This window comes from Dermochelys coriacea, chromosome 2, assembly GCF_009764565.3.
Source record: "Dermochelys coriacea isolate rDerCor1 chromosome 2, rDerCor1.pri.v4, whole genome shotgun sequence".
Taxonomy (NCBI): domain Eukaryota; kingdom Metazoa; phylum Chordata; order Testudines; family Dermochelyidae; genus Dermochelys; species Dermochelys coriacea.
This window is the reverse complement of record NC_050069.1, coordinates 82,148,941-82,221,029: the sequence shown is the minus strand read 5'-3', so window position 1 is coordinate 82,221,029 and position 72,089 is coordinate 82,148,941. Positions and strand designations below refer to the sequence as shown.

At 42.5% G+C, this 72,089-nt stretch overlaps 1 protein-coding gene and 2 long non-coding RNA genes across 5 annotated transcripts; 2 read left to right on the top strand and 1 right to left on the bottom strand.

The window, feature by feature from the left end:
- The first annotated feature begins 3,528 nt into the window (after positions 1–3,528).
- On the top strand, positions 3,529–8,833 carry LOC119851475. Of its 2 annotated transcripts, XM_038391366.2 has the most exons (3): positions 3,529–4,001; positions 4,258–4,450; positions 6,992–8,833. In XM_038391366.2, exons 2-3 carry the CDS (start codon positions 4,429–4,431, stop codon positions 7,504–7,506), a joined length of 537 nt encoding a protein of 178 aa, XP_038247294.1. In that variant the 5' UTR covers positions 3,529–4,001; positions 4,258–4,428; the 3' UTR covers positions 7,507–8,833. The 2 variants fall into 2 exon arrangements, with proteins under 2 accessions (XP_038247294.1, XP_038247292.1); XM_038391364.2 differs by lacking the exon at positions 3,529–4,001 and having other exon boundaries at positions 4,028–4,450.
- A 25,077-nt stretch (positions 8,834–33,910) lies between these two features.
- LOC119851924 lies at positions 33,911–59,276 on the bottom strand. Of its 2 annotated transcripts, none has more exons than XR_005291454.2 (4): positions 59,219–59,276; positions 38,864–38,966; positions 37,308–37,452; positions 33,911–34,830 (listed from the first exon to the last, which is right to left on the bottom strand). It is a non-coding gene; the product is annotated as an uncharacterized LOC119851924 (long non-coding RNA). The 2 variants fall into 2 exon arrangements; XR_005291455.2 differs by having other exon boundaries at positions 59,223–59,259.
- On the top strand, positions 47,522–64,823 carry LOC122458708. Its single transcript, XR_006278880.1, has 4 exons — positions 47,522–47,533; positions 52,167–52,171; positions 56,347–56,352; positions 64,704–64,823. It is a non-coding gene; the product is annotated as an uncharacterized LOC122458708 (long non-coding RNA).
- The last annotated feature ends 7,266 nt before the right edge of the window (positions 64,824–72,089 follow it).

Genomic DNA, 72,089 nt, shown 5'->3' with positions numbered 1-72,089 from the left:
TTAATGGCAAAGAAGGATTTGGACATCATTTGCCTCCCTTAACTGCTAGTAGCACGGCTATTGAGTCAGAAGCAGGTAGCAGTTATCTGATGCCAGTACATCTTTATGCACTGTTCACATTGCATTGCATCATGTCACATTTGATATGGTATAATGCAATGTGACTAATTTAATCAGACGTGAAGTGCACAACAGCAACATGCCAAGGCAAAAAATTTGAAGAAAAAAAGCTTTTTGCCAAACCATGGCTGGATTATTTTTCTCAGCTGGAGGGCTCCAGTTTCAGGCTTTTCTATGCTGACCTTCCAGCCAAGGGCATGTGTCAAGGGGGCTCTTAATTCCCAAAGGCAGTGACACAGTATATTAGGTTATAGGAGCTGGAGAGGGCTGCCAACATTGTATTTCAAAAATAAGGGACTGTTTTCTTAGCAACCCCACCCCCCTTCCTCCCAATATTATTAATAAATGAAATAATAATTAATAAGCAGTACTCACATATAATCACCAGGGGTATTTCTGGCTGCATTTTGCAGCACTCAGAAACTCCTGATCTTGTTGTACAGAGATGAAAAAATAAGGAATGCATCATGTAGTAAGGGACTGTTGGAAACCCTAGGATCATCAGACATTCACCCACCCTGAGTTCTGGGCCTCTATCCCTGACCCACCAACTCCCTCCTCCTCCTCAAGCAGTAACTCATGGTCTGATGCTCTAGTGTCTCACAGATCAGAAAGTGCAAGAAGCATTTTGCTGCTGAACACATACATAGCTGAAGTCAAACAACCGAGCAAGCTTGTTGTGGTCTAACATTATTCATTTAATAGGTCTGCGTTCAATTAGCTGCTTGTGAAATATTATGAGAAGGAGCAAACACAAGATTTGCCAGTACAGATAGATTTCTAGCTCAAAGTTTTTTGTTGGTGATTATTAGTGCATGTATCAAAATAACCAGTCTATGCCAAAAAGTTTGGCCACAGGAGCCAGTAAGTGTGAAAAAATAAACCATACAGACATTTTGGATTTTCTCTCAACTTGTGCGTCTGTGTATAACGCACACGTCTATCTAACACAAAGTGATACTTGTTTAAAAAACACATACGTCTTTCTTCTGTTTTGGCCTTTGTTTGAACTTCATCAAGGCAGGGGCTGCATCTTCTTTTCTGCTTCTACAGTGCCTAGCATATTGGGGCACTATGGGAAACCACATGCACACTTTCCATTCACTCTTGCAGACGACATTAAACTGGGAGGAATGGTAGATACACTGGAGGGTAGGGATAGGATACAGAGGGACCTAGACAAATTAGAGGATTGGGTCAAAAGAAATGGGTGAGGTTCAACAAGGACAAGTGCAGAGTCCTGCACTTAGGACGGAAGAATCCCATGTGCTGCTACAGATTAGGGACCGAGTGGCTAGGCAGCAGTTCTGCAGAAAACGACCTAGGGGTTACAGTGGACGAGAAGCTGGATATGTGTCAACAGTATGCCCGTGTTGCCAAGAAGGCTAATGGTATTTTGGGCTGTATAAGTAGGAGCATTGCCAGCAGATCGGGGGACATGATCGTTCCCCTCTATTCGGCATTGGTGAGACCTCATCTGGAGTACTGTGTCGTTTTGGGACCCACACTACAAGAGAAATTGGAAAGAGTCCAGAGAAGGGCAACAAAAATGATTAGGGGGCTGGAGCACATGATTTATGAGGAAAGGCTGAGGGAACTGGGATTATTTAGTCTGCAGAAGAGAAGAATGAGGGGGGATTCGATAGCTGCTTTCAACTACCTGAAAGGGAGTTCCAGAGAGGATGGATCTAGACTGTTCTCAGTGGTATCAGATGACAGAATGAGGAGTAATGGTCTCAAGTTGCAGTGGGGGAGGTTTAGGTTGGATATTAGGAAAAACTTTTTCACTAGGAGGGTGATGAAACACTGCAATGGGTTACCTAGGGAGGTGGTTGAATCTCCTTCCTTAGAGGTTTTTAAGGTCAGGCTTGACAAAGCCCTGGGTGGGATGATTTAGTTGGAGATTGGTCCTGCTTTGAGTTGGACAAGATGACCTCCTGAGGTCCCTTCCAACCCTGATATTCTATGATTCTAGGAGGATGTGAAGAGAACAACTGCTCCAGTCTATGTAGTAGCGCCTTGAACTTGAACAAATGTATTAGATCAATGTAAAATTATATAACAAAACATTTTTTTCCATAGAGAAATGAGGAAGCACAAAAGTGATTTAAAGCCACATTTGTGCATCCCCACTCCTTGAGTTCCAGCACTAAGTGTAAGTGGGGGAATGGTCCTGCTATTGTGGGGAACTTTCCTGGCTTATACGCTACCCTGGTGAAGTAGGCTAGCAAAAGGATTGGAGTCCTCGCTCCCACTTCCTTTACCCAGAGGCCTGCCTGACCTCAAGGGCTCCACTTCCACTCTCCTGTGCGGTAGCATCCTTGTAACCCAAATGAGGCTGGGCCCAGGCTTCCTGGGGGGCTCAACCCCCAACCTTGTCGTGGTCACTTAGGATAAGTGACACCAGGGGTTAGGGTTTCTCTGCTTTCTCCGCACTGGATGCTTCTCTGACCCACTAATCCTTATATACAGTTCAAAGCAATCAACTGAAAAACATAAGGAAAAAATGGGAAAGGTTAAAGGAGAAGACATCACCCTGCTCTGTGGGCATGGGGACATCACAACCAGCATCTCTGGAATGGAAGGGAAGTTCAGTCTGTTTCTCACAAGTCCCAGGCCTCCGTCTCAGGCCCTGGCTGTGCTGCAGGGATGCTGCCAGTCAGACACTTGCTCGAGCAGTGGCCACATGCTCTCAGGCTCTAGATGGCAGGACCCTTCTTCCCAGCGTTGCCCCTGCTTCATCGGGGTTACGATCCCCGTCCAAGTCTGACCTGCCAGGAGTCTTGGCTGGGGGCGTCTCCCTACGCTCGGCCCACTGCCCGGGGTCCCCCTCGCTCTCCCCAGCTGCTCACTGCACCTGGCTCCAGACTGCTCCAGCTCCACTCTGCCTCAGCACGGCTGCTGCTGCTCTGCCTCCAGCTCCCTGGGCTGCTGCTTTGGCCCCTCTAGCTCTGGTTGCTGCTGTTCTCCTCCCAGCACAGGTCTGCTCTGTGGGTTGTTTCTGTGACTCTGCTCCCAGCTCTGACCTGTTTCCTGGGCTGCTTTTCTAGTCTCTCTGGCTCTGGCACGGCTCTGCTCCCCAGCTCAGCTTGGGCCCCTGCTTTCTTCTTAGCTCTGTCTGACCCAGGCTATTCCAGCTCACAGGAAGGATGGGACCCTGCCCGGCCTCCTGACTCCCTGATTAGTCTGCCCACCCTGTCAATCAGGCTGACCTGGAGCATTGGCCTCTCCCCATTGTTCCTGGGGACTGTTAGTCTTAGGGTCCTGATTCCCCATCGACCCTTACCCCTTTTTAGTACTGGGAGCTAGCCAACCAAAACACTCCCACTGAGTTTCAGTAAGGGGACAACAGGGGATAACTCACCTGGAACAAAAATTCCAATTCAGGTGCACTCTCTCTTTAAGAACCAAGCAGCTTTTTTTTTTTTTTTTTTTTTTTTTTTTGCTGTGCCTTCTGTAAGACCTGATTCTTTGATCTAACCAACCATGTGATTCACCCTTACCGGCCATCCCCCTCCTGATCTCCATGGACTGCCAGCAGCCCTAGAGAGCAGCCTAGTGGATTGTATGCTGCTGGTGTTAATTGCTCACTCAATGATCCAGCTGCAGTGCTAGCTCCTTTCTTGCCCAGCTGCTCCTGGCTGGCGTAGTTGTAGATGGATTATCTCATTTTTCTGGCTTATCCTAGCCCTAAACTGCCGGAGAGTGCTAGGCAGCCCCTTTATCCTTTCCTAAAATGAAGGGAAGGTTGCAGGGAGATTGACCTTTTAGTCACCCCGTCTCACTGGCAGGACTTAAGGTGAATCATTAAAATATCCAGAAAGCACCGTTCCAAGCTTCAGGCTCCCTTAGCATTGCAACCTTCAACTCCTTTCTTTCCAGTAAGTTCAGCTGCTGGAGGAAATTTGTTACCTTCGCTATGATTGGATGGGGCCTCTCATGCAGCTTCTGGAGCAAGGCCTCCACCCTCACGTGGGAGAGGTAGCCCTCATAAAGGGCTTACTGCTGCCACAGCCAGTATTGCTCCTGCTCTGTGTGCCCAGGCTGGGCCTCAGCCAAATGCTGAGGTGGTGCCAAATCCTGAGGCTGCCCCTGTGGCATCACATGAGCTTTCCAAAGTTGTTTCCCTCTGATCAGGGGAGTGAGGCACCAGAAGGTCAGATCAAGCTGGTCCCCAGCCCCCCGCTAGCAGTGGAGGAGCCGGAGTCAGTGACGGAGGATTCAGAGAGGAATGCAGATAATCAACTGCCCTCTGCAGTGGAGGAAGCAGAGCCAGGGCCTTCTAAGAGGACCACCACCAAGAGGAAGATGGCAGTACCACCAGGTGATGGTAGGTTGGGTTTTTGTCCTAGTGAGGTGGTCATATGCCTGCTGGCAGTCTATAAGGAAGGAAGTTGGGGACTGAGGTTTCTGGGGCTCTTTCCTGGGTAGGGTTATCCTCTTGTTTTGCCAACTTCTTCCCCTGGCTTTTCCCCCTGCACTGAGTGTTGTGGGGTGGGGTGATGGTTTGGGCTATATAAAGTTTGCTGCCTTGTAGGAGGTACTGTACAAGCCCAACTGCAGGATCACAGGTGACAGCTGAAGTTCCTAGTTCCTTGTTCTTGAATCAGAATTCAAATCTTTCCCAATTTCACCTATAGAAAAGGGATTGACTTGAGTTATATAACTATGGTCATGGTTTTAAGAATACTCTTTTCTGAAACCCTGGCAAAGTTCCCATCCCACGCTATATATGAGACCCTTAATTTGAATTAGTAACTGGGGTTTGAGGATGTGTAAATGACACAATCCTGTTTGGGTCACCCCAAGTTACACTACACTCCCCTTTCTGTGGCTGTTAGTTCTGAAGAGCTTGGGATGCACCACTCCACCTATATTTCTGCACAAAATGCTGCTCCATGTCACCCTCCTTACTACCTTGAATCCCCATCACTTCACACTGTGGCATAGGAATATGTTTAGGAAAATGTATTTTTAAACATAACAAATCTTGTTATAATTCATAGAACTGGAAGGGACTTTGAAAGGTCATCTAGTCCAGTCCCCTGCACTTGTGGCAAGACTAATTATCTAGACCAGTGGTCCCCAACCTTTCTGTGGGAATAGCATATTCCTATTTCCAGAAGACTGGGGCGGGTGCCAGATACCCCACCGCCAAAATGCTGCTGAGAAGCGGCAGTGGCAAGAAGCGTTACTGCTGAAATGCCGCTGAGAAATGGCAACACCAGGAAAAAGGTGTCCTGCGGGTGCACACAATTGCCCTGACAGGTGCCATTGCAACTGTGGGCACTGCATTGGGGACCCCTGATTTAGACCATTCCTGACAGGTGTTTGTCTAACCTGCTCTTAAAAGCGTCCAATGATGGAGATTCACAACCTCCTTCGGCAATTTATTCCAGTGCTTAAACATTCTGACAATTAGAAAGCTTTTCCTAATATCCCAACCTAAACCTCCCTTGCTGCACTTTAAGCCCATTGCTTCTTGTTCAAGAGCAACATAGGCACAAGGCAACTGACACACTGTATGACCTTGCTGAAATATGCACGTTTTACATAGCATGGCTCAGCTATGTGGAGCACTTTTGATACAGGTGGTGGTAATGCTGCTTAAACTATGGGAGATTCTCACAACATCACTATGGTTGCTACATATGACACCCATTCTGCTAGCCTTCCAGCAGCCTCCTGGCACCAGCAGTGTAGAGTCTGCTGGGGAGGACAGACTGAATTGCTGGGCATTCGGAAGGGTCCATGCATGGATCAATGAAGGCTCCCAGTTCACAGGTCAGCACAGGAGCAACAACTGCCAACAAGGAAAGAACTCCAGGGGGAGGAAAGAAATACGGAGAAAGATAGTTGAATTGCAAAGTGAGAATTCTGAAATAAATTAAATGAATATGAGACCCTGCTGACACCCCCCCCCCCATGGGGCTGCTGAACTCAAGTGTGAAATGAAGCATTGAGGCTGGCTCAGGATAGTCTTGGATTAATTTTTATTCCCTTCATACTTTCATGCCTCTGCTCTTCCACTTTCAGCCCCAATCAAAACCAGCAAGCACTTTAATGCTGCAAGGAAAGCTCCTGTAACATGTGTGATAGGCTGGGGTCAGAGAATAGCAGAAATCTCTTGAGTCTGTTCTCACTAGACTTCCAGCTCTAATTCTAGGCCAGGGGTGGCCAACCTGTGGCTCCAGAGCCACATGTGGCTCTTCAGAAGTTAACATGTGGCTCCTTGTATAGGCATCGACTCTGGGGCTGGAGCTATAGGTGCCAATTTCCAATGTGGCGGGGGGTGCTTGCTGCTCAACCCCTGGCTGTGCCACAGGCCCTGCCCCCACTCTACCCATTCCCACCCCCTCCCTTGAGCCTACTGTGCCCTCGCTTCCCACCCCCACAGAGCCTCCTGCATGCCACAAAAAAGCTGATCAGGAGTTGAGGGGGAGGCGCTGATTGGTGGGGCTACTGGTAGGCGGGAAGCACTGGGAGTGTGGGGGAGCTGCTGATACATTACTGTGGCTCTTTGGCAATGTACATTGGTAAATTCTGGCTCTTTCTCTGGCTCAGGTTGGTCCACCCCTGTTCTAAGCCAATCATTTCAAATCAACTGATCTCTGTATTGTTATGAGAGAGTCAAGAAGGATTGCCTAGTGGGTAGGGTAAGAGACTGGGATTCATGAAACCTGAGTTGACTTTCTGCTCAGCCACAGATTTCCTATGTGACTCTGGGAAAACTACTTTACTGTCTCAAAGGGCTGTGAAGAGAATAAAATTAATCAATTATTCTGTGATAGGACCATACACTGAGAAACAAATTTGCTTTTAAAGAAGAAAAAAAAAGAAGTATGGGTTATGCATCTGACTCTGTCTTTAGTTTGCAGATTTAGAAACAAATTGTATCCTGTGCTGGAATTGCCAAGTTACACCACAGTTACTCTCTCTGACAATAGTGACGAAGACTTTGAGGGACCCTCTAGGACTTCTTTGTCTGTTGAGACTGGAAATGTTGTGAAAATGTGGGCAGATTCTACCAATTTTTCACCACTACTTAAACCCAGATATGAAGCCAGGGGCAGTACTAGGCCATCCCCATCTACAAAAGAAGACCACGTTCCCTTACAGCTCAGACTTGGTCGGAAAGGGGCAAAAGCCTCAGATCAGGAGGAGAGTTCAAGCCCCTTGGAGAGAGAGGAATGTCTTCTCCAGGACATAGATTGTGACAGCAATATCCCAGATACCAGGGCTACCAGCTTCTTGGCATCTGTTGCCAATGAGTGGATTCCAAGTCGGCTTGCACTGGAGTATTTACTGACTCCATTAAATGCTCTAAAGAAATATTCCTCTCAGAATTTCAATCAGCAGGTGGAAAACTATTTTAAGAGGGCGTAAGAGTCCTGAAAGACTCAATGAAACCAAACCTGTTAGAAATCCAAACTCCAGTTTGCGTATTTACAACTTGTAACAAAACACACTTCTGTTTATAGTAGAGCCAGAATGGTTCAGAGAACTTCAAGCTGGTAAATATCAAGTATAAAATTTACTCTTGGACTGGCAAGCAGATCTAGTAACAGGAAACAATAGGCTTGCTTTATTCTTGAGAGGTTGAACGTTCGTAGTACTGATATTGCATTAAAAATTGGAGAAAGGGGGTTTCAGTCCAATTTGGGGTGACTATAATGGCTTTTGAAAGCCTAGAGATGTACTAAGATAGGACTCGTACAGAAAAATATGAGAAAATGTGTCATAGAAGCCAGTGGTTTCTAATACCCACTACTTGTTAGATCAGCTAAACTCAAAACCTGTTTACATATCAGTAATTCTCTTTGCTGGCTGCTGATTTTGGTTTTTGGATCCAGGTTTCTAAGTTCTATTCCCAATGTTACAGATATTTGGCTAGCTCACAATGATCTCTTTATATATGCAGCCACAGATTGTTATGTGCACAGCATGAGACAGCTAGAGCACCTTGTGTACTTAATCCCTTCAACAGTATTAAAAGAGCTCCCAGGCACTGGTAAAAACTGCAGTGCAATTGAGAGTGTTCACGTAGCCTTTTTTCAAAATCCTTTTTTCACTTCCCTCGTCCTATTTTTGCGACATTGTGTGTAGTAGAATGCAAATCAAAATGTGACTGCCTCAAACTGGAACATTTCCTTTACTTAGCCACTAGCAAACCATTTTTTTAAAAAAGGGATTAAGATTCCTGGATTTTGAATTCAGATATAGCCCAGCCTGATCATGTGAACACAATTTCTGAAAACAAATCCCTGGAGAGCAGGATCTTCAGGAGACAGACTAATCATCTTTTCTATTTCTCTTGGTGTTTGGAAATGCCTCTTTTTGGCATGATGTCAGGCACTCTCTATCCTATTTTGGCTATGTCCTCTTGGCGAAGCTAAATAAATGAGCTATTACCAGTGGAACAGATTTTCAGCTTCCAAGATAATATTGGAGATATTTAAAAGAAACAAGGTGGAGTTTGGAAATAAAAAGGGGGGGAGGGAAAAAAACTTAGTCTTTTGAAGTAAATTTTGCTTAGTACTGGATTTCCCTTTGGCCCTAAAGCTAGAGAATGATGTTTGTTCCTATACTGTTACCATTGACTATCTGGTTTGAGTAGCACCTGTTGTAAACCTCCATTTGTTTAATGATTTCACATGTTTGTGTTACATTATTTGACAAGTTACATAAAACGTTAACAATCTTTAAAAGCAAACGAAGTAGTTTTGCAGCTTCATTTCTTAGAAGAATATTTTGGTCCTACTCCTGTTGTTGTTATGTTTTATTTATTTCTGTAGTGCCTAGGAGTTTCAATCAGGGTCAAGGCTTCACTGTTTTAGGCACCCAACAGACAGAAAAAGAGACAAACTATGCCCCATAGAGCTTATATTTACAGTTATTTGTTTTGTTTAGAGGCCTTTGTGCAATGACTGAACACTAATGCCCTGATGCAGTAAGCGCTTAAGCACATGCTTAACTCTAAGCACCAGAATAGGTTCCTTGACCTAAATTGAACAACTTGTGCTTAAAATAAAACATGTACTTAAGTACCTTACTGAATCAGGGCTTTTGCCTCTAGTGCGGCAGAGATTTATACACGTGCTGAACTGAGTAGTTCTACTGAAATCAGTGGGACTACAGCTAGTGTGTTAAGCTCAGCACGTATGTAAGCCTTTGCTGGATTACTACCTTAGTGAGACTGTATGGAATCTTCAAGCTGTGGTCGTTATATATGGTAAATGAGTCGAATCACTGTCACCTTTGATCTGTTTATTTTTTAGGAATGGTGAACACTATTGGCTCCTCGTTTTGTCTCCTTGTTTCAAACTACTTCTACTTCTTTCCAGTGATTCTTTCTAGCTGAGCATTCATAAAAAACACAAGAGCAAGGGATTCATTGGCATATTCATAAACACAGTGGATAACTCTACTACTGCTTCCCTTATGCTAACGTGGACTTTCTCTTGTGAGTCCCTGCTGCGTAGCAATCCCTAATGCCTGGTGGTGGTTGGTTTGTTTTTTGTTTTTGTGATAGTGGGATTCCTCTTTCTGTCCCTTTTTGGTGTCCTCTTTACCCTTCCTTCCCAGCCTTTCTGTACTCCCCATACCCTTTTTTTCTGCTTTCCTCCAATGTCTCTGCTGTCCTGTCTCTCACTGTTTCACCATCAGAAGGAAAAGTGTTGCTTGGAGAAGGAAGAGAACCTAAAGTTACTTCTCTTCTCCAGCCATGGGCTTAAGTGTCTGGATAGGTCAGCAGCGCCAATTAGCTGAGGTTAACTCTTACTTGACAGTCCCATTTCCCCAGACATTTTATTCTGGAGCAAACCACAAAACTGTACTCCCCAGAACACACTTCAGTTTGTGTGTGCATATACTATACACAAAGAGTGCTGGTGCTTGTGCTGAAGCACAAAGAAGGGGTGAAGAGGAGGACCCCACTCAGCCTGTTTCCTGATGCCCAGGATTCTCCCTTCTGGGGAACACAGGAAATAGGGGAAGCACTGAGATTGTTCTACAGACCCTACAGCAAATTTAGGGCTTAATCTCGTATAGTGCTGGGCACTCCTGTGATGTGCTGAGTGCCTTCAATTGCATCAGGAGTTGAGGCTGCTCATTTTGCTCTACGAGAGACTGCAGAATTGGAATTAATTTGCAAACTGGACACCATTACGTTAGGCTTGAATAAAGATGGGAGTGGATGTGTCATTACGCAAAGTAAAACTATTTCCCCATGTTTACTTCCCCCTCCCCCCACCTACTGTTCCTCACACATTCTTGTCAACTGCTGGAAATGGCCCACCTTGATTATCACTACAAAAGGTTTTTTTTTTTTTTTTTTTTTTTTTTTTTTTCCCCCCTCCTGCTGGTAATAGCTCACCTTACCTGATCACTCTTGTTACAGTGTGTATGGTAACACCCATTGTTTCATGTTCTCTGTGTATATACAATCTCCCCCCTGTATTTTCCACTGAATGCATCCGATGAAGTGAGCTGTAGCTCATGAAAGCTTTTGCTCAAATAAATTTGTTAGTCTCTAAGGTGCCACAAGTCCTCCTGTTCTTTTTTTTGCTCTGTTTTCTACCAGCACTGATACTGCTGTTGCATGTTGTAGTAGACCAGGCTTAGGTTTTTCACCCCTATGTCTGAAGGTCTGGTATGAAATCTTGCTCTGAGTGGGGCTTCATTGCACACTCTCTTTCTCATCTATGTATTTATAAAGCCCCCATCATCTTGGGATTATGAAACAGTGCTGAATAGGCTGGAGCCCGGTCTACACTAGTGCTAGCAGTTTTGTGTGGAAAATAGCTACAAAATGGTATCACATAGATAAAGCTATATTGACTCTCTCAGGCTGTGCCATGTTGAGTCACCACCTAGGTTCTACCTGGCCTAAGCATTCATGTCAATAACTGCTGAATGGGGAACAAAGAAAGAGGCAGCATGTGGGATGGGCCTGTGTCTGGAGGAGCAATGGGAAAAAGGACAGTATGTGTTAGGCAATATTACATTTTAAAGAGATTTTCAGCCCATCTCTACTAAAAAACAACAGAGAGCCTCAAAAGCTTTGTTTTGGATGTGTCTCTGAACATTGACCAAATGATCCCAGCTTCTCTGTTAGGTAAAAATGGATTGTCGACTTCTTCAAAACAGAATCTCTTCCATGGGAGTTCTAGAGTTTTCCTCTTTTGATCAGACTGAGGATTCCATGGAAAACAGCCTCCCTTACGCTATCCCAGCAGTTCTGTTTCTCGTCCCGCCGTAGCTGAGATATGCAGAGCTATGTCTGTGGTTTATTTTATTTATTTTTTAAATGAGGATAGGGAGAAGAGAGTTAACCCAAGCCAATGAGACTCTCGGATGTTAGCAGAGCCATCCCTTGGGTATGGTGAATTGGGGCAACTGCTCCGGGCCCCGTGCTTTGGAGGGTCCCAAGCTTCAGTGTGCATGTGTTGTGTGGGGGGTGCTAGGCTGGCCCTGGGGGGAGGGTGCCTGGGTGGCCAGGCTGGCCCGGGAGGTGGGGTTAAGGGTTTGGAGGGCCAGGGCGGCTTGGGGGGGTTAGCGGGGCACCTGGCCCGCACTTACTGGCGAGAAGTGTGTGTGGTTTTTTTTTTTTTTTTTTTTTTCTTGCTCGGCATTGTGGGGCTCGGGCTCAGTCTTCAGCAGCAGCAACCCCAGTCCTCCCTGCTCTGCCCCACCCTCCTGGCTCCCCCCTGCCGCTGCACTGGTCACCAGCATCCTAGCGACACAGGAACATGCCAGCGCCAGGCTGACCCCATCCATTGTCCTTCCACCCAGGACCCCCCCCCTTTTCTAGGACCCCCCAGCACAGATGCCACCCTGTGACTCTCCATCATCCTTTGTCCCCCAGCATGGCTGTTCCCTCCCCACACCAGATTTCATCTGTATAAAAAATGCTAAGGGGGGCCCATACAGGCTGACTTGTCCCAGGCCCCGCACCCACCCTTGGGATGGCCCTGGATGTTAGGTTGCAATCTGTTTAGGAGAGGGGCTGTGTCTTTTTGTTCTGATTGTAGCGTGCCTAGCACAAAGGGGCCCTGATCCCCGCTTGGGGCCCTAAGGCATTACAGCAACACAAATAAGTAATATTCAGATCCAGAATTGCGTTTGGGCCCATCTCTATAGTCACTGGATTATTTTCCAAGCTCAAAAAAAGGTATGGTTCAACCTTTTAGGGAAAGGTTCAAGAAAGCTTTATCCAAACCCGTTTGTTCATCCCTACTAAAATCAAATGTGAAGAGCCTGTGGCAAAGTGATAGTTGAAGTGCTACAAATAGCATTGTACTCTCTTCTCCCCAAAATAATTCTATTGTTCTTACAAATCTGCAGCATTCCAGCTGTGAGATGACAAGAGCCCTGACAACTGCAAAAGCCGAATCATAGCAGAAATGTTCTTGTTCTCTGAATTATCTTACACAGCTAAATTTAATACTTTGTTTTTTTTTCCATTCTGTCAGACATTTAAGTTGCAAATTAGAAAGGTATTGCATTAGCCTTCAAGCCTTGCAAATGCTGTCAAAGGCTGACTGTAATGATGTGACTTTGATACCAAACAGATTATTGCTTATGTACAGCGGCACTTACAAACATGTGCGTACTTGTAAGTCTTGGCCTTTGTGCAGCTATGCAGCCAGCAGGTCATTAATGTACAGTACAAACGGGATAGAACCCGGTGGAACTCAGAATAGAAGTGGCTGAAAGGAAGAGTCAGAGTTTCCAATAACCACTTTCAGTTGGCAGAATTGTGATTGGAACCATGTGACAGTTTCAGGCAATGGACCACAGGCAGCCAATTTATTACATATGGCACTATGATTAATGGTATCAAATGCTTTAAAAAAAATTCAAGAATATTAGAACAGCCAATTGCATGGAGTCCAAGGCAGTGCAAATCTGTTCCATGCATTTAAAGTCAGGCAGATGAGGTTAAATGAAAGAGGGACAGAAGCCAAGACAATGATTACAAAGTAAGTTGTTTCAAAAAGCCGAATGTTTTAAATGTGTTCATGACCTGAACAGTCTCCTTTCTTTTCAATGTTACAGCCCTAATGAATACAGTCTGGAGCAAGTTTCTGAAACTAAGCTGCCTTTTACTCTGTTCAAACCCTGTTCTGCATTACAAAGAGCAGTGAATGGTTTCCAACAAAGCCTCCAGGCCCAGAACAAGCGGCAGGTTTAAGGGATAGGGTAGAGTGGAACTGGTCGGGGTTTTTCATCTAGAAAAATATCGATTTGTCAAAACCAAAAGCTTTTCACTGGAATGTACCAGTTCTGAAAAAGGTTTCATAGGTCCAGGATGGCAAGAGAGAGCGAGAGGGAAAAGGAGAAGAAAGGAGGAGAAAAAAAAAAGTCAATAGTTCAGCAGTTATGGATGCAGAAGACCCAAGTTCAAGTCTCTGCTGTGCCTGTTTCCCAATCAGCCCTAGAATGAAGCATCATTTACGCAGGCTGTTTCTTTCCTTAGAACTAGCCCTATAACAAGACTCCCACCCTATCCATGCACACTCGCATTCATATTCATGTGCCAACAACTACATTAATACAGTGTTAAAACTGTACAGCTAAAAACACAAACATTCAGGAAATGGAAAAATTAAAGTTCCAACAATACCATTAACTTGCATTGGATGACTTGGAATTTTTACATGTATATAGTGCACTGAGCTCCATTATTAGCTTGGAAAATGTTAGCGAATACTACCTCTGTGCAATGCTGACAAATTACCATAGCTGTTGAAATCGATAATTTAGAGGTCATTTAAACATCTTGTTTTGAATTTACTTTGCTTAAAGTGTTAATTTTAAAAAAAAAAAGGGGGGGGGCAGAGGTGGGAAGGGAAAGACTGCCTATGCTTAATAAAGTTAGAATTATAATAATATCCATATTTTTTGTTGTTTACACTTTATTATTAATTATACACTAGCACTTAAGCACCAGAGATCAGGGCCCCATTGTACAGACACATAGTAAGAGATGGTCCCTCCTCTAAAGAGCTACAAGCCAAATAGACAAGACAAAGAGTGGGAAGTATTATTATTCTCACTGAAATCAATGAGTTAGGCCCAGATCCTCAAAGGTAGTTAGGTGCCTAAGTGACTTGCCCAAGATCATACAAGATGACTCTGGCAAAGCTGGAAACTGAGTTGACATCTCAAGTCTCAGCTTTGTCTTTCTTCTCATTTCATTGAGGAAAATTGTGATGGAGATGGTGTGGGTTTCCTGCCGCTGCTATTGTTAAACTAGAATCTGTTTTCTCTAAACTGGGTAATAGCACATTTATGTACATTAGGCCAAATCCTGAGAGCTACCAAACTCCTAAGCTCCTGTCAAAGTCAATGGGAATTGCAGCTGCTCATCATCTCTCAAAGTTGACCCACTTGTGCTTATGGTAGCTTCACAATGGAAGAAGGCAGGAACTTCTTTTAAAATACAAAACCAAAAAACCTTAAAGTTTGCAGATTGCAAAAATACAGTAAAAATGAAAGAAACCTTTAAGCATCTAACCCAAAAACCGCTGAAGTCAACAGAAAGGATCCCCATTAAGTTCAGGGTCCTTTGGATCAAGCCCTAAAATAATAAAATCTGCAATACTTTGCATGCACATAGCTTTATCCTAGTTCTGTTAAGGCAGGGGCTTTTGCGGGGAAACTTTTGCCTTGAACAAGACATTTACAAACTGTTTGAGCAGCAGCCTCTGTTACAGGTCCAGGTTGGGCAGGAGAATCTTTAGTGACAGCAAGAAGGAACAGATCTTCTTTAGACCGTGCTTCTAAATAAAATAGCAGGTGCCTAGAAATTACTTTTCTGATTGCTTCATTTTTAAAATCTCTCTCTTGCCAAACCAACCACAAGGCTAGATTGCCACAGCCCTTATTGATCCATGCAAGGAAGTAAAAGGGAATAAGTTCCTTTTTGCACCCTTTCTTGACCTGGCCAGATTGCAACTCTAGCCATGGTGGAGAGAGCAGAGAAAGTCACTTGATACTCTTTGCTATGAGAAAATGGGTCATAGGGAAGGTGCTGCGAGGTGGAAAGTAGGAGGAGTCCTGACTCTACTCTCCTGTTCCTATTTGATGGCCAGTACAGCTGGTCTGGCACACAAGGGGAGCAAGCTGCCCCACGAAGAGGGTAAGCTAACTTCTCCTCAAAGGAAGGGGGACTCTGAGTCACAATCATTCTCTGCTCTGCTTGGGTGGTGCAGCTGCTAGAACTGGCTGAAAGAAGTTTGATGGAACAGTTTTCCATCAAAATGAAGTTTTATCAAAATCGAAACATTCATCTGCAGGAAAAGGCCAAAGGGTTTGTTTCATTTTGTTAGTGTCAACAGGCAGATGTGGAGTTTTATATTATTTTAACTTACATGAATATTTTAATATTTCAAAATGAAACAGTGTTGGCCCCCTATTAAAAATAATTCCGCTTTTCATTCTGATTCAGAACATTCTCCCCTCCCCCTAAACCCATGAGTTTCCCACAGAATGGAAATTCCAGTTCCTGAACAGTTCTAACAGCTACACGTTGCCCCTTCCTCAGCACAGCTTGTAAAGTAACAATCAGCCCAAAGGTGCTAGTCCTCAACAAGCATGATAGACATCATTTTCAAACTTGGGGGCCAACTGTTAGGCATCTAAATAAAAATGGCCATATTTTCAGAGGTGCAAGGCTTCCATTGACTTCAACTATGGAGTACTCAACTTTGAACTATGGATCAAAACTTGTTCTCTTTTATTTAAAAAGATAAAATTCAATGCACATATTTTGAGCACCGCCGTACTATTGACACTGGTGAAGGCTGCTTGTTAATACCGGAGACTCCTCTGATAGAGTGTTGTAACTCACTGAAGATGCAGAACTGGTTGTCATAAGCAGAGATGTTTTTATATATATCAGTCTGCATACTTCCATTGACTTTCAGCACTTCTGGTTAAGTACAATGGCACACCTTATATGTGTAAGTATGTTTTAACAGTACATAGCAACCTCTGTTCAAATAACCACAAAACTCTTGGCTAATAATAATATCGGCTGCACTGGGTGACACTCAGATAGACAGAAAGGGAGAAACAAAATGTAGCACAAAGACAGAACAAAACAGAAGAGCTGGCTTGGAACTCTGATCCTTATGCACTCTTCGTATGTTTTAGTAACAAAGAGTGAGACTTGTGAGGATCACGGCCCTACTGTTGTACTACAAAATTCCAGCAATAATTTCTACTGACCCCTACAGCACATGGAGTCCCTTTGCTTTTCAGGTCATACAAGTGATATATGGAGTACAGACTCTAGGAAAAAAAATAGACTTTTAAAGAACTCCAGTGCATCAGCCCTTCCAAAAATATGACTTGTATATCGCCTGTGTAAAATGATCATGTTTTACACAAAAGGGTCTTTGTTACAAATTGATTAGCAACATGTGAGCCTGTTTAGGGAACAAAACTTTTTTTTTTTTTAAAATAGAAGAAAAAACATGACACAGGGGTTGCTAACACTAATGATTTACCTCAGCCAACCGCCTTCAGTCCAGTAGCGAAGCATGTGAGTTTCCAGTACTGTATTACTCTCCTCTCCAGCAATTTAATGTCTGTGTTTGCATAGCATGCTCCTGGCTGTGTGCGCTCACCCACTGACAAAGGGTTAACAAAAAGATGCAGACCACAAATATATTAAGATAACGGGAAGGATTTGATTTAAATTCTCAAGGACCAGGATGTGCAGAGTTAAAGGGTTTTCACTTAATTTTTAGCTCACCATTGACTTCGGGCGGCTTTGGAGCAGGCACTATATATCTAGAAAAACGGTGTCAGTTAATCATCAGCCCACTCAGACCTAAAGCTATGGTAAGAAAAGAAAAAAAATCAGATTTATTTTCTATTTTTCTTCAATTTTTTTTGTTTAAATGAAAAAAAAACCCCACTTACGTGACTGGTTGAAAAACTGAAAAAGCATTTTTCATTATTATTATTTAAATATTTCCTGTTTTGGACAATATTTAATTTTGACACATTTTATGATAAGTTGCAGTATTGAAGGCAGCAAAAAATACCTAGTATTGCATCTCAGATTCAATGTTTTAAGCAATATCTTTTAAAAAATTCTGTTCAGGTTCTTGGTAACTAAACAATATCCATTGAAGAACCAAATATTTTGCTAAACAGATTCTCAAAGGAAGCTACATGGGATTCACATATTTGAGGCACACTTAATTCTCGCAGTGTCTTTTAAAGAAAGTTATTACTTGTACTGTCTAATGCCACAGTTGATTCTGTTGCCTTCTATAAGGTGTTTGGTTTGTACAACACAACATTTTGATTAAAAAATTAGAACAATATAAAATTAACATGGCACACATCAAATGGATTAAAAACTGGCTAATTGTTTAGATCTCAAAATGTCATTGTAAATGGAGAACTGTCATTAAGGCGGCATATTTCCAGTGGAGTCCCACAGGGATCAGTTCTTGGCCCTACATTATTTAACACTTTTATCAATGAGCTGGAAGAAATAATAAAATTACTGATAAAGTTTGCAGATGACACAAAAATTGGGGGACTGTTAAATAATGAAGAGGACAAGTCACTGATTCAGAGAAATCTGGATTGCTTGGTAAACTGAGTGCAAGCAAACACGGTGTGTTTTAATACAGCTAAATGTAAATATATACTTCTAGGAACTAATACTCTCAGGATGAGGGACTCTTATCCTGGGAAGCAGCGACTCTGAAAAAGATTTGGGGGTCATGGTGGATAATCTGTTGAATGTGAGCTTTCAATGTGACACTATAGCAAAAAAAAAAAAAAAAAAAAAAAAAAAGGCTAATATCCTGGGATGCATAAACTGGGAATCTCAAGTAGAAGAGGTTATTTTTTTTGTATTTGGCATTGGTGTGACCACCGCTAGACTGCTGTATCTGTTGCCCAAAAGTCAAGAAGGATGTTGATAAAATGGAGAGGGTTCAGAGAATAGCCATGAGAATGATTAAAGGATTAGAAAACATGGCTCATAGCGATAGCCTCAAGGAGATCGATCAATTTAGCATAACAAAGAGACAGTTAAGGAGTGACTTGATTACAGTCCATTATTAGCTATCTAGGGAACAAATATTCAGTAATGGGCTCTTCAGTCTAGCAGAGAAAGGTATAACATGATCCAATGGCTGGAAGTTGAAGGTAGACAAATTCAGACTGGAAATAAGGTGTACATTTTTACCAGTGAGAGTAATTAAACACTGGAACAACTTATCAAGGGTCATGGTAGATTCTCTATCACTGACAATTTTTAAATCAAGAGTGGCTGGTTTTTGTTAAAATATGCTCTAGAATTATTTTATGGAAGGTCTATGGCCTGCATTATACAGTTAGACTAGATGATCACAATGGTCCCTTCTGGCCTTGGAATCTATGAATATGAATTCCAAACAAATTTTAAAAGACAAGGGGTAAAATTTCAAACGTAACTGAGGCACTCAAGTCCCATTTTCAATGACTTTCCAGTGAAACACACTCCCCTAAGTCACTTATGTGCTTTTGAAAATTTAACACAAGATCCATGACCCAACAAGTTTAGATTGTCTGTAAAGTTTAGACCTAAAGACCTTTAGACCTTAGGCAAAGCAATTTGATGGCCACATATGGAGAGCTATGACTAGGACAGCAGAAAAGAAGAGAGGGGGACACAGCCCCAGGGAGAATAAGCAGCAGAAACTGTTGGAAAATTGAGCTTTTAGTTTTAAAATTTTAATTTAACATATGAGGAAATGAATTACACAAGAATGGAAAATTAGTTGGTAGACCTGGCAGAATAAATAGTTTTTAAAGGTTTGAGATTTGAACAGACAGAATAGAGATGGCTTAAAGTTTAAATGTGGATGCAACCTCAAAAATATGTGAGTACCCACAGTATAACTAACAATAGTTAGGTGAACAGCTAACTGAATTGCATGTGTAAATGCTGGTCTGCTTCTTGCACACACAAGATTATCTCAATATGAGCAGCCGTAGCACTGAATACCTGGATTCTGAAAGTTTAAGTAAAACCCTATAAAAGATTCTGTAATATAAATTGTTTGTTTTACAGTAGAGGGTTTTTAATTTACAAAAACATATCACAGCAAATGACTTTATCATTAACAAGGGGGAAAAGTAAAAGTAATGAGACAATGTATACAAGATGAAAAATTTCATACCGTGGTAAGTTGCCTCGGAAATTCTTTCATGAATGCTCTGTGTGATATTTCTATAGTATAATAGATTCTAGCTGTTCTTTCTAATAAGTCTGAGTTTCAGGGTGAGATGTTATTTCTCTTTTGAAAGTAATATAATCTCTGGTACTAGCACAAAATTTCTGATGTGTTTTTGTGCATCTTTAACTCTTCTTTAGATGAAAGTGAAACTTGTATTATTTAGAGCAGTTCAAAGAACTACATTCCTTGTTCAATGGTGCTTCTTGCTAGAAGTCCTCATGAAAAACTAGCCAATCTAAAGGCACATCAAAGTATACTAAATAATTTATGTTTGAAGAAGGGATGGGTCAGAAAGCCTTAGAAATATTAGTCTTTGCTCAAAGGTGTATTTCAAATGTCCAAGGTCAATTTGGGTACATGTCTACCCAGGTCCCATATTTATAACATAACTGGATGTCCAAAGTGAGAAGTTGAGGTGCTGGTGGGAAGCAGTGGTAAGGTGGACAGTTTAGGCAAGTGTTAAGAAGGTTAGTGCAATAACAAACAATAATAATAAGGCAGGTGTTTTGACTGGGTTCCATCTTTACTTTTTAGCCTGTTTTCACAGGGCTGTAGATTCACCGAACAACTGAGATCATATGGCTTTTCAGTGCTCCCTTCATTCCCTCTGCTTTCCAAGAGGGAGAATCCTGCACCAGACCTGGAGACTCAGCTCAGGAGGAGTTTCACCCCTACTCAGCGCTTCAGCCAACTGCAGCCCTCGTGAAGTTCTGAGGGAGGGAAGGGAGCAGTGAGCCCTGCTTTCTACATGGCTGCTGCGTGGAACGATACTATACCTGCTCCTCTCTGGTCAGAGTTTGCCAATCTCCAGTAACAATTAAACTCATATTGACACAAGGAAAGAAGGGAGGGTGGTAGTTAACTCAAACCAGCTGCTGATCCCTTCCATATCCTCTGAAGTCCATTACTTTTACCCTGGATGTTTCTGTGTCCCCTTCACCATAGGGCTAGCCCTTGTATATGCCAAGCTGGGCCCTTCACTTCTGGAATCAGCTCACCCTATCAGTTTTTCCTTTGAACACATACCATATTTCCCCATCTGTTGGCATATGATACCTGGCTACCTGCTTATTTTCCTATATGGCCCTCCTCACCATAGTGCATGAGTACTACCCCCCAACTTGCCACCTATCACTTAATACACAGCCACAACCACACATACACAAGTCTCAGCAGTGACAGATATCCCAATTCAACTGCCTTCTACCAGCTGTTGAAGGCTCCCTCAGGAAGAAGCACCCTCATCTATCTCCAAAATGACAAAGGGCTATTAGCTGTGCTGTCACCTCAGAAACACAGACCTTTCCTTACACCCCCAGCAGCCAAATTTCTTGCTTCCTTTCTTCTCATGTACCCTGCTATTTGTAGATGTGTCCCTAAGGCCTCCGATCATCTTACTTTGCACATTCTAAGGCCGGCCTGCCTCACTTTAACATATGGTTGCCTCTGATATATTAGAGACGGTTTCCAGCTGAAGATTATTCATAACCTGCAGTAGTGTCTGCATTTATTTTTTGTTTCAGCAAATTTTATCCAGGTCCTAGGTCATTATTAGTCAAATCACAAAACTGGGAGTTCATTACTGTATAGTAGCTCATCACCTTATGATTTTATTCATTCATTTGAACTTATTTTCAGCTTTTCATGGCAATACATCATACCTTGATAAGTATGAAAAAACCCCATCAAGCCCCCCTACTATTATGAGCACTCATTAAGAAACAAAAACACTCTGATAAACTGTGCCAGGGATTTTAAGGAATAGAGATTACCTGCTTCAACACCATTAAAGGTAGCAGTAAAAAAAAAAAAAATTCACCCCTTCCCCTAGAACATAAACATCTAATTACATAGCCGATGAACAAGTGTACATTGGGAGAAAGTATTAAAAAAAACAGAGCTATGGTCACATTCCTCAGGAGAGGCGGGTTTTGTGGTCTAGGGAACAAGTCTGAAATATATAGATTCAGTTCCCAGAAGCATCAACTTAGGCCTTCATCACCCTTACGTAAATAAATCAAGGCTCATTTATTTTGTTGTGTGTGAGAATTTCAGGTGACCCCTAAAATGACAAGGATCTGTCTACTCCATGGGTGAAACCCTGGCCCATTTTAAACCAATGGGAGAAAGGGAGCTTTGCCATTGGCCACTGGCCAGATTTTACCCTGAGTGGGCATTAAGGATCCCACAACAGTTTAAGAGTCAGGATTACCCTGGTGTTCTTGATCAATATATTTTCCTCCACATTCAGCCATGCAGCAAGCCATATGCTGCTGGTTGTCATTCCACCCCAGATGTGGCTGCATTTTATTTTAAATGAAGCCTGTCTGAAGCCACTGTTCAAGAGACCAACAAAAATCAGGAAAGGCTATAATTTTGTTTTAAAAAAAATCCAATGAAAAACAATTTGGGATAATTTAAACTGGGTTTAAATATAAAAATTGACACTGAAGCACAGTTTAAATCTAATTAAACACTTAAGACTGGGGATGGACTATGGAAGTTGCCCTCAGTGAAGGCCATGCTGCAGTTTGTAAAGTACTCTGGGACGAAAGGCACTACATAAAAGCAAGATATTACTGTAAAAATCTCCATTTTACCTATTCATGGAAATATGCCTGTGGATTGCTGGCACAGAAGGTTTTTTATTTGAGTCATTCTGCTGTGAGAAATGCATCAGTAGCCTCCATCTTGCCAGGGTTTGTCCCATTTTAAATTATATAAATACACTGCAAAAAGGCAACAAAGGTTTACAGTACTTTCACAAGTAGCAGATAGGAGGAATAAGGCCATGAGCCAGTGTCCCTACACTACACAGATCATGCTGCGACCCAAAGTGCCACCTTTGTGTTAATAATGAATACATCAGCTCAGATGTCTTAAGAACACCTCCTTGAACTTTTGCTTACAAAGCTCAAACTAAACTGAACTTTCATGAAGATCAAAACAATTCCATTAACTTTTTCCCCATATTCTGTTTTTCACTGGACTAATCCTACTCCTATTGTAGTCAATGGGAGTTTTGCTACTGTCTTCAATAGAGCACAGCTTGCCCCATTATTTGTAGTTTTTGCATGTTGCTGCAATTCCTTGCTCTACCCAGAACAAGAAAATACCCAGAAAAAGACTGTTCTTTCTCTAATTCTAGCCCAATAGGAGCAGGAATACTTGGAATCCCAAGAGACAGCCTATTATGGTAAGATGGACATCCTAATTTTCAGGTTCATGAGATTCCGATAAGGTGAGGCACTTTTTGGTGCCTAACAAACTTACAGAACCTCCAAACATTTTGAGGTTTGCTCCTTTCTACACCAATGGAAAATCAACATTCTAGGGCAAAGCCACTGATGAGAAATACCAAATTCATGCTTTATTCCATACCACAGCATTATTAAATAATGTGAATTAAATGCTTATTTAAACAATTTAAACATTACAGTAGAATTTTGTTGTTCTTGTGCATTATAGAAGTGAAAAGTATTATAATTAGATGCGAGTCCAGCTCACAAACTACACATGTAGATACGTTTTGGATTCTCAACTCCTTAGCCCAAGGTTTGATCTCTGATTAGTGTACAGCTAAAAAGTCTGCTAGTGTTAATAAATTATGCACACTTTGAGCATGATCCAGAGACCTCTGAAGTCAATGATAAGACTCTTTCCATGAACGTCAATGGTTTTTGAATCAGACCTTTTCTCATTAGTGGTGTTCTAGGATGAACGTAAGCTCACCTTCCTCTTTTTTCCCCAGAAAGGAAGATTTTCTAATATTGATCCACTTGTGATGACCAGTGTAGCATAACCACAGTGATAACATTTCCAAATCACTCTTCTTCACAAAGTACTTTGGAAGCTGCCACAAAAAAAAAAAAAAATTGTATCCTCTCTAGGGCTAGTTACTTCTAGCTCAATCTTCTTTTTCCCTTTTCTGTTACCTCTGACACTAGCAACAACAAATAATCACTTAGAGGCAATTTCCCTGTAGACTGGCAGCATGTCTAAATGTGAAACATTAAGACATAGAAAATAGCACTTATAAAACAAAGTTGCTTTGGCTTTCCTTAAAAATGTCAGTAACTTACATCGGTAACCATGTACTAAGGAAAACTCTTTTCTGCTAACAGAGTTTATATGTACGTGGCAGGGTTTGTGGGGAGGGACAGGAAGGTTGTACAACATTCTTTCACTTATTTTCATGAACTGTTAGACTGGGCAACAACTAACCGCTGCTTCTACTAGGGAGCAGACATCAAGTCTGTGGTAAAACGAAAAGGAAGAGCTAAAAAATATGAAGCTTTATTTTGGCACAACCACACCACTCCTTGCAAAGTCCCTGCTGTTTTTTTCTCAAAGACAACTGCTAGAACAACACTAGACAGGGCCCAAGATCAGTACTGAAGGCCGGGGTGTCCGCTCTCACTAGATTCTCTCCTCATCTTCCAAAGTTGTCACACTAATTTTAACTGACCCTCTAACTTTTTTACTGACACCATTTCAAAACGCAGAAAGGAACATTTGTTTAGATTATGGATTATGGCAGAGCAATTGGGAAAGCTGCAGCTTGGTTCTAAGGCTTGCCTCATCATGACACTGCAGAGCAGTTTTGCTTTGGGTTAATAAAAAAAAGTCACTTTTTGTAATGATTTATAGTCAGTGTAAAACTTAAAAATCGTAACTGTAATAGGCTAATCAAAATTGAACAGTTTAATGTTATTTACGTGTCTGTGTAAAACTTTTTATAATTAAATATAACCACAGAGCATTTAACTGAGGGCTAAAAACTCCACATGAACTGAAAAGGAGGATGGTTCAGCAGTCAGTCAGAATCCCAGTTGATGCATATAGAAGATATAAAGAATTCAGATTCTGGGATTTAGAAATGCTTCAAGAACTGCAGGAAGAATTTGAGGAATTGTCGGACTGGAAGATTCAAATACAGACCTCCCTGATCCATAGGTACTGGAATGAGGGATGCTGCTGCACCCCCTGGCTTGAAGTGGTTTCCCTCATACAGGGTTTACAGTTTGGTTCAATGGATCTTAGGACCCGCACTATAAAAATTGTTCCCCCGCCCCATCCTAGTCCTGCAATAGGGTCCATGCAGGTGAACCCTTGCACCTGCATGGAATCCAATTGGGCTCAGTGAGGATTGGTGAAGGCAGACCTGATATCAGAATGGTTAGGGAGGAGGGTCAGCCATTTCTAATAACTAATGCAGGACCTCCATACAGCTGCAAACCTTTGCTGATTATCAGCCAGTAAGTGATGAGTGATCAGACTGACCACTCCAACCTGCAGAACCCTGGTACTCCGCCTCCTAGATGTGTAGAATACAGAATTCTGTCTAGCTCTCTCTGCAACTGACTTTGTGCATGGCCTGGAAAACCCTATCACTATCCAGGAGTAGAGTGGAAATGCGAACAAAGTGTGACAGGATACAAATGAGATCATGGATAGACCAGAAGATGGTGAGATGGCTCTGCCTCCTCCCAAAATTGCTATGCACATTACAGTCAATGTTTCCCTTTATATTTAAAAAAAATCCAAAATTACATAATTAATCAATAACATCAATAGTGAAGGTAAAGATGGCACAGTGAAACTAAAGATGTACAGTCTTCTGTAACCCTTCTACCAGGTGGTGTTGGTAGCAACAAGGGCCAGGTTCAATTTTCTAGATATTCCTTTTTGATAACTTAGCACCACCAGCTCAAAACTCCCACCTAAAAACCAAGGAAAACTAACTTATCCTCTGGGCGCCCTTGGTAGGTAATGCTTCCTTCAACATAAGCACTGGAAATATTGTACACTGCAAACGAAATATTATCTGGAGAGAAAAGGGGACTGTCACAGGACAAGTAAACCACATCACCCTGCGGGTGGGGTAAGGGTGGGTAACCCCACAGTTAATTCAATATGGTTGCGCTCAGCCTCAGGGCTACATGGCCCAATGGTTGGCATCACTAGGACTCCCCTCATCTGTGGGGAAATGTGGCCTGATGTCCAGATTCACAAGGGGTCCCCTGGACTGCAAGGATGCACAGCCTACTGGCCAAAGTCAGTGGGACTCCCCTTAGTGGCAGGGAAGTGCGGCCCAATGGCCAAAGTCAACAGAGCTCGCCTGGGCTGTAGGGAAGTGCAGCCCAATGCCCAAAGTCAATAGGACTCCCCAGTTAAAGATCCTTAAAATGCTGATCCGACAATCAAGTCAATAGGGATCCCCTGGACTGCAGGGAAGCAAAGCCTAATGGCCAGAGTCAGTGGGCTCCCCTTGGCTGCAGGGAAGTGTGGCGCAATGGCCAAAGTCAATAGAAGGGGGTTTGGTGGGGCAGCCAGGTAGGGGGACCTGGGCCCTCTTTGCTCTACTGGGTCCCAGCCCAGGTAGCGGCAAAGGGGTTCACAACAAAGTCGGTAGGGAATCTGCCCGCAATACGCTGACTCTTGCAGGAACACTGGCTAGTCCCTCTCTGGGCTACTTCCTGTCTTGACTCCTGCAGTTGAAGTTGGCGTATCCCCAGAGTCTCCAAGCACCTTGGGTGGCACAGTCCTCGGTGGCAGCAATGTCTCTGGGGTGTCTGCTGGTTCCTGGTTGCCTGTTCAGATCTCTGCGTCCCCCACTCTCATGGCCTAGGCTTCCATCTGCTCCTCAGCTGGAGCCAGAGCAATGCATCCTTCCTCCTTGGCAGCCAGCCCAGGATAAGCTAGGGTTCTCCCCTTTATACTGCAGCAGCCATTGGAGCATGCCCAGCAGGGGCAGGGGGCATGGCTTCTGCTGCTAAGAGCGCTGCTTAAACCCCTTCTGCTTCAGTGTGGGGCAAGTACACCCCATCACAGGGACACAGAATAAACTTGAGAAAGGCAGTAATAATTAATAATATATTTATAGATCTAGTAGCAGAGGGGTAACCATGTTAGTCTGAACTGTAAAAGCGGCAAAGAGTCCTGTGGCACCTTATAGACTAACAGACGTATTGGAGCATAAGCTTTCGTGGATGAATACCCACTTTGTCAGATGCACGTAGTGGAAATTTCCAGAGGCAGGTATAAATATGCAAGCAAGAATCAGGCTAGGGATAACGAGGTTAGTTCAATCAGGGAGGATGAGGCCTTCTTCTAGCAGTTGAGGTGTGAACACCACGGGAGGAGAAACTGCTTTTGTAGTTGGATAGCCATTCACAATCTTTGTTTAATCTTGAGCTGATGGTGTCAAAGCTCAGCTTCAGCTCATTTGCAAATTTGATACTCTTCCACCAGGGTTGGAGGAAGCAAGCGTTCTTCTCTCTTTCTCATCTCTGGTTTGTGATCCAGCTCCACAGCTCATCAGTGGAAGACTGAGCCTTTGGTCAGGGTGACCTCTCACCTCAGGGCACATTTGGTGCAGTTCTTGGGTACTTTCATTTATCAACAGGGATAACAACATTTTGTTACCCCATACCTCAAAAACCCACAGGTGTCAATACAAGCCCCCCACATTCTAGGGCTTCAGACTATAGGGCTTAAAACTTCAAGGATAGAGTTATTTTAAAAAAGGTTCAGAGTAGACTGTTAGAGGAGGAGAGAAGAGGAGGACAGGGAATGCGAGTAAAGAAAAGGCAGTAGGCAGTTCCAACCTACCTTTTTTCCTCCCCCTCAAAACATTTTTTCTTATCCAAATTTGTGCAGATTTTAGGGTACTCATTAATCTGAAAAACAATTACCACTTCCAGACCATTAGTGCCAGAGTGGACTGAAATACCAGCCAACTTGGACTAATAGTGCCATGGTTATTCAAAATACCAAGTGCCACATGCTATTAAGTGCCAGGGTGATTTGACAGAACATCCTGTCCAGCCTATTAATTCCAAAGTGCAAATACCTCCTCAGCAGTAGATGTATAAATCAGCCAACTATTTTAATTTTACAAAAGAAGTGTGATTATTGTTGCCCATGTGAAGGGGTGGTACAGGTAAAGAAAGACTTCTGATAATTTGATTGCATTTAAGTGCTATTGTTCCTGATTCCAAGTGGGATTATGGTTGATTATCGGTGAAACTGTCATATTGTGCACCCTGGCAGCCTTTGAAAAGTGCTGAATTTCTGTGAATTCTGTAAGATTCGCCTCTACTGCAGGAGGAAACATAGTATGCTGCACATTTCCCACAGTCTCTTCAGTGGAGTAGAGCACTATTCAGCAGTCTCCAGTCACCTTTACAAAACCTATCTCAATGTCCAGGCACTGCTCAGACATGAAAAGGGTAGTAAGGTCCTATATGGTTTGCAAAATCAACTTATGTAAATCATGCCCCTAGGTGGGTCATTGGCAGTGTAAATTGAATGTGGGACCTCAGGATCTCAGAGCATGAGCCTCTACTGCTTGAGCTAAAAGACTCAGCCTTGTTAGGCAAGGCAGTAGCAGACTCATCAACCTCTCCATGTGGCCCAGCAACGAGTAGAGGTGGATAGAGCGCCACACTGTTACTGATCCTTAAAATGCTGATCTGACATCAGCTTAAAACTTAAAATATCAGAAGAACTATGACGCATCTTCATAGTAACACGTGAGATTGTGTTGGTTTAGTTATGAAATTCAAATATAGTATGATGAGGCTATGCTTTTTTGGAGTTACACGTATGTGCATGTGCACACAGACTCACACAGCTTGTTAACAGAATAGAGGGAGAATAGTAACGTAAAGGCTAATCCAGACAAACTTGCTGAATTCACCTGAAGTAGAGGATATGTTTACCTGCCTTTTCGAATAGCAGCAGGAGACGTGGGGAAAGTGAATTTCCCTTGATCTATGAGAAGAGGTGACACACCAGACATAGACCTCATGCTTGCTGCACAGAAAGAGAAGTCTCAGCCTCCTCAAGAGCACCTTCCTTGCATCCTTTCTAGGACTCCTCAGGGTCCCTACAGAGGCAGGTGATAGAGGATGGGCATGCTGGGTGCAGACATGGGGCAGCTCCACATTAGGGGTAGGGCAGGAAGGACATATCTTTCCCCCTCTAGACCACAAATGAAAACGTTAATACAGGCAGGGGCTGTTATTTGTTTTGCTGAGCCATCTCCATGGTAGGATATCCCTTTAAGGGAGAATGTGATGGGGTATGCTCACCCTGCACTGGGTGGGAAAGGGTTAACCCTACACTCTACTGAGCATAATCCAAATGCACTAGTATAAAAGGGAGCAGCTCAGCTCAGTTGAGACTGAGTGACAAAGGGGAAGGACACTCATTGCAGGCTCCAGACAAGGAGCAGTCGAAGACCAAGGCCGTGGGAGCCGGAGATGCCACAACTCAGGTAGATGCCAGGATACACATGTAGGCCCTGCAGAGTCCGGAGTTGCTGGGCACAGTGCAGACCGGGTAACCTGGAGATAGTGGAGATGTTCCAACTGCAGCAATGGGAGCCACAGTAGGAAGCAGCCCAGGGGAATTAGGTAGTATCCTGGTTAGGGAACCAGAACTCTGAGTCAGCGTGTTTTGGTCAGACCACCCTACTGACTCAGTGGCATGCGCTCTTGCACCTACCTAGGCCACCACCACCCCATTTTTATAAGTGGCGGCCCTCTTCCCTGCCAACAGTGGGCTGTGGCCACTAGGCCTTACCGCCCTGCTGACTGGAGCAAATACATTGACTTTGGCTACAGAGACATAAGTGCGCATGCACTCACCCGGCACTGGACAGGGCGCACTTGCCCTGTGACAGAGATCTTTGGGCTGCCACTGACTGAGGAACTAAAGAGCCAGCACTATGCACACAGAGCTAGTGCAGATCCACAGGTGTTCAGTGGATCATAGATTCATAGGTTTTATGGCCCATTATGGCCTCCTTGAGTTTCATCAAGTGATTCTTGCATGAAGCCCATAATATATGGATGAGCTAGAGATTATTTATTAGAATACTGAGAAATCTGCAGGGACTTTACTAGAGTTTTGGGTAAATATGGCTCCTAGCACACGGAAAGGTGAAGGAAGGGAATGAGTTTCTGATTTCCATTGCATGCAGGTAATTTTTCTGGCATGGCACTTTTTTGGAAGGTCTGTAGATGCTTTTAGTAACAGGTAGGGGTTAATACTGCTGCATAGACGAATACTGTACAAGTTGAGGTTTTATAGTGGCTTATGATTATTAACAAATGTGGATGGTATTCTATGCCTAGAGAGAGAATTTTCATCTGATGATTAGACACTCGCCAATTATTGGCACCAATGAAAACAGCACAAAGGCTGGTGAGAAAAATCAATATACAGTATTTTTAGCCTAACATATCAAAACAAAACTAACAACTAATCAAACAAATATGTATAATTCAAGGAATAAATCATACATATAAACCTGAGGGCAGAATTTGGCCCTTAGATTTGAAATAATTTAAGCCCAAAATGAGAGAAATCCCTGCAGCAGAGGATGAATAACAAGCACTCTTAGTAGTAAAAAGGTTGCGAATGCTTTTCCCTAACTGTTTACAAATAGAATTGGGCTTCTGGCGATGTCCTTGAAATTGCGCTTGGGCACACTAAGGGCCAAATTCCTGTAGTCCGCGACTCTGTCCTTATTTAAAGCAAATGCTCAATGAAGTAATTTCTTACCAGTCTCTTGGAAAGTTGGATTGAGTAATGTCTGAAGAATTTGGCTTTCAGTTGGTGCACTTGTCAATAAAAATAAACAAGGCCAGTACCATATACATTTAAGAAATAAATGTCACTTACTGTTCTGGGATATAATTGGAAAAAAAAAAGTAGTTTGCAAAAAAATTTACTTTCATATGTGAAACAACCTCTAAGGCTCATCAGATGGCAACTTTCTTTGCCATCTCCCTGGCTCACACTTTGCACCCATCTCTGGTGACTTGAGTTTTTTATCCGCTGGGCCAGCTTGTTAGCTGGATGCATGGCTGCTCATCATAGCCTACTAACAAATCCTGTAGGGCTACTCTAGACCCAGTATGAGATATTTATTTTGTGGCTTGCATGTTGTTTAAAATACTATGCACTTTTGAAAGCATAAAGTACAGTTAAAAAAAGCAAATTTCATACAGCACTAAACAAAATAAATTATAGGCTCCAGATGATCTCATAAATCCTAAGGCAGAGTTCAGATGCAGTAATTAATTATCCCAACATGGAATTCATAATGATCAACTATTAACATGTGCATGGGGGACTGGATGTCTCAGGATTTGGTAATGGGATATGGAGACTTTCACCTCTAGGTTGCTGATTTGAATCTGACCCAGATCTCTTGAGACGGAAGGCTGCTAGCATGTGTTTCTTCTGCAGAATATGTGAAATGAGATGATGATCTAAGTCTGGTTCCTAGTAGTTATACACATTTCCACCCCACAGACACCATAACTAAACACAAGTTACTTTCCCTTTCCTATTGGTCATCTCAGCTTAGAGGCTGAAGACTGATAGACTGTACTATCTTCTCACTCCTAGAGGTGGTCTTCCCAGGACAAGTACCCATCAGAGAGTACCGCTATCAATGCAACGACAATGAAAATAAACTGGGGAAGCCTGTGATTGATTGATTGGTGATCCCTTGATTCGAGGATGATCTCTACCACAGATTTACATATGGGTCCTGACATGACTCAGGAGTGTGATCCTAGAACCACAAATCCACCCGCAGTAGGTGCAGACATTTTGTGACAGGCCAGCGGCCTGCTGGGAGAAAGTTATTTCTTTTTCCTTCCTCCTCTCTCTTTTTTCAGATTCGAGGGCAAGGCACTTCTCCTTAAAGTGGGCCACTGCCTGATGGGGGATATGGTGCCATTGGGGTCGGTTGGTGGCTTGCTCTTCCCAGCTTATGATGTCCATATCAGTTTTCTTAAGATACGCTTTCAGTGCGTCTTTGTAGTGTTTCCTCTGACCGCTATGGGATCTCTGTCCATGGGTGGGCTGAGAATAGAAGACTTGTTTTGGGCGAGAGTCTGGCATCTGCACACAATGTCCAGCCCAGCAAAGTTGGTGCTTGAGGATCAGTGTTTCAATGCTGGTGACATTAGCTTCAGCAAGATGCTGGCGTTAGTGCAGTAATCTTGCCACTTGACATGAAGGATCTTCCAAAGGCATCGGTGGTGATACCTCTCCAAACCCCTGAGTGATGTCAATAGATCAGCCAGGTTTTGCATCCATAGAGGAGTGTAGGATCAACAATTGTCTCATAGACCTGGATCTTGGTGTCCTGCCATAGGTCATGGTCCATGAAAATGCATCGGAGCAATTTCCCAAAGGGAGCACTTGCACCCAGGATCCTGTGCTGGATCTCACTGTCGATTTTTGCATTTTGAGAAAGTTGGCTACCAAGATAGCAAAGTACTCAACTGTCTCCAAAGTCTGACTCTTGATGGTGATTTGTGGTGGGTCATGTGCAAGGCCTGAAGAAGGTTGACAGAGCACTTTAGTCTTCTCAATATTGAGTGAGAGTCCTAGGCTTTGGTAAGCTTGTGCAAGAAAATCCAGTGTGGACTGAAGGTCATTCTCAGTGTGCGCAAGGATGACACAATCATCAGCATATGGAAGATAGTTAATGGATGCCCTGAAGACTTTAGACTTCAAGCAGAGATGTTGAAGATTGAAAAGCCGCCTAAACATTCTATATTGAATGTCAACTCAATTGAGGAGATGATCTTTAATGAGGACTGAAATCACCCCCAAACTTGTAGGTTGTATAGGGGAAGCCTATGTCTGCAGCTGTTTATGTTGTATATAATCTGTGAGAAAAAACAGAGGACATCAATCTTTGGGGCTGTCAATCCAGCACCTTCCATAATTATTAAATTCATTTAAAGGAACACATAATAAATAATTATATAAAGAACGGGAGGCTGATGAAGTGCTTACATTCAAGTGTGTAAATGTTGACTGATCCAAACCCTTCACAGGGTTCTCCAAATCAGAACAACTCCAGTTTGCTCAACCCCTAGTGTCAAGCGGAAGTAGTGGAAGAACAAATTGCTATGGGATATTTTCTCTAGTATGGATAAAACTTGGCCAAATATGTACAGTTGGGGATAATCCTGCACTGTCAGGAAGAGGAACTAGGTGATTTAATAGGTTTTTCCTTCATTAACTTCATAGAAGTTGTATGAAGCCATACAACTTAGGTTGTATGGCTCCTGTCTCTGTTTTCACAAAGGAGTGAAAAATGAGTAGCTGGCACAACTATTAATAAAGTACACTCCCATTTAGCCAAAAGGCCTGGGTTATCCCAGGACATCCCAAACTTTTGGATAACTGGGCATTTGGATAAATGGAGGAACTCTTTTGTGCTGCAGTTTCACACAGATGTAGAAATATGGGGAATAAGGGGAGTAATACTGATATTTCCTTAATACTTGATACTTTGTTAAAAAGTAAAAACACCCAACTTTACTGAGTTTAATAAAACACCAAAATTGTATTAAAAGCACAGTGGGCATAATTTAATTCTGAATATTATATCTTCTTTAAAAAATGAATAATCACAGTCTGTTGTAATTGAGATCTCTTTTTTGCACGGCCTTCTGAGGCAGTTAATACAACAGAACTGCTATACAAATACAAAACCATTGATTAGCACTAATGCTGACATTACCCTGCCAAACAGTTGTTGCTGCTGAAACAGGATTAGGTCCCAGTAGCTGCAGATAACCACTCAGAACCACTATACAAATACACAACCATTGATAGCGCTAACAGGTGTGAAGAGACTAATTGAGACCTTATTAGTAGGTGATTATTTAATATGGGGAACACACTGTGGATTCAGATAACTAGGGTTTTGGATAAAGAGAATTCAGATAACTGGAATTATACTGTATTTGTTTACATTTCATTGTATGCCAGAGAGGTTTTAATTATACAGAGAGATTGAAGCAAGGATTTGACAGGAAAACTCTATTGTAATACACAGAACACAAAAAACCTGCACTTTTCAGCACACCCCCAAGTCAACATATCAAAGAGCATGTTTATAAAAGCAATAAAGCAGTGGAGTATTATGATTGGATTAAGCAGAATAGTTAATCTAGATCTCATGCTCTGAAGAAATCCCTTAATTTCTGAGACATGGGGATTTTGGACCAAATTCCACACCGTATTTGACCATCATTAAATCCATCCATTTCAAGACTTTGGCATTACGTACTGGATCTAATGCATCCTGTGAATGAGAAATATGTTTGACTGTAATTTACAAGACATCTTTATGCATTATGATATTGCCCATAGATGTCAATACGTATGGAGTACAGTATTCTTAACCATTAGTGACTTTTCAGAGTTTAATGCAAAAATGTTATGGAAAGAAAACAAATAAGGCTATATCTTGTGGTTTATGGAAATCTAATATAGAGAATAGTAAAAATGAGGATAACTCCACAAACTATTTACAGTTATATCTAATGGTTTATTATAGACCAAAAATAAGTACATCAACTGTTTAGCAATTACACAAACAATTATAAAGTTTTTTAAGAATATATTTACATTTTAAATTTTCCTTTTGTTTCTAGTTTTAATTAAAACAAAACCAGATTTCCAATCAAATTTTTAACCTTTCACTGCTCTTCTGGGTGTGTTTTTAAATCCAAATGAAATGAATTTTCCATTTATACCTATAAGAATGAATGAGTATACAGTATAATGGACACTTATGCAAACTTTTTAAGGGGTGCATCCCCATGTCCAAGGTATACATATGCAACATTGCCTCTTTAATATTAGAATTTCTTTACTTCCTTCCAATTACATTTACATCTTAAGCACTTAATAAAAACCTTCATGTATACAGCTCTTTTCATTCCAAAGGATCCCAAATGCCCAAATGTACTCTAAATGCAGTCACCTCTCTGGTGAACAGGACAACCTTTTAACAATTCACAGCAGCACTACCCAACAGCATGAGACAGAAAGTGAAGAAGAAGATGAAGTAATTGCAGGAGGAATTTAAATAGTCATACTATAACTGGAAGTCTAACACCCTTATCTTTGTGGAAAATGTGATGGGATCTTTAATGAATACATGGGTGCAGAAGGATCTCATATCTTCTTCACTTAGGATATTTAAAAAGAAACAAAAAACTAAGCTGACATAGCACCAGAAGGAATAATCTGCACCAACATGGGGACAGATTAGACACTCTAATATGTCTTTTCCATTTCTAATTTCTATAATGGAGTGATCTTGGTTTTTACATCAGTCTGAAAGACCACACCTTCAACAGCACAGTGCTCCCAGTGATTTTGGTTGTTCATGAAGATAGCCACCTGAGGAATCATCAGTATCATTCCATGTAGCATCTCTACCTTGCTTAGAGGTCTCCAAGTATTGACCAGGCTAGACATATCTTATTTTGTGAAAGCTAATGAGATCACACAGCCCAAGATGGTAAAGATTCAACTCCCATCCACCATGTCAGATTACTTCCCAAAATTCCTTGGGTTTCTGCTTGGTGCTCTTGTCTTCTATTTCTTTCTCTCTCTGTGGGAAGAGAAACACACATTGCTTCCTCTACATCTTTCACTTTTGTAGTAGTAATGAATTCCTCATTATTCCCTGAGGGTGCTGACTCACTCACTTGCCTCTGAAGCGATGTAAACTGGAATTTGTATCTTTTTGAAGGTCAGCGGCAGTGCACATGAACAGGAAAGAAGGGTCAGAATGCTAACGAATATCAGAGATATGCTGGCAGTACAAGTGTGAATGCAGAATCAGAATACTTCATGGCTGCCAGGATATTGTATTGCTTGCTAGATTGGACAACAGGAGGATAGCGGATACCCATTTAAAAGGTTCCAATCAATGAGAAGAAGCTTGCCTATACAACGGAAAATCCTCAGTGTCTGTCAGAGGAAAGTGTATAGCTATTTAAAAAAATCTTTGCTTGCCAGTTTCCAGAAAATTCCTTGTTACCTTTCATATTTTACAAATCCACTGGAGAAACAGAGATAATGTACTGGTGTTTAACAAGTCATAGAATCACAGAAATTAGAGACATTCACAACCTATTAGGTCATTTTATCCGGCTGCTGGATTATCCTCTGGGCAAAGCTTGCATGGCTACAATCTAGTTATAAACAGATTCTACCCCATCTTTTTGGGAGATTAATCCACAGTCTAATCATGGATGGAGAATTACACTAATTTGGGACCTGCTATATTCAGCCCGGGACCAGGAGCAAAAGTATTTGTAGATGAGGAATAAGTGAGATTTAAGGCTTAACTGCTGTCTTGCAAACCATTAGAAGCTTCCTAACTGTACAGAGCATTCATTTCTAGTTCTAGTAACATGTGAGATCAGACCTTTAAAGTCATATCATTCTAAATACCATCTTTCTTTTTTCCCTGCTTGAATTCTCATGCTGGTTTAGAAGTTAGTCTTTTGTAACGAGCCTTCTAGAAATCAGTGCTTTATACCATAAAAACTATAAACATTAACCTTTTCCACGAGCTTTCAGCTGCTAAAATCATGTAGCAACTGAATGGAGAAAAGATGGCAAAATGGAAATCAGAATGATGTAGTTTTAAAGGTCCAATATTTGACAAAGTTCTAGAATTAGAAAAACTTTGGCTGTCCAGTACAAAACACTTTCAGGACCAGTAAAGGACCAGTAAAGAACAAAGCTGCACAACCCTCACATACACTAAAATCTCCCCAAAAACATACTGTAGCCTTATAGATGGATGGGTATATATTGAGTAATCTTTTAGACTGCTCAGGTTAAAGATTTGGTCTCCTGAGGGCTACAGAATCAGGATTATTATTAGCATTAAGCGACCCTAGAAGCACACAAGAAACAATTCAAGTTTATTACAAGTTCCTGTATTAACAAATTCAGAAAGCAGAGAAACAGTCTCACAATACTAAATACAATAGCAGATAGAGAATGCAGAGAATTTAGTCCTATGACCAGCATCACTCACATTTCCTGCTGGGGGGACCCTGGAGTGTCAGTCCTTATCGTCTTCCTTGTCATTACCCATGGTTGTTCTGCCATCTCCCTGTGCCTTTTTTCCCCCAGCACATACATTGGGCAACACCTTTTATCCGAGTTATCCTTACACCTCCTAAGGCTCATACATATACATAGGGAAAAAGGGGTTGACATCCTTATTTGCACTTCCACACAGTTATTCCTGGGTAACCTACTTCTGTCAACCCTCCTTAGGCCTAGGCCTAGTATGGCTAAGCTGAAATATTACAGGCCTCAGCCTGTAGGACTTGCATTATAGCTAGTGTGACCAGATAGGAACTGTGAAAAAACTGAATGGGGGGGAGGGGGGGAAATAGGCACCTATATAAGAAAAAAAGTCCCCAAAAACAGGACTGTCCCTATAAAAACAGGACATCTGGTCACCCTAATTATAGCCTTACTTTGCTGATATACCTCATACATACTCATCACTCATAAATGCTATTAACGTTACATTCTGATGATACTATTCTACTTAAACCTATCCATCACACATGAATTAATTTACTTAACCAAAACAATAAATCCTCTATTAGATGATTAAATGAAATAATTGGCTACAATCCATCCCCTCCCCCCAAACCGCATACACAACATAAAACTAAACAGCAAAAGCAAGAACACAAGACAACCATGCCAATACCACTGCACCAAAACAAAATATCAGAGAAAATAAGAATTTTGATCACTGCTAATATCTTTTCTTTTCAGGACAACTTCTTTACACTGATTTTTCTCGGCTCAGTTTCATCCCTTACTCCTATTTATAAGCTATTGGACCATATTTCACATTTCCTCTCCCATCCTCCCAAATATCTGTTGACAGTTGTCACACTCCCTGCCTGGTCACATGCCTCTCCTTTATTTTTCCTGTTAGAGACCAGTATTAAAACAGCAGTTCATTAACTCAGCCTTTTTTGAATAATCATTAATTAACTCCCTCCTTATTTCTTACTCTCAATATTTCATTCCCTTTCTCCTCACCTGGTATATTTGTGGGGAAGCCATTTTTATTCCTTTTGGACCCACTGAACCAGATTCTGAGCTTCACTGCAGTGATGTAAATGTCATTCCTATGCTGTTGTGCAATCCATGGAGTTTGCAGTACTGACAATTCTCACTCAATTCCCTACAAAAAGAGAGTTTAAAATTAAAACATTTGGTTTTGAACAGTTTATATTCTGGAATATGAGCAAAGTTACAAATGTAGCCAGTGGTCATGAAACTGCCCTTTTATAAATTTTGCCAGAGGATTTAATTCAATGACCTGTGAATTCTGTATATTACGATTTTGTTTTATTTGTTTTTATTTTACTGCCCTTTAATTCCACCAAGTGTCTTTTTGCTCTCATAAAAGAAGATGGGTCAAAACGAGAAACTGAACACTATTCATTATACCCTTTATAATTTTGAATATCTCAGTCAAATTCCCTCCTGCTCTTCCAGATTCTTGGCTAAATAATCCTAGTTTATGTAGGCTCTTGGATGTACATCATGCTGTACCTTGGTATCTCTAACCATCTGCATTCTCTTAACCTATTTCTTTTTTCATTATACCTTTCTGAAGGTGAAGTGGCCAAAATTAAAGAGTGCTACAAATCTTGGTTTATCATTTCTTCATAGAACAGACCCGACTCTCTGTTTTTAGCAGTAAAAACCAGTAGCAACCACATTGAAGTCAATGAAGTTACACCTGTGTGCAAAAGGCTGGTGTAAAGAAGCAGAGTGGCAGACCTAATGTCATTCTAAAATATCTGTATGTACTATTTTCTTTTTTTTAAATGTGCAAAACGTGTGTGCGCGCGTGTGTGTAAATCAGGTTGCACACTGAATAGATACCTTAACTGAACGATCCACAATGGTTCCTTATTGTTATTAGCAATCCACACCAACTTTGCTGTCTAATTCTGTCTTTCCTAACTACTTATAAATTGCTTATTGCCTAGGTATCCAAGTGTATCCATTTGCCTCAAAACAATTATTAAATATCAGCAGTTCTAATACCAATCCCTGGGCCCCCCCCCCAATACTAATTAAGGCCCAAATGGATCATGTAAACATATACATAATTTTACTCATGTGAGTAGTCTCAAAATCAGGGGGGCAATTCACACAAGTAAAATTATGCATATGTCTAAGTGTTAGTAGAATAGGGGCCTAATTTACTAATTACCTCCCCCCCTTGGCTTACTGAGATCACCGGAGAGAACAAAATCCTCAAAGGTGAATTGTAGTCTGGGCTCCATTTTGGGGCAAGAGAGCATAGAGTGGTTTATCCTACTACTTACATGAGTAAGGCAGAACTGGTCCCTAAATCTTTGATGAAGCGTTTGCTGCTGCTGCTGCTCTAATATTAAAAGAATGCGTGGTTTTTCCTGATGCTTTGTTGCTGTGAGACTAAGTGACTTTCCGCCGGCGAACAAGCACAGGGGCAATGTCACTGTGTACAATGAACTGTTTCCCTTTGTATACCTGGAAAACAATGCTACTTTGATACACTATTTTAGAATTAAGAAAAAACACAAGTTACACAGTCCTACCCTCTTTCAGAGCATTAAACCGCCATCTTCAGAGGCTTTCCCATCCTCTATTATCTTTCCTCAATGGTCTCGTTAGTAGTTTCTTCTCTTGTCCAGAAGTCTTCTAAAACAGGAAGAAAATTATTCTGCTCACAAAAAGGCGCAAGAGGAATATAAACAGAGCAGTGCATGTTATATAAAACTAAAGGGAAGAAAAAAGCATCTTAGGTAAAACCAAGCTACTTATTTTATGATTTTTAAATGTTATTTTGTCCAATATTGATTTTTTTATATGGAAGATAAATTATAGATCCTGCAGCACTTGAGACTATGGCTCTCTTGCTTTGACACAGCTGGTCAAGTTAAGAATTGAAGTCCTAGTAATTAGTTATGAGTTTCTTAGTACCGAGGAGCCAGACTAGGACGAGAAAACTTTGCGAGGTTACCACTCAGGGGGGGAAGGCAAAACTCTTGGGGGAAAAAAACAGACTATCCTGAAAAAGGAGTACCCTACAGCATCTGGATCTTGTTGCTACAAATAGATGTTTCTTAGGGCACCTGCTTGCAAGACAGAAATACCATACACAACCTCTGGCTCTCATCCTCTCTCAAACAACTTATTTTGAGGTAAAAATATTTGAAAATACATGGTATAGTGAAGGGAGGATCTTCAACAGAATTTCAGTCATAGTACCCTCAACTATAACCTTGGAAATCAGTGGTGTGTGTGTACAGTCACTGGACAAATAGGTGGGGGATAATAAGAGGAAGCAATAGAATCAGAAAGTGGGTCAGAGGGAAGGAATTAACTGATAGAACTTTGCTGCGTGGTTATAGGAATCGTGTAGAACAAGTGTTGGAAGGCAAGGCAAGAACAAGAAGAGAAGCTTCATGGGAGGATGTGGTGGGTAGGAAGAAAGGTCATGTCTATATAGTGCATTAGTCTGCACTGGAGGGGAAGTAAATTCTAGCATGTTGCACACTAACTGGCCTGTGTGGACCCAGCAAACACTAGTGTGCACTAGAATTCATGCTCCTCTAATGCAGAGTAACGCACCATGTAGACAGCCCAGAGAATCAATGGACCTCATTGTTTCAGAATCCAGTTGTCTCAGACATTCAGGTTCTCAGAAGTATAATACATGCACAAATCCCTAGTCCTCTCTTTAGAAATGCCCTGTAATTTTGATTTTGCCACCATAAATGGAAGCTGGAAACCAAATTTCAAGAATTCAAATAGAAGCAGCTTTGTAATCTTGAGATTAAGACACTATTCTAAGACTCACTAGATCTGGGTTTCAGTCCTCTTCTCTGCTGTGGGCAAGTCATTTAATCTTGGTGGCTCAGTTTCCCACTTGTAAAATGGGGAAAATATTACTTTCTTTAGCTGTTTTGTCTAGACTGTAATCTCCATGAAGCTGGGGCTTTTTCTTGCTATGTCTATGAACAGCACCTAGCAGGTAAGGCCCCAGTGCTGGCCAGAGCCTCTAGTTGCTACTGTAATAAAAAATAAATAGAAGAATATTTTAAATTGGTGGTTAGACCTAAACAAATTAAGTTGAATTGGGTTTGGAGAGGCACCCCGAATTTTGGTTCCTTATCCAAGCACTATCCAAAATATTCACATTTTCTGAGTATGCCATACTACAGTGTTTCCCAAACTTGGGAAGCCGCTTGTGCATGGAAAGTCCCTGGTGGGCCTGGCCGGTTTGCTTACCTGCCGTGTCTGCAGGTTCGGCCGATCGTGGCTCCCACTGGCCGCGGTTCGCTGCTGCAGGCCAATGGGAACCGAGATCAGCTGAACCTGTGGATGTGGCAGGTAAACCAACTGGCCGGGCCCGCCAGGGGCTTTCCCTGAACAAGTGGCATCCCAAGTTTGGGAAACACTGCCCTACTGGTTAGAATTCTTGTGAGGAATCCAATATTTCTAGTTTTGGTCCTGAATTGTACCAGGATATTCAAAGGCATGTGAAAAAGATTAATAACGTGGGACAAACTTAGGTGAACTTTGCCCCACAAGTAAGACTTTGTTCAGATTAAGCTTTGCTGAAGTTTTGGGATGATGCTTTTTAAAAATTGAATCAATTTAGCCCTTCCTCTTAATATTGTAGTTAAAAGAAAAAGCTTAAGTTATTATTAAAACTTCCCCTATAGTTTTTTTTTTTAAATTTATCACTAGATAATGCCACCCCTTCTCTAACAACAGTACATAAACAATGGCTATATTTAACAATCACTTGGTTTCACTATTAAGTTCAGGTACAGCTGGTTGAAAAGTTTTGGGGGTGGGAATCCTGTAAACACGGTTGATTATTTTCTCTTTTTGCAATTTTGAAAAATTTGAAATTTTAAGGGAAACATTATTTTAAAAATGAAAAGTTGGAAAATTTTGACTAGCTCTAATTTTGGACAGTTTTAAAGTACTTATTTGTTTTATTACATCGCTGATATTTTAAAAAATGAGACACTGCTTAGCTAGAAGCTATGTTCTACTGTCCGTCAGATCAGATAAATGGTGCCATTAAAAAAAAGGCTGCACATTGCATAGTAGTATTTATTTATTTCAATTATCAGGATAGTATCTGTATTGGGGAAGCTATGGATGATAAGGAGATTGTCAGAATAGGAGGAAACCCTCTCAATATCAGCCATGTCCAGTGAGGTCCCTCTCATAACACACTGTGTCTGGGATGGAAGTCTTTTCCCTCAGCTTCCTGAATGCCCTTCTCCACAGCATAGAGTGAATGGAACAGGAAAGGACATGGCTTACCATACCAGGGCATGTGAACAGAAACTACCAGGATGTGTCAACAATCCATTCCCCTCTGCATGTAAAAGTGGAGGATGACAAATCTAAAAACATATTTGACTTTGAGGTTTCTAAAGTGTTGTTACAACAGCTGGTCAAAAAAGATAAAAAACTTCTGAAAAATTTCAAAAACTTTGAATGACGACAGGTTTCAGAGTAGCAGCTGTATTAGTCTGTATTTGCAAAAAGAAAAGGAGTACTTGTGGCACCTTAGAGACTAAACACACTTATTTGAGCATAAGCTTTCATGAGCTACAGCTCACTTCATCAGATGCATTTGGTGGAAAATACAGTGGGGAGATTTATATACACACACAGAGAACATGAAACAATGAAAGGTTTTCCTCCTTTCCCTCCCCTGCTGCTGGTGATGGCTTATCTTAAGAGATCACTCTCCTTGCAGTGTGTATGATAAACCCATTGTTTCATGTTCTCTGTGTGTGTGTGTATATAAATCTCTCCTCTGTTTTTTCCACCAAACGCATCCGATAAAGTGAGCTGTAGCTCACGAAAGCTTATGCTCTAATAAATTTGTTAGTCTCTAAGGTGCCACAAGTACTCCTTTTCTTTTTGCGAATACAGACTAACACGGCTGCTACTCTGAAACCTGTAAGGAGAGTGATCACTTAAGATGAGCCATCACCAGCAGCGGGGGGGGGGGGGGGGAAACGGAGGAAAACCTTTCATGGTGAAAAGCAAGGTAGGCTATTTCCAGCAGTTAACAAGAACATCTGAGGAACAGTGGGGGGTGGGAAGGGGGGGAGAAATAGTTTTACTTTATGTAATGACTCATCCATTCCCAGTCTCTATTCAAGCCTAAAGTTAAAATTGTATCCAGTTTGCAAATTAATTACAATTCAGTAGTCTCTCGTTGGAGTCTGTTTTGGGAGTTTTTTTTGTTGAAGGATAGCCACCCTCAGGTCTGTAATTGAGTAACCGGAGAGATTGAAGTGTTCCCCGACTGGTTTTTGAATGTTATAATTCTTGACGTCTGACTTGTGTCGATTTATTCTTTTACGTAGAGACTGTCCAGTTTCACCAATGTACATGGCAGAGGGGCATTGCTGGCACATGATGGCATATATCTCATTGGTAGATGCACAGGTGAACGAGCCTCTGATAGGTTTCAGAGTAGCAGCCGTGTTAGTCTGTATTCGCAAAAAGAAAAGGAGTACTTGTGGCACCTTAGAGACTAACAAATTTATTAGAGCATAAGCTTTCGTGAGCTACAGCTCACTTCATCGGATGCATTTGGTGGAAAAAACAGAGGAGAGATTTATATACACACACACAGAGAACATGAAACAATGGGTTTATCATACACACTCTAAGGAGAGTGATCACTTAAGATAAGCCATCACCCACAGCAGGTGGGGGAAGGAGGAAAACCTTCCATGGTGACAAGCAGGTAGGCTAATTCCAGCAGTTAACAAGAATATCAGAGGAACAGTGGGGGGTGGGGTGGGGGGGAGAAATACCATGGGGAAATAGTTTTACTTGTGTAATGACTCATCCATTCCCAGTCTCTATTCAAGCCTAAGTTAATTGTATCCAGTTTGCAAATTAATTCCAATTCAGCAGTCTCTCGTTGGAGTCTGTTTTTGAAGCTTTTTTGTTGAAGTATAGCCACTCTTAGGTCTGTGATCGAGTGACCAGAGAGATTGAAGTGTTCTCCAACTGGTTTTTGAATGTTATAATTCTTGACGTCTGATTTGTGTCCATTCATTCTTTTACGTAGAGACTGTCCAGTTTGGCCAATGTACATGGCAGAGGGGCATTGCTGGCACATGATGGCATATATCACATTGGTAGATGCGCAGGTGAACGAGCCTCTGATAGTGTGGCTGATGTGATTAGGCCCTATGATGGTGTCCCCTGAATAGATATGTGGACAGAGTTGGCAACGGGCTTTGTTGCAAGGATAGGTTCCTGGGTTAGTGGTTCTGTTGTGTGGTTGCTGGTGAGTATTTGCTTCAGGGTGGGGGGGGGGCTGTCTGTAAGCAAGGACTGGCCTGTCTCCCAACATCTGTGAGAGTGATGGGTCGTCCTTCAGGATAGGTTGTAGATCCTTGATGATGCGTTGGAGAGGTTTTAGTTGGGGGCTGAAGGTGATGGCTAGTGGCGTTCTGTTATTTTCATTGTTGGGCCTGTCCTGTAGTAGGTGACTTCTGGGTACTCTTCTGGCTCTGTCAATCTGTTTCTTCACTTCAGCAGGTGGGTATTGTAGTTGTAAGAATGCATGATAGAGATCTTGTAGGTGTTTGTCTCTGTCTGAGGGGTTGGAGCAAATGAGGTTACATCGTAGAGCTTGGCTGTAGACAATGGATCGTGTGGTATGATCTGGATGAAAGCTAGAGGCATGTAGGAAGGAATAGCGGTCAATAGGTTTCTGATATAGGGTGGTGTTTATGTGACCATTGTGTATGAGCACCGTAGTGTCCAGGAAGTGGATCTCTTGTGTGGACTGGTCCAGGCTGAGGTTGATGGTGGGATGGAAATTGTTGAAATCATGGTGGAATTCCTCAAGGGCTTCTTTTTCATGGGTCCAGATGATGAAGATGTCATCAATGTAGTGCAAGTAGAGTAGGGGCATTAGGGGACGAGAGCTGAGGAAGTGTTGTTCTAAGTCAGCCATAAAAATGTTGGCATACTGTGGGGCCATGCGGGTACCCATCGCAGTTCCACTGATTTGAAGGTATACATTGTTCCCAAATGTGAAATAGTTATGGGTGAGGACAGAGTCACAAAGTTCAGCCACCAGGTTTGCCGTGACATTATTGGGGATACTGTTCCTGACGGCTTGTAGTCCATCTTTGTGTGGAATATTGGTGTAAAGGGCTTCTACATCCATAGTGGCTAGGATGGTGTTTTTAGGAAGATCACCAATGGATTGTAGTTTCCTCAGGAAGTCAGTGGTGTCTCGAAGATAGCTGGGAGTGCTGGTAATGTAGGGCCTGAGGAGGGAGTCTACATAGCCAGACAATCCTGCTGTCAAATTGACAGAGCCAGAAGAGTACCCAGAAGTCACCAATTATAGGATAGGCCCAACAAAGAAAATAACAGAACGCCACTAGCCATCACCTTCAGCCCCCAACTAAAACCTCTCCAGTGCATCATCAAGGATTTACAACCTATCCTGAAGGATGACCCATCACTCTCACAGATCTTGGGAGACAGGCCAGTCCTTGCTTACAGACAGCCCCCCAATCTGAAGCAAATACTTACCAGCAACCACACACCACACAACAGAACCACTAACCCAGGAACCTATCCTTGCAACAAAGCCCGTTGCCAACTCTGTCCACATATCTGTTCAGGGGACAACATCATAGGGTCTAATCACATCAGCCACACTATCAGCGGCTCGTTCACCTGCGCATCTACCAATGTGATATATGCCATCATGTGCCAGCAATGCTCCTCTGCCATGTACATTGGTGAAACTGGACAGTCTCTACGTAAAAGAATAAATGGACACAAATCAGATGTCAAGAATTATAACATTCAAAAACCTAGTCGGAGAACACTTCAATCTCTCTGGTCACTCGATTACAGACCTGAGGGTGGCTATCCTTCAACAAAAAAACTCCAAAAACAGACTCCAACGAGAGACTGCTGAATTGGAATTAATATGCAAACTGGATACAATTAACTTAGGCTTGAATAGAGACTGGGAATGGATGAGTCATTACATAAAGTAAAACTATTTCCCCATGTTATTTCTCCCCCCCCCCCACCGTTCCTCAGATGTTCTTGTTAACTGCTGGAAATAGCCTACCTTGCTTGTCACCATGAAAGGTTTTCCTCCTCCCCCCCCCCCGCTGCTGGTGATGGCTCATCTTAAGTGATCACTCTCCTTACAGTGTGTATGATAAAACCCATTGTTTCATGTTCTCTGAGTGTGTGTGTATATATAAATCTCCCCACTGTATTTTCCACCAAATGCATCCGATGAAGTGAGCTGTAGCTCACGAAAGCTTATCCTCAAATAAATTTGTTAGTCTCTAAGGTGCCACATGTACTCCTTTTCTTTTTGCAAAAACTTTGAAGTCATTTTCCAAGCTTTGAAATGGAACACAATTTCTGGGCATAGGAAATATTTCAAAATTCAAATATTATCAGATATGAAATGTTTTCAGTTTTCTTTTTCCTTCTTCCATTTTCCTCTTTTCATTTTGTCACTGAAAAGGGGAGAGAAATGGAGAAAAAAGGAGGGAAACCAGGCAACACCATCAGAAAATCATGCTACATTTTTCATTTTCTAATTTAATCAAAACAAAAAAAAAGACGCAAATCCCATAAAATTTCAGAAAAAAACTTTTTCAAGAAAACTTCCATGAGAAGTGGCCACATTTATGAAAAATGGCTATTTTTCAAAGGAAAAAAATGATTTGAAACATTTTGGCCAGTTCTAATTGTTAATAAATGGAAAAAAGTGTTCTTGAAATGTGGGTTTTGAGCTGAGTGTCCGTTTATTTTAGTATAGCTACCATCTTATTTGGTAGTTACACATTCTTTGCAAATTTCAGAGGCTTTGTGCAACCACAATTCCAATTGATATCCATGGGAGCTGGGAGTACTCAGCACCCCTGAAAATCAGAAGAAATAAATTAGCCATATATTGCCTGTGAGTTTTTCAGTTAGTTAAATGTGTTTTACATTTATCTCCAAACTTCAGTAATTCACCCCTCCTATAAATCAATTGATATTTCCTAGATAGTGACTTTCCCTTTTCCTTCAAGATGCTTATTCGGATTGGTATCTGCATGTGCAGAACATGCTACTCTCCCAATGTAATCTGTACCTCTGTGTGTAGAGAGTAAGATAGCTACAGTATGTAAAATATTACCCTTGAAGGCTGGAACTCATCATTATGATGGAGGCTCAGCAGGTAGCAGAATGAAAAGCCACTAGCCAATGAATTAGGAGCCTGGAGTGTCATACAGCTTTGTTGATACCCCAGAGAGAGGAAAAAAAAGCCTTGGTAGACTAAATCTACAGGTCCCAGAATTCCACATCACTGGAGCACAAGCCTTCACCCCCCACCCCCAGCCCCTTTTTGCTACTTCATTAGCCGCTTGCTGAAGGACAACTGTTGCAGGCAGAAAATGAACATTTCTTAAGGGGGTGACAAGCTACACAGCTCATTTCTCTACTGCCCTATGTGGGATTGTCTTTTGTTTGCTTGTTTTTTAAAAGCCTTAGACTTGGGCAGAATATAATTTTTGAGGAATTACAACCACGCGGTGAAATAATTGATTTATGTATTCCAAGAGTAAACACTCAGGGCCGCCAAGTTGAACACACTTCAATTGCTGTGTCAGGATGGGAACTGGGTTGTTTGGATGTCAAAAGCACAAAAAGAAAAGGAGTACTTGTGGCACCTTAGAGACTAACAAATTTATTAGAGCATAAGCTTTCGTGAGCTACAGCTCACTTCATCGGATGCATTTGGTGGAAAAAACAGAGGAGAGATTTATATACACACACACAGAGAACATGAAACAATGGGTTTATCATACACACTGTAAGGAGAGTGATCACTTAAGATAAGCCATCACCAACAGCAGGGGGGGGAAAGGAGGAAAACCTTTCATGGTGACAAGCAGGTAGGCTAATTCCAGCAGTTAACAAGAATATCAGAGGAACAGTGGGGGGTGGGGTGGGGGGGAGAAATACCATGGGGAAATAGTTTTACTTTGTGTAATGACTCATCCATTCCCAGTCTCTATTCAAGCCTAAGTTAATTGTATCCAGTTTGCAAATTAATTCCAATTCAGCAGTCTCTCGTTGGAGTCTGTTTTTGAAGCTTTTTTGTTGAAGTATAGCCACTCTTAGGTCTGTGATCGAGTGACCAGAGAGATTGAAGTGTTCTCCAACTGGTTTTTGAATGTTATAATTCTTGACGTCTGATTTGTGTCCATTCATTCTTTTACGTAGAGACTGTCCAGTTTGGCCAATGTACATGGCATTCCTACAACTACAATACCCACCTGCTGAAGTGAACAAACAGATTGACAGAGCCAGAAGAGTACCCAGAAGTCACCTACTACAGGACAGGCCCAACAAAGAAAACAACAGAACGCCACTAGCCATCACCTTCAGCCCCCAACTAAAACCTCTCCAACGCATCATCAAGGATCTACAACCTATCCTGAAGGACGAGCCATCGCTCTCTCAGATCTTGGGAGATAGACCAGTCCTTGCTTACAGACAGCCCCCCAATCTGAAGCAAATACTCACCAGCAACCACACACCACACAACAGAACCACTAACCCAGGAACCTATCCTTGCAACAAAGCCCGTTGCCAACTCTGTCCACATATCTATTCAGGGGATACCATCATAGGGCCTAATCACATCAGCCACACTATCAGAGGCTCGTTCACCTGCGCATCTACCAATGTGATATATGCCATCATGTGCCAGCAATGCCCCTCTGCCATGTACATTGGCCAACTGGACAGTCTCTACGTAAAAGAATGAATGGACACAAATCAGACGTCAAGAATTATAACATTCAAAAACCAGTTGGAGAACACTTCAATCTCTCTGGTCACTCGATCACAGACCTAAGAGTGGCTATACTTCAACAAAAAAGCTTCAAAAACAGACTCCAACGAGAGACTGCTGAATTGGAATTAATTTGCAAACTGGATACAATTAACTTAGGCTTGAATAGAGACTGGGAATGGATGAGTCATTACACAAAGTAAAACTATTTCCCCATGGTATTTCTCGCCCCCACCCCACCCCCCACTGTTCCTCTGATATTCTTGTTAACTGCTGGAATTAGCCTACCTGCTTGTCACCATGGAAGGTTTTCCTCCTTTCCCCCCCCTGCTGTGGGTGATGGCTTATCTTAAGTGATCACTCTCCTTACAGTGTGTATGATAAACCCATTGTTTCATGTTCTCTGTGTGTGTGTGTATATAAATCTCTCCTCTGTTTTTTCCACCAAATGCATCCGATGAAGTGAGCTGTAGCTCACGAAAGCTTATGCTCTAATAAATTTGTTAGTCTCTAAGGTGCCACAAGTACTCCTTTTCTTTTTGCGAATACAGACTAACACGGCTGCTACTCTGAAAAAAGCACAAAAGACGCATGAAATCCTTCTGCGTATGTGGAAACAAGATCTTGCATGTGATATGCATACAGAGCAGGGCTGCAAGAATCAGACAAAGATTGAATCACCTGTAAAACAAGCATTTGCAGATTACATATTGTGTTCAATTACAACATGGTTTTGGAAATTGTATACATTATTGCAGTGTCAAGTCAGAGGAAGATTACATACCGCCTGTTCAATTGGATTTATAGGCTTTGTGTAGGTTTTTAACAAAAACCCAGACATTTTGCTTTATCAAATTCCATATATTAAATGTATTCTTATTATTAATTACTTAGTAATTAATTGCTGACACTGTGCTCAGTCTTCGAACCAAGGAACTTACAGTGGAAGGCCCTGATCCTGCAGACAATCAGTAGGGTCACATACTTAAGTTAATAATGTACGCAAGTGATGGGGGGGGGTCAGGTTCTAAGAACCTGATCCTGCAAACACTTAACCCTGTGGGTGATTTCACTTCTATTAGGAGCCTCTTTGAGGTCAATGGAACTCTTCACCATGAGTGAAGCTTCTAAAGTGGTAGCAATCCACAAACCAAAGACCTTTTAATTACACCCTTCTGCATATTTTACATGGAAATAGGCAAATATGAGCCTAAGGATTTTCCTGCCTTAACCAAACCAGCATTTCCATTATTTCACACAGTTCTCTTTAATTTCAGAAACTTCTTTGAACTCTAATTATCCCAAGTCCACAATTATTGGACATGTCAGTGCCCCCTTGTGATAGACTTTGCATTGACATATACTAAATGACAATCCCTGCCCCAAATGTTTACCAAGTACAGATATTTGCTTCAGGGTTAAAGTTTTTCATTCACTCATCTACGGGCTTTTCCCCATGACTCCAGAGTGTGCCTATCTCTGTTGAACCTAGAGCCTTCAAATGAGCTAGAAAGAGTCCAACACATGACCCTGTTTTCCCTTCATCAATATCACTCAGGGTTCTTTTTTCTTGCTATTATTAGAAATGCTTCTCAGAACTGCCAGTATAAGACAAGATCCAATTGCACCTTTACCATTTTTAAAATGACAAACCACATTGAACTGGCAGCAAGCAGGCATGTCCTAGATCAATCACAGCCACTTCTGTAATCTAAAGGAACTCAGAACACCATCCTCACCCAACCATTTGGACACGAGGTATCTCTCCTCCAAACTTTTATCCAAGAAACTGTTTGGACAAACAAGATGGACCATGGAGTGAATCCTCAAGGTTCAATAAATTCTGACACTGGTGAGGGGAACAACTACAAAGGTCATGGACTCTTCAACAAAAATGCCCTACAGTCAGCCTTAAATCTTAGCACTTTTACTCAGAGTGCCTTGGCAGACCTCAGCTTTTGAGAGGGTACGTAGAAGGGAGGCACCGTCTAAAGCAGCCAGAATCCAGACCACATAGGCCTTAATAGATTAAAGCAACTTGAATTGCACTCAGAAGCACATAGGAAACCAGTACGCACACAGAATTTAGGCTTAGTGTGCTTGTCATGACTCACTCAGCTAAGCCAGCGGAAAGCCACGTTGTGCACCAGCTGAAGGCTCTGAGTAGTTTCCAAGGATGCTCCCTAAATAGAGCACATTACTAAGATAGTCCAACCTAGAAGCAACATGACAAACCAAGCATGTGGCTCATGGGCCAGGGAAGGCTGATTTTCCTCTTTGGAGATATTAGTGTGTTACTCTCTTATTTTTTAAAAATCCACACGCTGACATTTTTTCTGTGAGCCTCTTACTTTATTTTAAAACATGGCACCTCCGCCTTTTTTTTTTTTTTTGATAGGCACATATCTGACAAGATGGGTATGTTATTGCCCTTAACTCCAGATGCATAAAATATGGCGTGTTTTAATTTTGCAAGCTGCAACTTATCAAAGAAAAGGAATGAAATATAAAGCAAAAGACAACCCATAATAAAATCTGCCTCTGATTAGATTAGCAGTACAAAGATATTGGCAAACACTGCAGGTCCAAAACTCCTAGTAGTCATCACAGAGGTAAAAAGTCGCCCTCAGAGCCTTATTTTAGCCAATGCAGGGTGAAGGCCACCATTACCATGAAATAGTGTTGCTGCTTTTTAAACTATCTTCTGATTGTTGTGTCAAGCTGTCATGGTATTTGTTCCCTCAAATCACAATGCAAAGTAATCATGGCAGAACACCATATCATGATCTGGTTACACTGTCAGTCTCAGGAAGAATTTTGGAATAACTGGGTCATGAGACATGGGACAGACACAGCAAAATCAGCATGGGTGATAAAACCACCTCACTACCTGAGGTGACCACATATTAAGCTTTGCAGTTGATCTCATGCTTTTCTTGGCCAATAGCCTTTGCTCTGTTTTCCGTTCACTACTCCATATTTGTAAGTTCAGTCCATTTTCTAGTATTATCAGCTCTTTTAGCTTATTCACAGTCTTGAATTTTCTTGTCTTGTTCTTTCTTTTTTTGGCTTTTCAGTATAATCCTTCCATTCTATATTAGACTTAACTCTGCCTAATAATAATAATAGGGTGACCATATTTTCCCAAAGGAAAAACAGGACACTGCACGGCGCAGGCCCGAGGCCTCCTGTACAGGGGGCCAGCCTGAGTCCTCCCTCCCTCCTGTCCACATGGGGCTGGCCCATGGCCCCTGTCCCATTCTGCCTGTAGGGCTGGCCCAAGCCGCTCACCTCAGGCTCCCTACCCCCATCCCTACACAAGGCTGCCCTCACTGCTCACCCAAGCCCCCACCCTCCCTTCGCGGGGCTGGCATCGCCGTTCCCCCCCTGCACCCCACTTTTTTGACAAAAGTGAATATTTGGCCTATTTACTCTTGCCAACTGCTCAAGTTGGCAAGAGCAATGGGACAAATGCCCACTTTTGTATGTAAATGGGATGTATCGTCACCCTAAATAATAATACTATAACACAGTAAGAGTGGATGGGAAGCTCTGGTCAACTGAGCTAATCATTTGAGCAACATGATATGATGGTGTAGGCAATGAAATGGATAAGAACTAGAGCTCAGTGAAATTTTTTGCCCTAAACTTTTTTCAGACAAAAAATGCAGATATAATGATGCAAAGATCTCACAAATTTGTGTCAGTTTCACCAAATTATTTTTTTTACTGAAACAAAACAAAAAATGTTTTAATTTAAAAAAACCTTCATTTTGATATTTTCAAAATAAAAATGTTTCAATTTACCAGCTCAAAATGACTGTTTAAAATTTTCTTTTAATTTTATCAAAAATTAAATCAAAACATTAAACGGTCAATCAAAATTAAACTTTTTGTTTCAGGTCAAACAAAATATTTTGTTTGACCCAAACAATTTTTCTTCTGATTTTTTCAGAATTGCCAGTGAACAACAACAACAACAAAATTCTTTATTTACCCAGCTCTAGTGGGAACTGAGCAGGTCTGAACAATATCACATTGCATTTTCAATGCAGCATAATTACAAAGTGGTAAAAATAGAACCCCAACCCCCGAAAATTCAGAATTCGGGACAGGAAACTAGAGTAGATGTTAACGGCCAGGCAATATGGATAAGTGAACCTCAAAGGCCTAGGAAGTACAGCGTGGTTCACATAACCCCAACATTAGATTGCTATCCAAACCTTTTGATGTCCATTCTTGCAACCTTCCAATAGTTCATTCGTTCCCTCTCTTCGCCAACACTCCCGGAGCAATTAGGCTCTCCTTTCCCTTTCACTGACCCGCCAATAGTCCCACAACACTCCCTTCCATTCCATAATCTTCTAATAGGCCACTCTCTTTTAAAAACTGTACGGTAGTCAGCCTCTTTGACAGCCCTCCAGGTGCCACTCCCCACAAATATACTTCACTTAGAGACTTCCCTAGTCATTAAGTACGCCAGAATGCATTGCATGTAACACTGATTAGGACACTGCCTGAGATGGCAAGAGGTTTGGATTATTTGTAATCTGAACCAGAGAATAAGCAGCTCGAACATGTATGGATAGCAATAGAGAAAAGTTCTGATTAAACAAAGGAAATTAAAACAAAATCCCCAAACCCTACTTTAGTTGGAAAGTGAGCTCCATAACCACTTACTCAACAATAATGATAGCACTTGGCTATGAAGACAGGGTGGAAGTCTCATCCAACTTCTTTATATTTGTTGGTGGTCTTGTGGCAGGTGAGGTGTTTATGGGGGCAATCTTGGATGAGTTGCATAGTTCCTAAGGATACTCCTCTTAGCACTGTTTTTTCAAATGTACATTTTATTGCTGTTAAGTGCTACTGGTTCTGATTAATATAGGTATAAGGTAGGATGGTGTCCAATGGTATCATTCATGTCTATATTTTATGCACTTGTTATTTATATATCTCCTCCCTCCCACATACTGCAATAGTGTGATCTCTTTTTCTCAGTTTTTAGATGTGCAAGAAGGATGCTCTGTGCACCATAAAATTACAGCACTCTAAACCCACCCACAGTAATCCCAAAGCAGTATTTTAGAGATGAAATGGAAAGTTCCTTTTGCCACTCTGTCTGCCTACCCCCTTGTCATCTGGATTAAGAAAGCAAAGGTGTGTGTTGCATATTTTTAACTAATTCAGCTGTTTTCCAAAGGATGAGAACTTTATTAATTTTTTACTAATGGCAACAGAAAAGTACTAATCTCATTTGAGGAAAAGAGGTCCTGCTGAGAAGGCATCTTGCTTGAGAAGATATGGTAAGTAGTAAATAACATGTATTTATTTATTGAAATTGACAATTATATAGGCTAGAGTATATGCTGCTTTGGAAACCTCCTCTCTACGTTAAGAAATATACCTTACTCAAAGCAAATAAAACCATTGTATAATCTTCTAGATTGTGGGAGAAGGGGAGTTTTTTTCATCTCAGTTGCAAAGACTGTATTTAACAGGGACTCCAGGGTTATTAGGCTAGAAGGTACAGATCAGAGTGAAGCCACTTCTCCAGATGTCTTGTAAATTTATATTTTTCCTTCATAGCAATCACTCCAGCACCCCTCCCCGCAAACACACATATACAAGCACCAGAGATTTTGGGTGCCTCTGTCTCTGGCTGTCCATATTGAGACACCTTAAAAAGGTCCAAATTCTCAAAGGGTAGGTGCTCACCACTTACCAGAAATTTGGCCCCTTTAAGATTTGACAAGATGAACACCTACAAATTGAGACATCTGAAATCACTGCTCACTTCTGAAAAATTAGGCCATCATGGGTAGTAGTTATCCTAAATGGCAAAGGGATCTTTCCAACCCTGCTGTGTATGATTTTATGATAAATATAATAACCTGCCGTTCCAATCACTGTTTTTCTCCTGGGTGCAGAATTATACATTATAGCAGTTAAACATGATGTATCTTCATCAAAAAGAAGATTTTAGTTTAGGATTTATTAAGTTTAATGTGTAATTCCGCTCCCCCCTCGCTGTGCCAATTTTCAGTACCATCTCTAATACTAATGAATGGACCAGCAGATGTCACTGTAGCTCTGTTCATTCATCTTTCCTTTTGATGGAATTCCACTTATTTTCTTTTGGTCTTAGCCGATCAGCTTCCTTATTTAACCATTGTCTTTTCACAGCTTAATGTATCATAATATTTGTAATTCATGTCTTCTGTCATTGCATTTTGAAGCTGAGATACATCTTAAACAACATGCAAGCTGAGGAGTAACACTGAAATATTGACACTATGTAGGATGGAATCCAAAAGACAACACTATGGAGGGGAGCGATAGGAAGTATAAACAAAGAACTGAGGTGGTCAGTGGAGGGCTTTGTTATTAGAGCTGTTAGAGTTCAGACTGAGATCTGGATCCAGATCTAAACTTCCCTAGAGGCCATGTATATTATTATTTAGACCCAGCCCTAGTTCTTATATTCTGACTTTCTGCATTTAAAAAAAAATAAAATGTAATAGTATAAGAAAAATGTGCTGTGTCCCATTACCTTCAAGCAGTTCAGGAAGTTGTTCCCCGCTAGATTGACAACAGCAACATAGGTGCAGTTGTCAGGCTGGTTAGACCTCATGTTGGTCATGGAGGGGGATGTTCTTGGTCTACAGGGGGAAATTGACACTGTCTCATTCACCGAGCCATGAAATAACTTTTGAGCCTTTTAAGGGAGGTAAGGAAGATGGTACTGGCTCAGTCAGCTGGCTACAGGATGTGTATGGGAGCCATGCCTATAGAGGGGGACATGGTGCAGAAAGCGAGTTCTGACCCCTCAGGCAAAAGGAGAAGAAATCCTTTAGAGGGGGGTTGCATATGTACTCATATGGGCCAAAACATGCTCTAATGCTATGAGTGATTATTGTAAGAAGGAGCTTTATTTTAATAGTAGCTGAATACTGCTTGTGTCTTGAATACCTGGACTTAAACTGACAACCCTCACATCTCTTTTAGCTTCACTGAAATGCCACTGCTTCTGACCAAAAAAGTTCTCCTGTAGCTTCACTGGTAAGCTGAAGCTAAAATAACTTTTTTTGGGGGTCAAAATCTGTAGCATTTCAGTCCTCCAGTCACTAGTGGGTGACACCTTAAGTATTTCCTCCACACCAAATTGAATGTAACCATTAGTACACCAACATGTGGACCTATTCCATTGGAAATTGTACTTGGCAGACATAACGTTTCTGTGGATAGTAATAACAAATCAGGTTTCAGAGTAGCAGCCGTGTTAGTCTGTATTCGCAAAAAGAAAAGGAATACTTGTGGCACCTTAGAGACTAACACATTTATTTGAGCATAAGCTTTCGTGAGCTACAGCTCACTTCATCAGATGCATTTGGTGAAAAATACAGTGGGGAGATTTATATACACACACAGAGAACATGAAACAATGGGTTTTATCATACACACTGTAAGGAGAGTGATCACTTAAGATGAGCTATCACCAGCAGCGGGGGGGAGGGGGGAGAGGAAAACCTTTCATGGTGACAAGCAAGGTAGGCTATTTCCAGCAGTTAACAAGAACATCTGAGGAACGGTGGGGGGTGGGGTGGGGGTGGGAGAAAGAACATGGGGAAATAGTTTTACTTTATGTAATGACTCATCCATTCCCAGTCTCTATTCAAGCCTAAGTTAAATTGTATCCAGTTTGCAAATTCAATTCAGCAGTCTCTCGTTGGAGTCTGTTTTTGGAGTTTTTTTGTTGAAGGATAGCCACCCTCAGGTCTATAATCGAGTGACCGGAGAGATTGAAGTGTTCTCCGAATGGGTTTTTGAATGTTATAATTCTTGACATCTGATTTGTGTCCATTTATTCTTTTACGTAGAGACTGTCCAGTTTGACCAATGTACCTGGCAGAGGGGCATTGCTGGCACATGATGGCATATATCACATTGGTAGATGCACAGGTGAACGAGCCTCTGATAGCGTGGCTGATGTGATTAGGCCCTATGATGGTGTCCACTGAATAGATATGTGGACAGAGTTGGCAACGGGCTTTGTTGCAAGGATAGGTTCCTGTGTTAGTGGTTCTGTTGTGTGGTATGTGGTTGCTGGTGAGTATTTGCTTCAGGGTGGGGGGGCTGTCTGTAAGCAAGGACTGGCCTGTCTCCCAAGATCTGTGAGAGTGATGGGTCGTCCTTCAGGATAGGTTGTAGATCCTTGATGATGCGTTGGAGAGGTTTTAGTTGGGGGCTAAAGGTGATGGCTAGTGGCGTTCTGTTATTTTCTTTGTTGGGCCTGTCCTGTAGTAGGTGACTTCTGGGTACTCTTCTGGCTCTGTCAATCTGTTTCTTCACTTCAGCAGGTGAGTATTGTAGTTGTAAGAATGCATGATAGAGATCTTGTAGGTGTTTGTCTCTGTCTGAGGGGTTGGAGCAAATGAGGTTACATCGTAGAGCTTGGCTGTAGACAATGGATCGTGTGGTATGATCTGGATGAAAGCTAGAGGCATGTAGGTAGGAATAGCGGTCAGTAGGTTTCCGATATATGGTGGTGTTTATGTGACCATAGCTTATTAGCACCGTAGTGTCCAGGAAGTGGATCTCTTGTGTGGACTGGTCCAGGCTGAGGTTGATGGTGGGATGGAAATTGTTGAAATCATGGTGGAATTCCTCAAGGGCTTCTTTTCCATGGGTCCAGATGATGAAGATGTCATCAATGTAGTGCAAGTAGAGTAGGGGCATTAGGGGATGAGAGCTGAGGAAGCGTTGTTCTAAGTCAGCCATAAAAATGTTGGCATACTGTGGGGCCATGCGGGTAACCATAGCAGTGCTGCTGATTTGAAGGTATACATTGTCCCCAAATGTGAAATAGTTATGGGTGAGGACAAAGTCCCAAAGTTCAGCCACCAGGTTAGCCATGACATTATCGGGGATACTGTTCCTGATGGCTTGTAGTCCATCTTTGTGTGGAATGTTGACCACAGAATCTCACCAACTCACTCCTGTGGAAAAACCTTTCACCTATGTCTGAGCTATTGAAGTCCTCAAACCATGGTTTAAAGACTTCAAGGAGCAGAGAATCCTCTAGCAAGTGACCGTGCCCCATGCTACAGAGCAAGGTGAAAAACCTCCAGGGCCTCTTCCAATCTGTCCTGGAGGAAAATTCCTTCCCGACCCCTAATATGGTGATCAGCTAAACCCTGAGCATATGGGCAAGATTCACCAGCCAGATACCCAGAAAATAATTCTCTGTAGGAACTCAGATCTCACCCCATCCAACATCCCATCACAGGCCATTGGGCCTATTTACCATGAATATTTAAAGAGTAATTAATTGCCAAAAATCATGTTATCCCATCATACCATCTCCTCCATAAACTTATTGAGCTTAATCTTGAAGCCAGATAGGTCTTTTGCCCCCACTGCTTCCCTTGGAAGGCCATTCCAAAACTTCATTCCTCTGATGGTTAGAAACCTTAGTCCAATTTCAAGTCTAAACTTCCCGATGGCCAGTTTATATCCATTTGTTCTTGTGTCCACATTGGTACTGAGCTTAAATAATTCCTCTACGATATTTATCCCTCTGATATATTTATAGAGAGCAATCATATTTCCCCTCAACCTTCTTTTAGTTAAGCTAAACAAGCCAAGCTCCTTGAGTTGGTGGCAAGATCCAAGGTTTGAGTTCAGCCTATTATAGAAATATTAGCCCATTGCAACATTTAGATCAGGAGTCAACATTCAAAGGTTGGGAGTTTTTTGGAGTTGTTTTTCAGGTCCATTTTTAGTATTAGAAGACTTGCCCTCCATGTTATGCTAAACTTGTGACATGGCATCATTATCACATTATAACAGGGTACTATTAATGCATCTCACACCCTGTAGCTTTCTCGTTGTTTCTTGAGGCTCATGGGAACGTGGCCTCTGACTCATAATAGAAGTCATGTGACAAGTCACATGAGATGGAAAAGGATGAAGATTTCTCCCAGAGATTTTTAAATGGTAAGAATCATGGATTTTGACTGGAAGTAGTACCCCAATAGCAGAGACTGGAAAATTCAAAAAGTTTGGTGATAAATATTTGGGTGTGTCTGTGGCCTATCCAAGCCTCATCTGAAGATTATCCAAAACACCATACAGACCTATTGCGTTACATGGCTAGTAGTTTCTGGTCCTAGCTAAATCCAGAATATACAGAAGTACATGAAAATTAAAACAAAGTAAATAAGCACCTGTCCTGGCAAAAAACCAAATTTCTTTCTTCCCTCTTCTCCGAAAAGGCTGACCAAGTTTTTTTGAACTTCAAGTGAAAATAATTGTGTCCTTTTCCAGAGCAAAAATTCAGGACTCTTTTTAAGTCATCTGCACCTCTATGAACATTCATCCCTAGCTAATAGCTTACTGCCATAAATTTGAAACGATTGCTCAGATTCTCTACTGCATCTAGCCTACACTGTGTAACTGTGACAGGGTGCCTCTCATGAGTGCCTCCTATCAGCTGGGTGCAATCCTGCACTCTTTCCTTTCTCTGTTCCCACCACCCCCTGTTGGCGGTTTTCCTCACCAGGTGGGTCAGCCCTCCAGCTAGTTTAACTTCATGAAGGAATCCCCTTGTTGTAATAGTCCACCAAATGGTTGGACCTCTCCAGAGTCTAAAGCACCATCCATGTACCTATTTAAATGCTAGCCCCTTTCTCGGGCTTTTAGTACTTAGTTTTATGCTATTCTTGGAGCATAGGCCACTTTCCCAGTGGCCGGACCTGGGCCCACCTACTACTCCAGGTCCCAACCAAGGGACCCTACAAATAGCAACTACATGTAGCTTTTTTTAATAGCTGCTGCTTAAGCATTCCTTGGGCTGCTTCCCACTCTGTCCCATCTCCTTCTGGGACTCTCTGTCTGTTTCATGTTTAAACAGGGTCTCCCCCAGGCCTCCTTGCCTTGAGAGTTTTTCAGTCGGTACTGATTTCTCAGGGTTCCCTGTCCCAGGCCTCTCTGCCCTGAGAGCTCCACAGTCCTCCCCTGCTTGAGCAGGGTCCCCTTCAAGCATCTTTACCTACAGAGTTTCGCAACCTTTTAATCCTCCTTCACTCTTCTGGTCTCAGCCAGCAACTGACCTGCTTGAGCCCTGCAGCGCCTTTTAACTGAGCCTGCTGTGCTCTGATTGGCTGCTTCCTTGCAGCCTTTCTAGGCAGGCCTGGAGGACCCACCTCTGCTGTTCCTGTGTGGTAGGACCACAAAGCACCCAGCAGGGGGCCTGGTACACCCATCACAGTAATGAACTCCTTGATTCTCTGCCTGCTTTAGCCCTGACCCTGGTTAAAGCAGTCTGCAGGGTGCTGTAACATGTACTGACTGGCAACGGTGCCTAAATTAGGAATTGCTGGAGCACCTAGCATTCCAGCCATTCCCCTTTCCATCCACATTTTACCTTTTGTACTGGGGAACTATAGAGAGGGAGGAGGAAGAGCTGGTGAAACAGGCACCAGACCATTGAAGAGTCCTCCATGCTGAGAAAATCCCAAGGTAGGAGTTTGCCTCTGCTCCCTCCCCAAGCAAAGCAGGGCAGAGAATCTGCCTCAGTGTTTTAATATGAAATTACCCTATGAGAACATAATTCACTGCTTGTCGCTTACGCAGTGCTTTGAAGATGAAACTGTAGCTGGAGCTGGAATTCTCGAGCCTCTCCCTCCAGACTTGTGGGCCTGAGCTCCATCCCAAGCCAGAATGTCTACATGGCTAGTTTTAGTTTTTTAACACAAATCTGTTGACCTGGGCTGGGGGGCTCGCCCACAGACACAGTGTAGACATACCCTAAAATACATTAATGGATCCTGGAGTCATTCACAACTCTGGTGTGCCGTTATCACTTCATCTGTTTGAGAAAGACAGATAGCTGGTTTTCATTAGAGCAAATCCAAAATAAAGCATACACCAGCAGAAAACTTATGCATGTTATATACTTGATCAGACATGGCTTGGCAATAATATAAAAGAAAAATCTACATTCCTACACTCTTAGCTGGGGATTTTATTGAAATCATATTACCAATATAAATAGCATAAAGCACTCTACTTTATTAATACTGACTATATCAGGTATCACACATTCATTGCAAAAGGCAAAAGAATAATGCACGCCTTCATTCTGACATTGACACAGATATTAAACAAAAAGTCCTGCTCTTCATTTTCTTCTCTTTGTTACAGGGTGGGAGGGAAGGGGCAGGGTGCCATGTTTGTTTGGTGGTGGTTACACTGGCTCACTGTATATGGTGACCACTAAGTTGGCATAAAAGCCAAAATAATATCTGCACAATGGACCAAATCCAGATAATCAGCCATTGTCTGAATGCCATGGAATTGCCGAATTCTATTGCATAGCTGGGAAGAGAGAGATAAGATGTGAGGACCCTGGGCAAGTGATTTGTGGAGCACATTGTGGTGAACAGCTGAGGGACGGCGGGGATGCTGATTTGTACCTGCTGACCCAACATCTGATGAAGTGAGCTGTAGCTCACGAAAGCTTTTGCTCTAATAAATTTGTTAGTCTCTAAGGTGCCACAAGTACTCCTTTTCTTTTTGCGAATACAGACTAACATGGCTGCTACTCTGAAACCTACCACGGGGTTGTTCGTCCTCTTGCTCATTTTAGGGTATCCCTCAGGGTTCTCCCGGCTTGCATCCCTGGTGCCATGGGCTTTGTAGCAGCATATGAACTTCACAGCCACCTCTCCTGCCATGTCTGGTATACCACCCCCATCCTTACTCCTCCACCCTTCAAGCACTGCATGCTCCTGCACTGGAAGTGCAGAGCCAATGTAGCCAGCTCTGCTCCTGCTACAGAGGTTCTGTGGGTCAAGAATATTTCCAGGATTGAGGGAGCAGCCTGATGGCCCCTTTACCGCCACTGTACACAAGCATAGTTGGCACAAAGCAGCCAAAGCACAGGGATAATTTCCCTCCTCAGGCAAGGGGAGAACTTGTATGTGTGCGTGTAAATGAAGAGGGGCAATTGCTGCATCTCTTATGGAATTTAGGTTTCTTCTGAATGTGAAACTCGTACACTGGCTTTGATATGGCTGACTTTACCTTTTTAAGCATTATGGGCTTGATATTGCTTATTGATGGCAAGTCAGTTTGAGCGGCTGCTGTTTATCCATGGTGGACAATCCATACTAGAAAAGAAAGATTATATTAATTCGCTTTACTGGTGGATCATAGTGTGTAGGTTACCTGGCACAATCCTAAACTAAAGCAGAGCAGATTTTTTTAGGTTTCAGAGTAGCAGCAGGGTTAGTCTGTATCCTCAAAAAAGAACAGGAGGACTTGTGGCACCTTAGAGACTAACAAATTTATTTGAGAATAAGCTTTCATGAGCTACAGCATCGGATGAAGTGAGTCTCTAAGGTGCCACAAATCCTCCTGTTCTTTTTTGCAGATTTTTTTAAATACTGTCAGAGCTTCATAAGAAGCTGGGGAAGCTGCATGGTCATGGGGAGACAGAGTGGTCTAGTAAGTAGGGCACTAGCCTGAGCAAGGACTGCCTTCTATGCCTGGCATTGCCACTGACTCGCAATGTGACCTTGGCCAAGTCACTCAATCCTTGTTTCCCTCATGCACTGAGGGATGTCTTTAAGGGAGGGACCGTCTCCTACTAGGTGTTTGTATAGTACCCAGCACAATAGGACACTGATCTTGATGGGTGCTACTGCAATACTATTAAGGACAGCAAGTTCTGTTTATTTAAACAAAACAAACAAACAAAAGTTTCTTTCTGTCTGTCATTTTGGCTGACAAATTGGACTGGAGCACATCAGTTTGGGTTTGTCGATCAAGTTGCATTACAAAAACAAAGTGATTTGTAGTGACAAGATATGACTGGTGCAACCTGATGTGATGCAACATGAAGCGTTGCAGCAAGATGCACAGTCAAACTCATGGTGGGGGTAAAACCTAAAGCACTTTTATAACACCCAGCTGCCAGATAGTTGACTTGGATAATTATAAATTTGCCCCCCAACACTTGGATGGCCTCAATCACTGTAGTGTCTTCCTAATATGTAAATAGAGTAGTTATTAGTGCCATCAGAAATTAAGTAGACTTGGGAAGTCTGTAACTAGTATAAGCAGGGTCTGAATGAACTTTCTCCTGATATTTAGCTGGGAGTAGGAGAGACTTCAGGAGCCAACTGTATTTACATGAACACACTTATTCTGCTTAGATATCCAGTAGATAGAGCGGTGTTGCTCAAAGTGATCAACTTTGGCTAGTGTTGGGTTACAATCACTTTAGTACTGAATGCAGGGGTAGTGAAATGCTTTTATCAATGTTGTCTTTATTGTATGAATAAAGGGGAGCAGAACTGTACTTAACCTGTCTGAAATGAACGGGTCATCCTCAGCTGAAAAGCCCCTTGTTAAGCTAGGGGCTCGAATGCCAGACCCCTTTGAAAATAAGAGGGGTAGATACAGGTGTCCTAGCTAGGAGATGTGGACCCTCCCTAAAGGTCCCCAGTCTGGATTAACCTGTTCCTCTCCACTGTTCAAAGATAGAGCTAAACAATGTTCATTAGGAGCCTTTTGTTATATTAAGTAGTCAATGAGAGCTGAAATCACTTGTGGTGGGGCAGTGTTCCTGCCCAGCCTGCTGAGATCTAAAAATTACTAAGAGATTGACCTGCAGAGGTCACAGTAGAGAGGCAGGTGGCAGCAGGAGGTGACTGATAAGTGGCCAGTCAGAGCGACTGGCAAAAGTGGCAACCAGTTAGACAGCGGGAGGTGTAGTGACTGGCAAGGTGGCCAGGCAGTGAAGAACAGCGGCTGGCGAGGCGGTCAGCAGAGAGGAACAGCGGCTGGCGAGGCGGCCAGCCAGAGCAAGTGCTCAGATGGCCGAGCAAGCCAGGTGTCTTCTTCCCCAGGTAGGCAGTGGGGATCCACTTCTGAACCCTGGGTCCTCACTGACCAAGGACAACCATTGTGAGTGGGGTATGGCGAGGGAGCAGAAGGGGGCACAGTAAAAGAATTTCTGGTTGTAGAACTCAAGAACATGAGGCAGAAGACACTGCCCCACGTACTCTGGGGTAGGTATCTTGCTCACAGTTTTAGGTTTAAGAATCCTGCTTGTGGCATTTTCCCTAATTAACATTAGATGACTTCCCTCCCTCTCAGAGGTGCCCACGAGTGGTGAGTAATTTTCCCAGGTTACTGGGTAGGTGCTCAAGCCAGTTCTGTGTTGTATTGTTGAAAGGGAACCCCTAGATATTGAACACGGCCCTGGTTGCTGCCAGCTCCACCTAGCAGAAGGGTTACCCTAGCTATGATAATTTGGGATTTGTAGTGAGCTTGTTAATATGCAGTGTTATAGTTTATAGGAGGAGTGATAATAACTTCTATATGTATATTACCTCACACACAACAATACATTTTTCCCAACTGTTATTTTAAAGAACTCCAGTGCTCCTTTAGTTTGTATCAAAGCCTTGATATTTAGCAGCAAGATAATCCTGGGGTCAGAAAGGTGCCTTCTGCAGCCCCTGTGAATCCTGTCCAGATCTGGTCAGGTTATAAACTGTTCAAAGTCACCATTTCCAGTCTGTGTCAGGCTCAAGAGAACCTGCTAGAACCTTGTTGTTAAGTCTCAGAATATTCCACTGGCACCGAACATGTTCCGCCCTGACTGAGCTGCTGCATGTGCTCGTCAGCATTTGGAGGCAGGCTTGCAGAACCACAGGTGCCCTTTAATTCCTGCATGGCAACATCACCCCTGAAAAACCCCAAACATCTGCCTACCCTGGAGCTGGAGAGTTAGAAATGAAAAGGCTTCTCCCTCTTCCTTTAAAACATGCCTTCACTTGTTGCTGTTTAATCACCATTTGATGCCCCCATTTCGAGGTCACTTTGGGTGTGTATATGTCCACTCATGGCTGGGTGCCTTCTGCTGGCCACATTGGGGGGATTAGCACCACTCAGGTCTGATGGCCCTTCCTTTAGTCACTTGCTCTGTTGTTTCTCTCTCTGGACTCTTCCTGGCTTGGTTCTTTCTTTCCTAGTCTTCTCCTTCCAGGGTATCAAAGTCCCCCTGGACAACCTGTCTCAGGCAGCCTTCCAGTCTATTGCCTAGACTGTGCCACTTCCCCAGTGGCTTATAAGGGATCCCAGGCCCACCCAGTACTCCAGCCAAGGGACCCTATAACCATCAGCTAAGGTCTGCACTGTCCCAAACCTTGGTGCTGTTTCCTTGGGTTGCTTCTGAGTTTGCCTCTATCAGGCTCCTTCTCCACCCTCCTCTGGGTATGCCCTTCCCCGAGAGCCTCTATTCTCCCCCTAGTTTCCCCATTTCTCTCTAAGTCCAGAGAGTGACTACAGCCCCCTTCTTACTCTCTGCTGCTGGGGTTTATAGCAGCTTAGCCTGTCCAGGTGGGCTTCATTACCAATTACATCTTGTAAGCTCTGAATCTTCTCCAGGTGCAACCCGTCACAGGGTTAATTGGCAGTCTCTCTCTAATCAGGCCTTGCATGGGGTGGGTACCCCAAACAAGTGTACAACAGGGGTTCTCAACCTTTTTCTTTCTGAGGCCCCCCAAACAAGTTATAAAAACTCCATAGCCCACCCGTGCCATAACTGGTTTTCTGCATATAAAAGCCAGGGCTAGTGTTAGCAAGCAGGGCAATTGTCCGGACCCAATGCCACAGAGGGCACCGTGAAGCTAAGTTGCTCAGGCTTCTGCTTCAGACCCAGGTGGCAGGGCTCAGGCTTCAACCCCATGTAGTGGGATTTCGGCTTTCTTCCCTGGGCCCCAGCAAGGCTAACACTGGTCCTGCTTGGTGGACCCCCTGAAACCTGCCTGCAGCCCTGGACCCCTGGTTGAGAACCACTGGTCTACAACACAGCTGAGACTACCAGCCTGGGTAGACACTCACACTAGGTTGACTGAACATGGTAAAAAGGGCAATGTGGACATTGTGGCATAGGCAGCAGCATGGGATAGTCGCCCAAGTATGGACCCAGAAGGTGGGGCAGGCTTTTGTCAGGGGGCTAGCCTATGCCACCACCCAATGCCATAACATCCACACTGCTATATTTAGTGCGCTAGCTCGAGAGACAGAGTATGTTTGTCTACCTGGGCTGAGCAGCACGCTTCCACCTACCCTGCAGACATGCCCTTTCAGCCTTCCAGCCCAGAGGAAGTTAGTTCCTCCAGCACTTCCTCCTCCAGAGCTGCCACGGACCCTCCTGCATGACACTGAGGGGACAGCACATGGAGATAATGGATGGGCTATAGGAGTAGTAGTAGTAGGAGGAGGAGAGAGAGAGCATGGGGATACAGAGAAAGTGAGCTGGGGGGGACTTTTTATAGGGGAGCCTGTATAACAAGACCCATGCATGCAGAATGGGACTGGGGTGGCCTGCAAGTGAGAGCAGATTCTGGGGAAGGTGGGTGTGTCGGTGCATTTGCTTGAGTTTCTGAGAGGAGCCTTTGGGGTGGGAAACAATAAAGTATGGCAGGAGATGTTATGTTATTGTAGCACCCAAAGGTCCCATTGAGGACCGAGGCCCCATTGTGATAAACACAATGTGGGGTGTGAGAAAAAAAGCATGCACTCCTGTAGTGTATATATCATCATTAGAGCTAGCTGAAAGATTTCACATTCCAAAGTTTTTTGACCAACAAGTTTGGGTTTTGTTTTTTGCAAAAAGTGTCCCTATTTTTCAATCCACTCTAGTAATGATGCATACACACTAGGGGGCCCAAGTTGCATGGGCAACCGTAATTCTGCCGCTTCCTACCTAATGGGTGCTTAACTTTCCAACCTTAATGTATATTTTTGGACATAATATAAAAATGCATTACATGTAATGAGGATAATCATATGATCAGTTGCATTCACTGTGTAACTTGACTCTCTCATCTGTGCACTGCCCACTGATTCATTTCATCCTGCATTACATATAACAGTTTCAAAAAGCTTTTTTTTTTTTTTTTAAATCAACCTGCCCCCCAATGTCTAGGTCATGCTCTTTTTTTGTGTATGTAACAGCCAGGACCAACTGCTCCTGAGAACAATGGGAATAAAATACTTCATAAAGAGGAAAAAATATTTCCTGAATTGGAGGATGTGCTAGTTCTTCAACTATTATTGTTTAATATTTATATTATAGTAGTTCCAAGAGGCTCTATTCAGGATCAGGGCTCACTGGTTCTAGGAACTGCACAGAAACTCACAGACATGACCCCTACCCTAAGGCCAAGGAGCATATAATCTAAAATGAAAAAGATAAAACTCACAAGACAGAAGGGTGAGATGGAGGAAAGCAGCCATTTTAGGATTAAAGTTGCTGGTCTCTTCCAAATGTATAAGGCCAGCTTCCCAAAAAGCATGCTGGGAAAGGTTTATATAGCAGTGATCAAATACTGGGGAATTTCAGTAGTGACTAGCTATTTATAAAAAAAAAAAAATTCTTATTGTTTTTGAGACAAGATATTCGCTTGAAAGACATCCTAGGCTTACCAGATTGGATCCTGGGCCCAGATCTACAAAGGGGCTTAGAGGACCAGATCTAGGCACCACTGCAATCTACAAAACCCCTGCTCTAACCCTGTAGGAGCCTAGACTCACTCCCTGCCTAAATGTTTGCTGTAAAAGTCCCCAAGGTGCCTAAGTTTCTGCCTGTGCACTTGCTCTGAGGACTGCTGCCTCACTCTAGGCCCCCAGACACCTATCTCCCACTTCCCACTTCACTTAAACCAGGTGAAGGCAGACAGTGCTCTGCTTATCTCACCTGCAGGAACTCATCAGGGATGTGGGAGACCATAATTCAATTCCCCCTCCACCTAATGAAAAGGGGGTTTCCACCTTTCAGGGGAATGCCCAGGGCTGGCCTTACCATGAGGCAAACTGAGGTGGCCACCTCAGGTGCCAGACTTGGGGGGCACCACTAGGACCCAGAGTGTAGGAAATTGTGTCTGCTGCTGGTGCATATGTATTCTCTCTGCTCTAGATGCACAGAGATGGTGGAGTGCTGTGCTGGAGGAAGAAGGGCACAAGAGACATAACAGGCAGGCAGGAGAAAAGATGAGAGAGAATAACAGAAAGTAGCAGGAGCTACCTCTGGGGCAGCATTCAGAAAAAGAAAGAAAGCAAAGGAAGCTTTTCTATCTAAGCAGGAAGGAGCTCTCCTGAGATACATAGACACCACGGTTCATGGTGAGCCTTCCGGCCCCAGTAAGGATGTGAGTGGTGAGGAGATGCCTGATCTTCCAGTTAGTCAGAGTGCAGGTGACCTGGCAGCTACTACAGCATCCATATCTCCATCTCAAATGGATGTAACCTTGCAAATTCCTGAAGAAAAGTGTAGATCAGAGAAGAGTGTGGTGGAGGTGCAAGAAACAGCTGCTGCTGAGTTTAGTTCCTTAAAGCTAGATGATCCAGGACTGTGGACCCACTTGAGCAGTAGCCTGGGGGACCTCCTTGTACTGCATGGGTGACAGCAAGTGAAAAACTTCATGTTCCCCAAAGACAATGAAAATAGAAGTTTCCATGCAACGCATTACTGGCATGAAATCCCCAATGGTGACAAAGTGGAGAGACCATGGCTTATGTACTCAAAAACCCAGAATGCTGCATACTGTTTTTGTTGCAAACTCTTCTAGTCTAATGTGCCAGCCACATTGGGTTCTACAGGAACAAAGGACAGGAAAAATCTGGCTAGAAATCTGGCATGCCATGAGAAGGCAGCAAATCACCAGAGAGCATTCCACAGGTGGAAAGAACTTGAGATGAGACTAAGTTAAAGGCCACCATAGATGATCAGCATCAAGAGAAGATTGCATCAGAGTCTCTTTACTGGCAAAATGTTTTGAAAAGGCTCATTGCCATTGTGCGAAGACTTGCTATCCAAAACTGTGGAGCTGATGGCTGAGTTTGATGCTGTACTCCAGGAGCATCTAAGAAGAGTCACCACCCAAGAAATGTACACACACCACTACCTTGGAAAAACAATTCAAAATGAGATCATACAGTTTTTGAAGATTGTGGCAGATCTGAAGTCAGCAAGATATTACTCTGTTATTCTGGACTGCACACCTGACATTAGCCATACGGAACAAATGACTTTAATGATGCATTTTGAAACAACAACAGAACCTAGTGAAAATGTCCCTGCAATGGTGACTGTCAGAGAGCATTTTCTAGAATTTATTGACATTGATGATACTACAGGAGCTGATACGACAAAAATGCTTCTTAAAAAGCTGGAAGATATGGGAATTTCAATAGCTGACATGAGAGGTCAGGGCTACGATAATGGTACCAACATGAGAGGAAAGAACAGAAGAGTGCAGACACGGATCCAAGAGTTAAACCCTCGAGTTTTTTTTGTCCCATGCAGTTCTCATTCATTGAACTTGGTGGTCAGTGATACAGCATCAGCTTCTAGTGAGGCTGCTGAATTTTTTAATGTAATTCAAAGCATCTGTGTATTTTTCTCTTCATCAACTCATCGATGGCAAATTTGGAAGCAACATCTGGGAACATCCTCTCTGACAATGAAACCACTGAGTGCCACATAACGGGAAAGTCAAGCAGAGGCGATAAAGCCTATCAAACACCAAATTGGGAAAACACATGATGCTATAATTGCAATCATGGAGGATAATATTATGACAGGAACTGTTCATGGGACAACAGTGGCAGAGGGAAATGGAATCACCAGAAACATGCATAACTTTAAATTTCTGTGTGGCTTAGTGTTGTGGCATGACATACTGTTTGAAATAAATGTTGTAAGCAAGAGACTCCAAGGTGTTGACCTTGATATATCTGGAGCAATGGAACAACTGGACAAAGCAAAGTCATACCTACACTCTTACCGGTCAGATGAGGGATTTGAAAACGTTCTGAAGCATGCACAGAAGTTGGCAGAGGAACTTCACCCTGAAGCTATTTTCCCACCCGTTCAAGAATACAAGAGTCACTGAAGAAGAAGACATTTTGATTACGAGGCATGGGATAATCCTATCAGAGACCCCAAATAACAATTCAAAGTTGAATTCTTTAACCAGGTGCTAGATTATACAATACAGGCAGTTGAAGAACGTTTCATGCAGCTCAAGGAACATAGCAGTATATTGGGATGTTGTATGATATTCCAAAACTCCTCACTGTACCTGAAGAAGACCTACACCAGCAATGCAGGGCACTAGAGACAGTGTTGACAAATGATGACATGCGCAATATTGATACGAGTGATTTAGGTGATGAACTGAAAACCCTTTCAAGATACATTTCAGCAGGATCAACTCCAGAAGCTGTTCTGGAATATATGTGCACATATAAGATGACCACCCTCTTTCCAAATGCTTTTGTTGCTCTGCGCATACTTCTAATACTTCCTGTAACAGTTGCCAGTGGAGAACGCTGCTTCTCCAAGCTGAAGTTAATAAAAACACATCTACGCTCCACAGTGACACAGGAGAGGCTGGTTGGCCTTGCAACCATCTCGATAGAGCATGAGCTGGCCCAGACTGTGGACCTTCAGGAAGCAGTTCAAATCTTTGCAACCAAGAAGGCACGGAAAGGACCACTTTGATTATTCAAACAGATAAAAATGCCAGTATTTACTATGCAGACAAGAAAAGTTACATTTGCTGTTCAGTCGTTTGAAAGTTAAGTGATACTTAACATTTTTGAACAAGGCATTTCAAGTTGTTAGTTCTCCTTTATTGGGGTAGGTAGCAGAGCAGTACCATGAAAGGAGTAGAACAGGAAGAAGTCAGAATTGAGATCTTTCGAAGTTTTGGCCCAAGCAAGGAGGTATCGGGGCGTCATATGAGCTCCCCACCTCAGGTGCCAAAATGTTGTGGGCCGGCCCTGGGAGTGCTCCAACCACTGAACTAGACATTCCATCTCTCCTGTAGAACCTGTTCCACTTTGCATAAATACTTAAATAATTTAATATTAATTGGGCCAGAGAGGGGGTGAGAGACTGTTATCCAGGGGTTGGAGCACTTAGCTGAGAGGTGGGAATCCCTCTTCAGATCCCTTCTCCTCATCAGGCAGAGGGGGGAAACTGAACTGGGGTATCCTATATCCCGAGTGAATTCCCTAATGTTATATGGGTGTCTTCTTTTTCTTCTCCTCCTGCCTGCTCCCCTTCCCTGGCCATTTTGTGTGGCGTTCATAAATTCCAAGGCCAGAAGGGACCATTGTGATCATCTTGTTTGACCTCCTGTGTAACACAGGCCATAGAACTTCCCCAAAAGAATTCCTAGAGCAGATCTCTTAGAACGACATCCGTTGTTGATTTAAAAATGATCAGGGATGGAGAATCCACCACGACCCTTGGTAAATTGTTCCAACGGTTAATTACTTTCACTGTTAAAAATGTACACCTTATTTCCAGTCGGAATTCATCTAGCTTCATCTCCCAGTCATTGGATCATGTTCTACATCTCTCTGCTAGCCTGAGGAGCCCTTTATTAAATATTTATGAGTAAGGCATGTGCCACTGATATTCTTGCAAGAAATGGCTTAGGTACTTGACTTGAGGAGAGGGTTCACAGCTCTGGTCCCAAGCAGAGATAGACACCTTCCTCCCACGCAAACTTAGGTGCCTAACTCATTGAGAGGGGTGGGGCTTAGGGCATGACCCCCCCCCTTCACTGTGTGCCATTGGCTAGCTTAGGCCGCTTCCTGCCTAGTGTGCTGGCTCTCATAGATCCCATTATCAATCACCTATCTTTCCTCATGCATTGTATAGGGTGCCTCTGCGCCTAATCCAGAGTTTGTGGATTCCACTGGGTGGTTGAGTGCCTAAAAATGTTAGGTGTTGCAACACCTAAGTCTCTTTGTGGAACTGGGCCCTGGTGTGCTGGGATTTTCTGATTGTTTTATTAGTATTATGTTTCACTGGAAACTGCTCAGTTGCCATCATGGAAACTGTGGCAATATTACCAGCAGCTAAAGGCTGAGGTTGCTAATTACTTCTCCTTATAGCTTAGTCAAAGGGACACTTCTCCTCATATTATTTCTAGAACCCTGGAGGGCTCTGAGAGGTTGGAGGATGTGGCCAGGGTGTATGGGGGGGAAGCTACTTAAGCAATGACCTTCCCCCTCTTATAGAGGACAGTTGCCACCTATGGTTCCTTTGAAAGATGAGCTCTGTATGCTACACTTTGTGTCTCAGTATTTCCATCTGAGAAATGGGAGACAATAATATTTTCCTTCTTTGCAAGGGTGTTTGTGAAGCACATCGGTATCTCCAGGTGGAAAGTGCTATAGATATATTATTATTTCTGTGATTAAGAAGCTGGCTGTTAGGGATGAATAAAAAATTTGGATTCAGTGAAAATTGGACCAAACCCTTTTTGAGGATCAAAAATGTGGATAATCTTTCCCACCTTGTGGTATTCTGTTGTTGCATTTAGTTTGTTTGTTTTCTTCTCCATTTTTAATGCCTCTACACTTGCTGACTCCAGCCAAGTCCAGGAGATGAAGTCCTGAAGTAAAATGGGTGATAAAAGCTATTTTGGTGGTATGTCCAGCCTGCTCAGGAATATAAATTACCATAAATAAAGTTGCCAGGCTATTGCCATAGACTCAAGAATTTCTGATAGTTTGGGATGGTGTCCAAATTGTGGGTGTGCCTCCAAACCCAAACTGAAACATTTTGTCATGTGCTCATCACTAGTGGCTGTTTCTTGGTATCGACAGAAAGTTTTCTGTCCCCAAAGGCTTTATTTAGCTTTATTTATGTAGGGAGAAGTCCCTCAATGGGGGAAAAATACAATAAAAAAGTATATTTAAAAATGTCCTGGTTACAGCCAAATCTCATTGTGCAGCAACCATAGAAGTAATGGCATATTTTTATTATTATATCTATTTGTATTGTGATAGCCCCTAATAGCCCCAGTTATAGGTCAGGG

Bases quoted from the DNA above. Each gene is read 5' to 3' on its own strand.
- LOC119851475 (XM_038391364.2), top strand. From the start codon at position 4,048: ATGGGGCCTCTCATGCAGCTTCTGGAGCAAGGCCTCCACCCTCACGTG. The intron at 4,451-6,991 runs GTAGGTTGGGTT...CTCTGTCTTTAG, and splicing joins GGCAGTACCACCAGGTGATG to TTTGCAGATTTAGAAACAAA.